Source organism: Melanotaenia boesemani, chromosome 9 (genome assembly GCF_017639745.1).
Source record: "Melanotaenia boesemani isolate fMelBoe1 chromosome 9, fMelBoe1.pri, whole genome shotgun sequence".
NCBI classification, from domain to species: Eukaryota; Metazoa; Chordata; class Actinopteri; order Atheriniformes; family Melanotaeniidae; genus Melanotaenia; species Melanotaenia boesemani.
This window is the reverse complement of record NC_055690.1, coordinates 28,781,643-28,853,731: the sequence shown is the minus strand read 5'-3', so window position 1 is coordinate 28,853,731 and position 72,089 is coordinate 28,781,643. Positions and strand designations below refer to the sequence as shown.

Sequence of the window (72,089 nt, the reverse complement as noted above, 5' to 3'; positions counted from 1 at the left end):
ACCATGAGAAAGTTACAGTTATGTAAGCTCTGAAACTTACTCTTTCATGGTTAGCGGCGTTGTTGACACAGAGTGTCATGAATGGCGGCGGAGGTGAGGACCCAAATGCAGGCAGGAGGCAGAACTGGTGCAGGTAAAAGGTTTATTTCCCAGGAACACAAGACAGGCAACCATAGACGACGGGGATAAACTCCAGAGAACAAAAACCAAACATGACAAAATGAGGATCTGACAATGAATGACTGAAAACCGGGAGTACTTATACACAAAGGGAGTAACAAGACACAGGTGAAGTGGATGACTAATCAGACCAGGTGAACTAACGAGGCAGGAACAGAAAACCACAGGAACACAAGAGGGAAAACCAAGCATGACAAAACTGAAAACTAAAGCATGAACATAAGAACTACAAACCAAGAACATGACCAAACTAATCATGACAAAAACCAAAATCCTAAACAATCAAAACACCCACCAAAACCCAGAAACCGTGACACAGAGAGCATGCCAATGGGAGGGAGTCAGTCAATCTAGTCATGATAAAGCATGCCATCAGCACAGCCATTATCCCATCAGTTTCCAGTGAAAGTTTTATAAAGTTATCAAGTCATAGATGAGTTGGGTCCAAATAATTATCCTTATTGATCTGCACTCAATAAATCCACAGGCCATCTTCTTACTCCTGTTGCTCTGTAATCTCCGATGTGTGATGCTTGTACAAAATGAATGCTGTGATATTAACACAACTGCATTAGGGGATTGGTAGCTTTGCTCTAAATCTACTTAGAAAAAATTATTTTTGATTCTCTGAGCTGTAGACAGTCCACCATTAGTGAAACCAAAGGAATCAGCGGGCTATAGAAACAGTAAGCTGGGAAATGGGTGATAGTCAAGCTAATTTTGAGCCAGGCTCAGAGTGCAAACTAGTTTCTACTGAAGCAACCTTGTGGCTAGTTTCTACACCTGGCTATATATGGATCTCCTCAAGCTTACCACCTTAATATTTTATTGGTTCCCTTGCATTGTATACAAATGAGTTATACAGCTGTAGCTGGTTTATCTATTGCTACCACATGTTAAAAGCAGAAAGCAGCAGGTTAGCCTAGTATTCCATCTAGTCATTGTCTATACCAACCTTTTCTAATGTAGGGTCATTGGAGGGGCTAGAGTCTATCCAACTGCATTTGTACAATCACTGAACACAATTGAATCCTTATATTTTGCACACAGATTCACTAACATGTATGCTTATACAGTTACAGTTTTGTCCTGCATGTTTAATCATCAGTAGCTACAGTTATCTTTTCATATACTTCCTGCTGGTGTCATTACTTTTTTCTCCGTATGTCTTTTTAATGGGTGCACCTGATGATTGCCTATTTTTTTCTTCTTCTTCTTCTGACACAGGCCATAAGATGTTCTCTGTTAAGTTTCTTTACAAGTGTAGCAACTGGTTGTCTGGTTTATCTGTTTAAGTTGTACAGTTGTTGCTGTTTCTTTCTGTCTATTGTATCTTTGTCACCTTTTTCTTCTCTTCACCCTTTCATTCTCACTCCATCTCACACTCTCCCTTCCTTTGTTTCCCCTTGTTAGGTCAAGCTTAAGCACATAACTTAAAGACCAAATGAAAGAACAATTCTCAAGCATCAAGAGGAATCTTAATTCCACAAAGCTTTATTTCTATTATATCTGCTAAGCTGTAAGTACATTTGTTCAAAATGACACAGCAGTCAGCCCATCATTCTGCTTGATATGATACTGGACAGGACAAGTTCATTAAAGCCATGTCAAAAAAAAGGAAAACACAGAAGGGAAGAATATAATTAGGGATTAGAATTTGACTACTTCCCAATATTATCATAGTGGTGCACTGTCATTTGTACACCCAAACATAAAAGTGAGAGGAATAAGATTTATGTTAAAAAGTCATTAGAAATCCACATTGGTCATTTCCTGATGGGACATCTGATTAAGGTGTAGGCTCATCAAGATATGCAGCTCCCAGTCTTCACATTTCTGCATAATGAAATCTCATCTCTCATAGTCCATGCACCCACTCTCTACATCGCCTAATCAGGCAAAAAAAAATCCTCCGATAGCAGACTTATGATGGCTCTCGGGAGATGATGAGTAAGTGTAGTGAATCCTCAGTCCACTAATGTGCCATTTATGCTTGTTGCCTAAATGTGATAGGCTTTGAAATCAGCTTCTTCTGATATAATATGCTGGCAAGGTGCAAAATGAATAAAAGAATGTTTTCCTAAATAGGAGCAAATTTCCATGTTCTGATTTTTCTAGTGTTTATTGTTTTTTTTTTTTTTATCTCTGTGACCATAAAATGACTACAATCTGCACCAACCTGAAATAAGTTAAATATCTTTGTCAAAGCTTTTCTAAGCATTTGTCAGTGCAAGTTTGAGCTTAATTAAGTCTGGTTGCCACTTGTGTGTCTGTGCATGCATTTTTACAAGGACTCACCTGCAAAAAATCTTTAATTAGACTTGGATGGCTCCTTGTACTGTGGGTATTTTCAGCTGTTTCACAGGCAGACCTCTAAAGGGACAAGTTTTCTAAAATTAGAAATGAAGAATGACTTTTTAAGATTTATCCATCCATTTATTCATCAAAAAGAAAAGGCCTCAAACGTCTTTATGCAGGATGTTGAACCACAATGTGGGCATACAGAATAATGAAAAAGAAACAATAACTTCACATGATTTTGCAGTTTGAAAAACACAAGTGCTCGATTTGACAAATGCCTTTTGATGGCTCCTGTTAACATTGCTGTTAATCCACACATCCCCACTGGATAAATGTTCAAGTTCCAGTGGGATGTCAGCCTTGACAGAGTTATGAGGAAAATGTCATGTGACTTGATGGGCTCATATGCAATGTTTGTGACACTTCTTTGCAAAGTTACATAACTGGACATGAAAAAAGTAAAACTAAAAAAGAAGAATGTTTTTAACTTCAGTTCTTGAGGTTTATTTTATTTATTTTTTTCTAATTTAGTTCACAGTGTTGTTCTCTTCAGCAGCAGGATCGTTCTTTATTTCCACGTGTTGGTGGAAGTATTTTGGATTGCAGTATAGGTGAAATTATTAGTAAGACATTGAACTTCATGTAAAATATATTAACTGATTACATACAGAACATGCATGTTGTGACAAAAAACTTTTATGGATTCTTGTGATTCATGAACTGTGTTTTAACTATCAGAAATTTGACAATACACATTCCTACTGGTATGAGTCACCAAATAACTGGTTCCTTCCAGTTGTAAAGGTGATCTTCTCCAACAGTACAGTCTCTTTGCTCAGTGAGTCATCTTTAAATGGCTGAAAACCATGCCCAGATATATTCTGGGTGTGATCCCCTTTGAAAAAGTGTCATGACTCAAGAAATATAAATTCTCAGTCAATTTATAAATTTGTTGTACTGATTACAAGAAGATTATTTTCTGCACTTCTACAGAAAATACTTTGGAGCCTTTTTAAAATTAATTTTTACATAAATAACACTTCCTAAAATTGGATAAAGACAACCAAATTACATGAGTTTAACAAAATATTGCATTTGGTGACAATATTCAAATATTTCATAGCTGTGAGCTGCAAGATATGAATACTTGGTTTCAGTGCAGCTCAACTTTTCTGATAAATGTAGATCAGTACTTCAAATTGACTTGGAGGAAATTAAGTCCTTTCCTTTGAGCAGAACAGCATTAACTGACACATTGGAAGCTTTCTTCAATTGAACTGCTGCCTTCAGCTCATTTCGTGTTGGATCAACATCACCCCAATACCCACTGAATGTTAAAACTAGACTCAGGAACAGATGTTACAACATTTTTATACTCCTTTAAAGATATTAATACCTAAGTCAGAGGCCTAAAACCCCGAGCCTACCACTTCCATGCCTCATTGATATTCATGCAGTGTTATTCTTTCTCCAAACATAACCCTCAAATAAACAATAAAGTTATACTTCTATATAACAAAAGCCTTTGTAGTTGTCCATGTAATCTTGGGATCCTGCAGTTCAATAACCTTTTCCTTTGCAGCCCTGCCATGAAAACCATTGTTCAGTGTTCCTTCATTAACATAAGCCAAAGTGAGAGAAGTCTTTAGTTTCTTAGAAGTTAGGGGCCGTCCCCACGATGTCGAATTGCACTAAAACTGCAAAAGTATTTTAGCAATCCACCCTTTCATCCACACAAAACAACCCATTATGTTTGAAACCAGTTACCAAGGTGGATTGGTTTGAAACCTCTACCGTCCAAGTTCCGTCTGGACAGCGTAACCACACAACTGGCAGATATGACGTCAATGTGACAAACACACGCCAAACACAACAACAATAATGGCATTCGTGACCAGCTGTGTTGTGATGCTGCTCCAGACAGTCCTGGCTTGTGTACAACTTTTGATGAAGAAGCTCGACCTCTTGTTTCTCTTTTGCCTCACACTGAATCCTCAGTCATCTTCTCTTCTTTTCTTCCGATGTGAACTTCCTGCAACATGCAGTAAGCCTTTATCTGCGCATGCGCTATGTCTTGTTCGAGCTTTGGAGTGTTACTCTTTAATCATCATAGAGCTCCCCACAGCCTTATAGTATCTACTTTCTCCTAGTTTTTGCCACCATTTTCACACCTGAACCGGCTTCGTTGCTGTGTGGACACAGCCTTAAACTGGTTTCTTTGGTGATCCTGCAAAGTATCACTTTGTCCCCCAGGAGTAATTTTAGTTGGTTGACCACTCCTGGGAAGATCCATAATGGCTTTGAACTTCCTCCAATAACACACCATGTCTCTGACTGGATTGGTGAGTCCAAACTCCTTAGTGACAGTTATGTAAAGTTTTTTTTGTTTGTTTTGTTTTGTTTTGTTTTGTTGTTTTTTTATGTCCTCAGAAATGTTCTGTCTTTGCCACAGCATAGCCTATAGACTTATCCAGGCAAATTCCAGAACAAGACTGCCCGACAGTTTTGCTGTGGCACTTGTTCTTGGTTTCTCTAACAGCAGTGGAAATTTTCAGTTGTGGAAAAACCTGAATGCAAAGAACACAGACCTTTAAATCTAGAAGATTGCTCCTGTCTGAGACTTCTTGGTTTAAACAGATTTTCTGGGTGAGCAGAAGACAGGGACATTCGACAGAAGTGGGTCAAGAAAATTAACAGAAAGTATTTTATTCCCAAAAACAACAGTACAGTAAGTTTAGATAAAAATTTGTCAATTCAACACTAAACTCTGCATTTGCTTGTTGTTGTCAAGCTTAACATGGTGCAGCAAATCATCTTTATGCTAGCTATTGCTAATGGACTTAGAGACAAGGGGCTTTGGACTTTAGTTCTAACCCCATAGATTATTGTAAATTAGACACTTTGGCAACTTTATTTTCCCACGATTCATATAAATAATTTCATTCCCACTTTTGGAAGACAGCTATGAAATTGGCATAACCACTGGTACATGCTCAAGAGGACGCACTGTTTCACTGCATGCAGGCGGTTGATGTTCTGACTTTACTCATAACTGTCCCGCTATGAGAGACCTGTAGTTTGCATTTTGTTGCTCATCACAAGCTAGGTGATTGATGAAATAATCTTGAATACCTGTGAAAACTAACCAATTAAATATTTCATTTATTAGGATCTGCAGTGATTGAGTAAAACTAAATGATCTAACTAGCACCGTAGTGTTACTGTAGGTTACTTAAACTGAGATGGGGAGGCATGTAAAGTGAACATTTACTCCCCGTGTTTCTCCTTTTTCTATTCTGGTTATTATCATAACCAATGCCTAGCTAACATCAAAAACAAAACACAAGATAAGATGCTTTCTTTAGTAACTGTGGGTCACTGCCTAAAGTGGTCAGTCCAGATATCCATTCTGCTGTCAAGGTCGGCAGACGGCAACAGATACGAGGTTCTCACTGGAAAAATAGTGATGCTGCAAAATGGCACAAAATGGCCGTCGGATTTGTTTATAGCATATTGTGAAAGTCAGACTTTGTTAGATTTCTGTTCTTTAAATAAAAAAGGGCACCAACTCCCTCAAACTCCAACATCTGACTAACTTTTTAAGTTTACTGCAAATGCTGCAGGTTCACATTTTTCTTGCCTTGCACAAATGATTCCTATTGGATCTCCTAACTGGAATATTTGTCAGTTTAAAACAAAACGTATAGTATTTCTGTTTGCTTGTTTAATTGGATAAGAAAAAAATTCTGTGATGTTTGCTGGTCATATATTTGTTAACACAGAAAACTGAAGTGGCTCACAAACTGTGAGTGAGCTGCCTCCTCCTGAACCAAGATTCCACCCGCACACAGACAACTCATCAAGATGACTGACACATGCTGCCTCTGAGCTTTCTTTTTCCTCCAAACCTTGTAAGTTTTGTATATGGATGCATTCACTGCCTCTAGCAATATTGACAACCAAAGTAAAACAAGTAAAACACGAAAGCTGAATACACATTTCCAGAGTAGAAAGTAAGTTTTGTATCGCTGCTTTTAAAAGTCTATAAAACGTGAGGGAAAGCAAGAAAGGGAGACATTTCAGGCTGAATAAAATGTGTACTTCACTCGTGTGGTCCACTGTTCACAGCATGACTCTGGCATGTAATTCACACTATATGTGTTGTTCAATGTAATAAATAAACTATTCATGTCTACTGAATCCTACTGAAGAAGCATTATCAAATACCTTCTTACCACCATTATAAACCTGCTTCTGCAAGGGCTTGCAGAAGTGAACTCTATTAAAGGAAAGGCTAACCTTCTATGACATTACCATTATCTGAGCTGGAGCTACAGCTCATTCATATTTAAAATTCAGTGATTCTTTTGACACCATCACACCCTGTAACAGAGTCAGTTGGCCAAAGAAAATGACAGTCTATTTCTTTTTTCTACCACTGGTCCTTTGATTCCTTTATTAATTAATGGATAAACCAGCTACAGCTGACAGAAACCCTTTGATGTAAGGCTAATAGAATGTATAATATGCCCCTGTGGCTCAGATTTTACAAGCCAGTGTTTTGATATAGTCAGCTTGACTGAGGTTAAGAGGGTTCATTGGGTCATACGTAACGGGAGCCCCGATTTCACCTTCTCCACCTTATCTTTGTTTAAAGCTCCATATTAGCGTTTGATATTAACTCTACAATCAATTTTTCTATTGCCAGTTTCTACTGTCTCTGTCCACTGTCAATCACAGGCAGTCAGATGGCAGCTTATATTGAGCCTAAACAAGAATTTGGGACTGAACATTGTGGGACAATGCAAATTTTCCCCACCAGTTCCCACTGGCTAGCCCTGAATGGCTGCATAAAACTGAAAGAAATGAATGCAGGTTTAGGTGGATAAGCATGTCATTTAAAAGGAATTTCAGCTGAAGTCTTCATATGCATGCAAATCCAATGTAAACAACATAAAATAACTGTAAATGCATTCCACTCCAATATCAAGTGATTAATAATTTACTGCAAAAGTAGGAAACATGCTCTCTTAAGATAATGGAATTCAAAAACCTCCCCCCTTCAAAAACTTCAAATGAACTTGTTTGCTTCCTCATCTGTTATATTTAGTCGAAACCAAGCGTAAAATTGGAATTCATGTTTTCCCTCTGTGGTAATCATTTCTCACTGCCAAGCCTGATTAGGTCTACCTGCAGAAGAATAGTCTAGGAAAATACCTCACTCATCTCCTCTGACTTGTATACAGTATCTATATTTTTCTTTACAGGACTGGGTCTGGGAAGCTTAGAAAGTTGAGAAAATTTTAACTAAAAAAGCTGCTTTAACACATTCTGTCAGACAAACAGGAAATAGAAAGATACACATCTTTCACACCAACTTGGTTTTTACTTCAGGCAATGCTGCCTTAATGAGCCAGACTGCTGCTGGTACAGGGTTACTATATGCAATGTAGTAAATGCAGTATTTCTTAAGAAAAAGAAAAATCTGTTATTGCATCCACATTATGGATGGTAATTATAGTGTAGCTCTCCATAAGTGGATCGGTCATCCTTTAATCATAATATTGATGTAACTGTTTTAGATCTCACCAAACTGTTCTTGGTGAAAAAAAAGTCTTCAATACCAGCTTGCTTATCATGTGATTGTGCTTTAGCTGCATTGGCATCATCAGCTTTAAGATGATGCTCAAACATTTGTCCAGCCTCCCCTGATGTTTATCAAACGATTTTAAGACATTAGATTTGATGTTGAAATAAGTTTCACAGAATATTTGTTTGATCTTTTGGTGCAGGTTAATGCAGCCATATTTCACTGCCTTCCTAAAGATTTACAATGTTTACTGAATAATCCTTGGATCCAAGCACAGCAATCAGGGACAACTTTGCTTACTTTTAGCTGTAGGGTGTAATCTGTCCCCCAATCCCCCACAGGATTTACACGTCTTGGTTATCTAGCTCCAGGCCAGGCCTAGTTTTGCCTTGAGGGTGATAAATTTTTTAAAAATGATTCTAAAATTAATCAGTGGCCAATGAAAGGAGGCCAGAAAAAGGTTCATAAATATAATGTTTTTCTTTGACTGCGTAAAGCTACATTTTTGCTTCAGTGGAGACAAGTAAATAAGATAAAAGCATCAAGAAGTGTCTCACAAGGAATAAGCCATCTCTTCAATATGACCAGCAAATACAAAGTTTTTAGCAAGCCACTGGCCCTGACTGTTATATTAAATCCCATAAATGTTGATAAAAGAGACAATAAACACTCAATTTCTAAACAATCTATTTTCAGAACTGAAGGCGCACAGCTCTGTCCACGCTAACTAATTGGGACAGGAACCAAGGGAGAGTGGATCTCCAGCTGCTTCTCCCTGCCTCAGTACCCCCGGGTTAACTCACTCTTTTACAACCATAAACACCTATTCACATCCACATACAGTCTACACTTACACACAGGGCCGAACTGGGACAAAAAGTCAGGCCAGGAGTTGTACAGTCACCCATGTCACCTTAATTCATATACTGCACACATATGCTCACATGCAAGTGCACACATGCATACATGTGCACACACACAAAGACTAATTAATCACCTATGATCAATATTTTATATAGACCGACATTCATACACAACTATGAGCCACCAGTCCAAGGCTTTTCTCTCTCCTACTCTCATCAAAAGACTCTTAACAGTCTCAACAGGACTCCATGATTGAGTCATTTTGTCAGCAAACAGTTTAGATCCCAGTTTACCATAAATATTATATGTTAACATGAATATTTGCTGCAACAGTAAAAACAAGATGTAGTCAACAGTAACTTCACCTGATGTGATTCAACTAACAGTAGAAAATGGAAAAGTCAACTCAACTTAGACAGAATAAAGACTGTTCAACCTTAAGAGGGGTTCCCAAACTCTAGCATGCAGCAATCACATAATTTACAACCAGATAAACACACAGACAGACTGATTAGGTCAATATGTTTCCTCAACAGCTTTTAACTTGGACTAATCAAATGTTTCTCATTGGCCCAGTTTACAGCTGTTTCTGAGTTGGACAAGGACAGATGTGGACATTAGCCTGTGTGCACAGACTTGTTTAGCTGAGCAGCTTCAGTATTTAAACATCCACTTATATATAAAATTAACTTATATTTTATCTATGATACTAGGAAATCCTATGTGAGACCCACCTGTATATCCAAGGTTGGAATAACCCGAAACTTTGGGCTGATGAGATTAACAGTACAGGGTCATTTCTACAGCTACATGGAGAAGCTCAACTTGTGCTAATTATGTTATGCTCAGATAAAGGTTTGCAGCTTGTATCACACCAGCTGTCTCTCCTCTTTCACTCATTTATTAAACAGTGAACTCACGTGAAGTCACTGCTGCTGATGATTTGAAAATATTTAAAATTTTCCAACACTTGCTCGCCTCCTTATTTATCTTCCCCCTTTCATCTTTTTATTCCGAGTCAATTTCGCCACCACGTTCCTCTGCATCTCAGCTGTTACACCTCCATGTGTTTTGCTCGTGTTCATTTAAAAAATATATTGCCTTTATATATATATATATATATATATATATATATATATATATATATATATATATATAAAACCTTCATTTTTGACCACAGACAGACAATCACCATTATTAGTCACAACTTACGAGCAGCAATGATTTAATCTGTGTACAGGTATCAATGTCAGGCAGAGCAATAAGCCACACCAATGTAATGCACTGTGCCTTGTTTTTTCTCTCTCCACAGACAGGCCAGTCAGGCCACTTTCAGGTCCAAGCCACCGGGAATTGTCCTACTTCTCCTGTGGGCCAGTCAGGGCCTGCTCACACAAGATCTACAGAAACAGAAAAAGACAGAGGGTGTGAGAAGAAAGAAGGAACACAAGATTTAAGATGAAGTCAAACAAAAAAGTACATGAAATAAGGCTTTAAGGCTTAACTGCTTACCAACATAGAAAGTATAATAATTACTGAATTAGTCTGAAATAGAAGCTCTGAGTGATACTCATCTGACACTTCAAGCTACATGTTTTTCACCTTATTCACAGCACAGCTCTCCCTTGGCTTCCCAAATATATTTATCAGCAGTAAGCGGAGCTAAACTTAACAATTCTCCTCACTGTTGCCATAAAAGCAACTTTCTCGGCATAAAATGAGACATAAAAAGAAGCAACACAGTGACAGTGGTGGTCTGTGCAGCCATTAAGTGCACTGCATTTTTTCATCTTCTTTCTTGCACTTGCAAAAAATTCTGGCTTCAGTACAATATCTAAGAGCAGAGGTCTTTTTTTTTCTTTTTTTTTTTGTCTTCTGATAATGTCATCATGACATCCAAAGTCCAGAAATCTTTTTCTGTCACCCTCAAAAAAGTGTAATAATGATAACAGGCTGATACCTGACAACTAAAAGAAGTATACTGCTGCAGCATGCATGGCCCAAACCAAGCACAGCTTGTTCCTTGGTGTAAAAGAGCTGACATATAGTGTCAGCCCTGACAGCGACGATCGCTTTACAAGCAACTATAACACTGACAAGCTGTCACTAACTGGTGGCTGCTGAAGTGTAAAACTGTCAGTTCACACAAAAACCCCAGCTCTAGTAGGATACTCCAGGAGGTGGACTCCAGATAAAATTTTACAACAATCAAGATGCAAATGTTATGCAATCAACCAAAACAATAAATAAATAAATAAAAAGATGCATGTTCTTTCTTGTTTTGTTCATAGCATATCTGATATGGTGTATCACGTTGTAATGAAACTCTATCTGTTTGCACCACTTTGACTATATGTAAAAAGACACTAAATGCTTTAATCTGAGAGGAGATCCAACATTTTTATCAGGTCCAATGTACCAAGTGCTTGATAGACAGAAGTTTTGCAAGGATGGAGCATTTTATTTATGTGTTCATCTAAAAGAAAAGTACACAATGATTTGGCAGAACTGTTGCATACTGACTGTAAATGCTGTATCTGGTGTTTGTCCATTGCCAGGCATACCTCTATGTCAGAGCTGCTTCCTTGCCAACTCAGTTTAATGCTTGTCACGTGTTTCCCAAACTGCTTCCACTTCAAAAAAAAAAAAAAAAAAAAAGTCCCAACACCAAATTTCCACTTGCACCTGATAGAACAGGGATCACGAAATCATGACCTCTTGGGCCAGTGCCCTGCAGGTTTTCAACGTTTCCCTGCTCCAACACACCCGACTCAAATTTCAAAGTTCTGCATAATGACTCATTAACTGGACTCAGGTGTGTTGAAGCAGGGGCTTATTGAAAACCTGCAGGAAACTGGCCCAAGAGCTCTGGATTTAGTGAACCCTGTGATAGAAGATACTCACCCTTCACATGCAGCATGACCCAGAACTAGACTGTAAGCAAAAGCTGTTTTGCAGACAAACACAGCTTGATTTATTGGTGACTTGCTTCAGGCAATGCCAGGACACAGAACATAGCATTAAAAAAGATTCTTTCCAGATCTTATTTGCTCTATAAGGGCTACAAAATTTCTTTTTAAAGCCCTGCAGGTGTAAAGCAATTTTGACTAAAGGTTTTATTCAATATGGTGCCTTAAGATAGGCATGTAAATTGCTCGCTTTGGTCCACATAGCTTGCCATAAAAACACAAAAGAAGCTATCTCACACCAGTGTCTTTTTCATAGCAACAAGGCAGCTTCAACATAAGAATCAAGATTCTGCACAATTCTCTGCTTGCTATAGTTACTCCCTCCCCATCCCCCACCACCCATCAGTTAACAGGATGGCATATATTCAGTTGTGTCAGATCTCATCTCCTTTTGAATAATTTGTTGGGAGGTAAGGCACTCAGGAAAGATTACTGTTCAAAGCAAAGTATTTGTTTCTCACCCTCTTTTGAGAAAACTGATTTTACTTCTTGAGATTTCAACACTTTATCATGGTTCAGTTTATTTGCAACCTTTCCACTGATTCCTGCATGATAACAAAAAACATATATTACCTACATTAGTAATCCTTTCCTTCTACATCTAAAATGAAACTTATTTAGCACATGTTTGTGTTGAAAAAATGTTTACAAAACAGTTTAGGACTATTACCTTTTAAGTAAATTGATTTATTTTACATTATACTTGTTCATTTTATTGTATACGCAATTAAATGTTGTAGAAAGGATACAGTGAGACAGTTTCAGCTTAGAGAATTGTAAATCCATCCCATTCATTATTAATGAATATGAGCAGCTCAGTCTCCAGAAAAACACATTGCAATGTTATGTTAAAAACAAAAAATCGGTGATGCATTACTTCTACTCCTACAGCTGAGTTCAGTTTTTTATGTATTACTGTAATATTGTTTTGTTTTGTTTTGTTTTTTAACTTAATGTCACAAACTGAAGTTAGTTTAATGTTAACTCTGCTGTATGACTGTTAGCTCTGCTTGCAGAAAATAATCCAGGTTAAGACTATATGATCAGTCAGAAGTTTTAAGACACAAGCGAATAAACTATGTAATCCTCTGTGAAATAAGGATACTGCTACTATGTCAGATAGTGGTCATCTCTTGGTTTCAGTTTCCCCTTGCCAGATCATTGTTGTGTTTCCCTTGCTTTGTCCATGTTAGCTCTCATTATTAAACCGTTATCCTGCACCTGTCTACTTCCTACCTCTCAGTCCTGCTTTTGGGCCCACTTCCACCACACCCCGTGACACTGATCAGTTCCTGGCCAGTAAGCAGCAGGGGTGTCTTCATCAGAGACTTAAATGTTCAGGTGCCCGTTTTCCATAAACCAGTAGGTCCAGCTGGTCACCAGATCTCTCTGATCCCATATTAGCTGTATTCTCACAAGTGTTTTTTCTTTTGTTTTGCACATTGATAAGTAGGTAATAACCTATTTATTTCCTGCTGACACTGGGCTTTGTCCACTTTATTCATTTATGTATTCTATTATTGTTTTAAGATAAAATAGTTTATGTTGTTATGAAAACTTGAGTGGCAGTCTTGCGTTAAAAGTTTAAAATAAACATTAAAAAGCTGATATACAGTATATATTGATATAAATGAATTGACAAATGACTGTTGTTTTCTATGTATGACTGTTTTTATCAGTTTTTTCTCCTTGAGAGACTCAACTTAAGAAAATTCATTTTATTATTATTAGAGGTTCTAGTAGTTCTAGTTCTAGTTCAGCATGTGTGTCTAATAGATTGGGGCTTGTTCATGGATTGTCTAAGGAATTAGGTACCCCTCCATAGTTGGGCAAACTAGGGGCACCCAAACAGCATCTTGCATAGGGCCCCCACATAACCAGAAACGGCCCTGCATATAGTAGTCAAGCAGAGAAAAGCAGACCTTTCATCCACAATTACCTGTCAACAAACTGCATCTAAATCTGTTCATTAAACAGGTAACATCAATGTTTCTTCATCAACAATTTTCATCTGGTAACATGTTTAAAATTGTCTTTAAACATTGCCTGTCAGAAATTGCTTCACCTCCTTTTAGATGTCATCTTTGATGAAGTTCATTCACACACAGCTTAAGTACAACTAAAGGAGATATTTAAAAAGATTTGTAAGAAGATATTGGTGATTGAGGCCCATTGCTTTTTTATGTCTATTAAATTGTTTTCGTTGTTTTGATTGAATTACTTTAAGCTTTGATATGCATGTTTGAAACAATGATACAGAAAATAAATGAGAAGAAAGCTTAACTGGTTAAAATTACAGTGTGTAAAAAACAGATCAAGGACAAAATATATATCACTAAAATCAGTGTTTATATTGGTATCTAATCACTTTGCAAAAATAACTGTTTATTCTTTTAGAATGAGCCATTTATATCTACTTGTAGTGGGTACACATATATGACAGCCACCATATTTGTGTCCCCATTTTTACTATGATGTCTCTAAACAGACAAATGACTGTGTGTGTGTGTGTGTGTGTGTGTGTGTGTGTGTGTGTGTGAGTGAGAACCCTCTGAGCTTGATAGGTGCTAGAGCACCGTTTAGGATAAGTCATGCATTTAAAAGGCACATTGAAGAAGACAGTACACTACATAATTTTGAAGAAGTTACCCCTAGTGCAGTCATTGCTGCACCTGAAGCCACTGGATCAACTCACAGATGAAAACATGTTTATATCTGGACGAATTTTGGCCACTGACAGCCACCATCCATTCACAACTGTGCTTGATATTTGAACTAATTTCAATTCCCATTTTTACCATTAGATGTCAGTAACTCTTACACACTATACCATTATTTAGATGATGGGTCAGTTAACTGGTCTGGGTGAAAGATGCATTGTTAGGGGTTTATTAACACTGACAATGGTTTAGATAAGGCATGTTGTTTAAAATGATTGTAGAAGAGTTATGTCTGAAAACTGGTTTCCGTCATGTCTGGAAGTAGACAGCTTAAACCATTCATACAAGGTAAGGGTTACATTTTTAATCACGGTTAATCACATAAAGTGTTGCGAATAATCGCATTGTTACATGCAAAATGTCCTTAAAAGAAGGTCTACTATATGAAGAAAAGTAGTAAATTTTGGTTTACAAACACTAAATCAGGGTTCTGCAGCCTCTGGAGCAGCAAGTCTGGACCTTTCACAATGGCTCTTAATACATGGCTAAGTAAGACCTAGCTAAAGTTTTTAAATAGAGATATAATAACAAATGCCGGTTTTTAGCAATTTTTCAGTTCTTTTTTACAGAATAATTGCATTCAATTTTCACAACATAATGATACTATAAGTACCAGTACATTTTTTGTCTGTATTTCCTGTCATAAATTGGAATCTATGTTTTATTGTTGGTTTGTTTTTTTTACATCATCAGACCCTGGCACTAAACAAATAGAAAGATTTAGCAGCAGTTTCCTCTTCAGACAGAATCTGTTAAAATATTTCTTAATATGTAAAGTCAAATATTTATGTCAAAGAAGGATGAAATCAGGATTTACTATTTAAAAAGGTAAAAAGTCAGCAGGATAAATATATCAGCATCAGGTTAACAGACAGAAAGCAGGATTAGAATCTCACCGCTTCTAGATGGTGAGGAGAGAGAAATATTCACAACATGCACAATAACTTCTATCCATGCATCTTTAGTGCTTCATTATCCAGATGTTTTGCCCATAAATTCACTAACTTCGCATTCTTAGCTTGACTGGTTAGCTTCATCTCTTGCCCCCACATCTTCCACTGCTGGGAGTTAAGGATTAACATCCAGTTTTACTGGTGTAACATCAGTACTGTAAATGTAACTATAAACATGTGTGGTATCCACAGAAAGTCCAGAATCTCAGCTAACAGCTCAATAAAACCATTTTTTTGACCACCAAAGACAGTTAAGACAGCAAACAATTAAAAGACCAGGTACACAAAGTCCAAAAAATATGTAAAAACAAATTATGGCTCCCCGTGTCATGGATAAACGACTCCTCTAATGAAAGCCGACATCTCACAGATTCTAAAACTGTAAGTTTCATCTTGCTTTGACCAAGATGCACCACTGCAGCAGGACGAGACAGAGGAAGAGGTGTTGGACTGCAAGACTCTGTATGTGGCCCTAATATGTATTTAAAAAATAACTGCTTAACAATTTACAGCTGTTACCAATATATTTACCAGGACAGGGCTCTGTAAAACAACAGAACCATTGTTTTGGACCATTGTGCCATGTTTTAAAAAGAGAGACCACGAAGCAGATTTGACTTGTAGAGACTTTAACAGTCTTTAGAGCTGTCTGCTCATTTTATAGTGTAGGCTAAAAAAATGGGGTTTACAGAAATCAGCAAGTAGGCCCAGTAGATGAGCTCCACTGCTTCTAATGACAGCATCATCTATCAATGTCATTTAAGGGCTCAAGGAGAAGAAGACCTGAATCCCTCTAAAGTTAGCTGCAGATGGCAGAAACTGTGTTCGAGGTACAATGATAGTCTTGTTCTCGTGTGAGCTGTTTATATAAAAAGGCAGAAAAAAAACAGACTGTACTTTATATTAAAGATGTAAAAGAAGAAGTCAGAAGAAATCTTGTCAAAGTATACAGCATTTAATGCCTCCATGAATTTGACATTTATGCTTTGAACCTATGAATATATGCATTCACAGGGTCTCAACTGAAATACACAAAACTTCATTTAAAATAAACATAAGGAGATTGAAGGGGGCATCTGATGTTTCCACTCCACATTCCCAAAACACCAATAAATGTGTATTCTAAACAGAGATTTCCACTACTGTGACAGTGCTGACAAGTGGATTCTCTAAGGGGGCTTTTTCATCCCACTCAGAGTATTCACTCATGAAAATACTTTGGACCTGCAAATTCATTTTGAGGCATTATAAAACGCTCCGCTTCTGAGAGAATTTACATCATTTTGTACAGTCAATAATGGGACCTCCACATTGCAAACAGATGGTAAGATGGTGAGGAGAGAGAGAGAGAGAAAAAAATTGACCTTTTGATATTGTGGGTGGGCATTACCACATTAAGAGGTGGTTGACAGGTACAAAAGGCTTTAGCTTGCTCCAAAAAAAAGTCTATTGTTGAAAAAGAGACATCGCATTAGTATGTAAGTGCACATCTAAAAAAAAAAAAGAAAAATTCCATGAAAGTGCAATCTGCTGTGCAATTATAGATAACTGCTCTGAGCCTATTTTACAGAGAAAGGCACAGGGAGGAAAATAAGAAAAAACACATTTGAGAAAAGTTTGGTCTAAACTTGCAGTGTAAGCACTTACTCAAACTTTTATTTATCTGTATATAATAATAACAGAAGGATGCCATGCTCCCTGACAAATACACTCATCACCCATCTCCAACCATTCATCTAGATTTACAGTCAACATGACCTGATGAGTGAAGAGCCCCTATGTGTCGGCAAACAATTTTATTCAGGAAATACTCTGTGTGCCTTAAAAGGAACAAGAAACATAAGGGACCCCCCCTTGAACCCTGCTGGTGTCACCATGTCATCCACCTGAAGTTGTGTTACAGAAGTGGTGTTTTAGTAAGAGTAAATTAAGGAAAGAACAAGGTCCATGAACTTGTGCTCTGACAATGGGCCTACATATAATGAGATTCTTTATGACAGCTATGCTGGTGTTGAATCTGATGAGCTGTAACAAGCAGTAAAATTGTATTAAACTATGTCAGAGATAATCAATCAAATCAATCCTTACTATACAGCCATTACTCTTTTTTTTCTCAGAGCGCTTGGCTTGGTTTGCTACATTGCCTACAGTGGAGCCTAAGAGACCTAAGCTGATGTGAGCTCTTATACCTGTGTGATGGAGTGTCTGAGTCAGTTTGCAGATACATAGTAGAGCTCTAGTTAGTGGTGGGATTTCTCTGTTACCGCTTCACACAACAGCAACTGAAAACAAATTGAACTGAACTGAATGATGCTTAACAATCCCTGAAGGGAAATTATGTTGTTGCAGGGTAAATAAAGAAATTGCTATTAGTCATCATGTAATGGTTATACCTGCTGTAGGTAAAAGCTGAACAAGCCTCAGACTGAACATAGCGTTATTTAGTCACTCTGTATTGTTAAGGGTACACAAGTGTTGCACATTAAGTTAGCAGCTTTTGCTAAATTCAGTTTTTATTTATTTATTTGCACTCCAGAGGCCACAGAGAAATCCAAAACACCGAGCCAGCTTTCTTGACTATAGTTTGTTCAGTTTCTTTGAGTCGCTGGCTTTGATGCTGCAGTCTCAACAGATGGCTGCAAGGCAGATTGCACTCTCCAACGCAGACTTACATAAGAAAGTGTATGTGACATCTTGGTGCAGACTTTTGAAGGACCTAAGCTTCCTCAAGAAGCAGAATTTTCTTTGTCTCTTCTTGTAGACAGCTTCATAATTCATAGGAGTCTGATGTCCAGCATGCTCCATTCACATGCTGCATCTATGGGCAAAAAGCTTGCTCAGAAACAAATACTGTGAGTTCTATCCAAAAAATTCCCTAAAATTTGCACTGATGGCACTCAGGTTTATTTTATTTTTTATTTATAGTTTTCTATAGATTATTATTTAATCTTGTATATTAGATTTTATATAGGTACATATTTTAGGTATTTATTATCTTCATATATTGTGAGTTTTTTTGTTACACTAAAATGTCCTTTTGTGGAAAATTTTGAAGTAAAGTTGTTTTACATGGAATCTAATTGTAGCCAAATGAAATCATGACCAACATTTGAGAATAATTCACACCAGCAGAGTAGATATTAGTGGGGTGTGTAAATTTAAATTATTCTGATCCAAATCTTACCTTATCATTGTTACCAGTGATTATTTTCTTGATTGAAAAATGAATTACCCTAATTGAATTAGAAAAAAATAAATAATAAAAAAAATAAATAAATAAGATCAAGCCAGTCTTTTGAATGGCTCTTTAAAAGGAACGGCTTCTCAAGATCCGGCTCCATTCAAAGCTCCATAAATCCCGTCTTTGGAGTGAAAGAAGTGAATGTCACTTCATGCAACTTCATGAAACTGTGGGCACAAGTTGAGCTAATATGTTTGACAAATGTAAAAAATAAACATACAAAATACACTAAAGAATAAAGATGTGAAGCATGATGAGTATGGACATTGTATTGTTATGATCTTCACTGGCACCATGAAGTTAAACTTAGGAACATGGTGTGAACTAGAAACAGGGATTTATACAGTTAATGTCTGGTTTGCATGAGTTATTTGACCGGTAATAAAATCTGATGTACCCTTTTGCTTTAACAGCAATGAATACGGTATTTCAAGGTTTTCTGCACATCTAATTTTTTTAGATGCAGCAGTTTGCCTCTACATGTAAAAATGATAAAAACACTGTCTGAAAACTTTTGGTATTATTTTTCTTTGTTCTTATTACTCATTTGTGAACAGGTCTGAAAAGCAGACGCCTGCTTCCCAGGATTAAGTAACCTTTGAATCAAAACACTCTGACATTTGCTAAAAATAAGGAGCCACTAAATTTTCCTTGGAAACTGATGGGGAGTAAAAATCTAGCCCCAGATACATACGGTTCATCCCTGATTGGATCAGACCTGCTCTGACACACCCTACATTAAAGACTAGACAAACCGAAACTGTGACCCTCCAGCTAATTTTGTATCAGTATCTTGGCTTACATGCACCACTGAGCAACATTTTGAATTAGGCACCACGATAACAGACATGAGTAAAAACTATTCACTCATTTACCCTTTATTTACACTGGGGAGATAATTGATTAGGAAGGAGGCGACAGCCAAACAATGTCTTCACAGTTGATTAAAATGAAAATATAAGAAATGTATAAAGGTGCCCTCATTATTATGGTTCCTCTTGAGGACAGGACTACCTAACCCTTACGATAAAAAATATAAATGACACAAAAGACATGTGAGCATTATAAGTAATAAAACTCAAGGCAGAGGGAAAGGCAGGAAGTTTGATAAATCAAAAAGTGACATTTTGAAGTTCAAAACTGACAAAAAAATTGCCTGGAGCCAGAAAAAGATTTGTTCAGCATTACAAAAATGCAAAAATTCAGCTTGACTTATAAAATATGATTGACTCAGCTTCCTCATATTAGAAATGAAGAACCTGATTGCTATATTCAGACTCTAAATCATATATTCATTCATAGTGGATCAGGTTTATTATAGACTATATGGCTTTTAAAAAGAGCCATGATTGCATTCATTAGAACTGAACATATACAGAGCCTTGAGGAAATCTTGCAAAATAAGAAAAAAGTATTAAAGTATTGCATTTTATACAGAATCAATAGGATGCTAAAGATTTGTTTCACCACACAATTAGATTAATGAAAGACCTTTGGCATACACTACCCGTTCAAATGTCAAGGATAAAGCTGAGGACCAAATGTCCTTTCATGGCCTCTGCTTTTGTCACACCACGACACTTTGTCTCATAATTTGATTGCATGACTTTTTACAATGCGATCCACAACAAAATCCTGCTTTATTAACCCCCAATAATGTCTTGTCTGCTGTTCAAGATTTATTTATGCACGTTATCTCTCAATTCTCAAATGTTTTCTGCCAATTTGGTCACTGCTGTTATTGCAAGTATTGGCAGACTTTCGGGAGAGCAGAGCTTGAGCGCACTGCCAGCAATTTAATTTTTATTCTTGATCATTTAATTCTTCCAAACACCCTGTCTGTATATCCATGCCACTCTGCTGCTGTATTGTGAGGTTGCATGCTGCAAAGTTCAGGTCATGCATCACATCTGAGGTCCTCTCCAGTGACACAAAAGAAAATAAAATACTGGGTCCTGTGATGCAGAGAGATAGTACACACTGCTGCCTCCTGACATCAAGTCCTCGAGGACAAGCTGACAGATGCACCAACAGACTGACAGACAGAGTGGTGCCAGGATAAAACTCCACCTTCTTTGGCACAAGAGAGGGAGAAGAGGATTGTCGAGTCACACTCCATATGCAGAGCGGGATCATCGACCTACATGGCAACCAGGCAACTGGAGGTGAGCACATGGAGACAGAGAAAACCCGAGTGTAGATAAAATGTTCTTTTTTCTGTACTCCATATGATAGGGTGGCATACAAACCCCTCTCCTTTGGATAGATAAGACCATAATGGGAATATAATACATAATTAATAAAACACCTCCAGCACATGAGCGAGAGTTTATGATTTGGGGCTATTTTGCAGCCACAGGACCTGGGTCTCTTGCAGTCATTGAGTTGACCATAAACTCCCCTGTATATTAAAGTATTCAAGAGTAAAATGTGGCCATCTTTCCTACATCTAAAGCTTGGCATAACTAGGCCATGCAGCTGACCAATGATCCCCCAAAAAAGGTGTCAAGGTCAAGGTGTTGCAATGATCCAGTCAAAATCCAAAACTTGCCATAACTGGTATGTTGTGGCAGGGCCTTAGTAGAGCTGTGCATAAATGAATGCAAACATGTATGAACAGAAGCTATATTGGAAGGATAAGTTGGCCAAAATGCCTTCAGAATAATGTGAGAAAATGATAACGTCATAAAGAAAACAATCATTTCCAGCTACTGCTGTTGAAGGCGGTTCTACAAGCTATGGATTCATGAGATCTACTTTGTTTTTCACACACTGCTTCTGATTCTTGACTTTTGTTAAAAAAAATGGAGGGGGGGGGGGGGTTTACACACTATTGAGTACAATATTTTGTGTTTTTGTTCATCTGCGGTTGCTTCTGCTAAAAATTAAGACATTATAAGAACTACAGGATGATTTATCTTATTGGTTCTTTTTTTTTTTTTCTTAAATATACCGAGTGACAGAGAGTAGTCTCTTCATTTTACATGACTGTATTTATCACCTTAAGTATGAATTTCTACAGTAATTGAACTGACCCATTACTGGTAATATCACAGACCGGACAGCCGTCACACAGCTTGTGCTTCCTACTTGGCCATGCTTCCATATCCGGCTGTATCGTGACACCGACCATGCTTGAACAAAATTGTCTTGTACTTTTTGTACAGGTTTATTTTGCCCATCTGGGTACACCACAAATCTGCGATGCAGGTTCGTGTGTAGAGTTTGTAGTGCTAACAAATAGTGAGCTTTCATTTTGTCAAAGCATTGTGTTTTGTCAAAGATGTGTATCAGGATGTGACATCTGCCACTTTACAGTTTGCTGGAGGCCACTTGAGAAAAGCTGACCTTTTCTGGTCTTCTCTCAAGGCATGAGATTATTCTTTGAATTGCATGTGCATATGGTTGTCCTAATGGTGCCCAGATTTAAATCATACTTTTCTATTTTACCATTTTCATATAGTTTACATGCAATGATAGATACATGTGACACAGATTTTGGAATTTAAGGCTTTCGTTGAAAAAAAAATTGGAGAGGGGGTTGTTACGAAATAGTGGTCTGGTCCAGACCATGGTCAGGACTACTGTAAAGAGTGGTCCCTGCCACCAGGGGGTACTGCATCAGTGGTCCGGACCACTGTGATAAGTGGTCCCTGAAACTAGGAGACATTTAAATCAGTGGTAGCTACATACTATACATTTCGGATATAAATATAAGAAAGGCTCATTTTATTGTTATTTCTTTTTTTTTTTTTACATTTTTAATGGAAGAACAAAATTTATCATGAATAAAAAAGAAATTTGGTAAATTAATATGAAAAATGAAGTATTAGAGCATTAGATTTATAGTCATTGGTAGGTACCATTAAAATTAATTTGTTAAAAGCTTTTTTTTTTATTTTTAAAAAATTTTCACACTAGTTTTCTCCCCATGCTTCCACTTTATGGAATAATAGAGTGATAACCATTAACAGGAAGCCAATATTTATGAAAAAGGCATTGTCTTTGTAATGGACTTTCTTGACATAAATGGAAATATTTTATCAACATTTTTCCACTAAATTTATTTATTTATTTAATTTTTTTACAAATTTTCACACAATTTTATAAAATGGCCTGTAAGATCCAAAATCATGGAAACACATTTTGAAATTATTGTACTCTATTCTACGATTATTTAGCAGACGGTTTTATCCAAAACGACTTACATTTGAGAGTAAGAACAACACAAGCAAGAAATCCTAATTAAGTGGTAGTCAGACTGCTTTGAATCCAGTTGGACTCAGGTGCTGTCATGTAGTGCTAGAGGCAGTGCATATAATTTTTTTCTTTTTAGTTTTAAATAGCTTTTTTGTAAGTAATTTTGTTTAAATACAAGATCACAATTTCATCAAACAATATCAACTTGGACATAAGTGTACACTGCTTCTTCAGTACTTGGTTGAGCCAAAGAGCTGGACAAATCTTTCTAACTCTGAGCAGAAGAGTTAAGCTAAGTGTAGAAATGCTCCTTAAACAACTGAGTCTTTAGCTTGCTCTTAAAAGTGGATAAGGACTCTGTGGATTGGAGTTTGGTAGATCGTTCCACCACCGGGGGACAATACAGGAGAAGAGTCTACTACTGATTTTGTGCCACGTTGTGGTGGGAGAACTAGGTGTGTTTTGCTGTTGAGAGGGAGTGTATCTCTGGATTAAGGAGTGGAGGTAGACCGGAGCCGTTTGGGTTATTGTTCTGTAAGCCAGAAGCAGAGCTTTGAATTTGATGTGTGCTGCAACTGGAAGCCAGTTTTAAATTGATTTACTGTTTTTAATGTTTGATTGTGGCGATTTATATTTTAAACGTATTGCACTTTCATTTTTGTATTTTATTGTAATGCATCTGAGTGTCATGGCACATGCTTTATTTTATAAATACAATGTCCCTGCCCAGGACCACTGTCATGAGTGGTCCCAGCCACTAGTCAATGGTCCGGACCACTGTCATGAGTGGTCCCTGCCACTATTCAATGGTCCGGACCACTGTCATGAGTGGTCCCAGCCACTAGTCATAGGTCCGCACCACTGTAATGAGTGGTCCCTGCCACTATTCAATGGTCCGGACCACTGTCATGAGTGGACCCTGCCACTAGTCATAGGTCCTCACCACTGTAATGAGTGGACCCTGCCACTATTCAATGGTCCGGACCACTGTCATGAGTGGTCCCAGCCACTAGTCAATGGTCCGAACCACTGTAATGAGTGGACCCTGCCACTATTCAATGGTCCGGACCACTGTCATGAGTGGTCCCTGCCCCCTGGGTGGAAACTAAATCAGTGGTCCTTCTGTGGTCTATATACTCATCACCACAGAGCTACTCAATTCTGATTCAGTCGATAATTTTAATGCCCCAACCACCACCCATGAATTACTCAGATTTTTAAAAAAGAATTACCATGTTTAATATTTCATTTTAGATGGTTCAAACCCATTTGCATTCCTTATCCCCTAGGCTGCAATTATGTTTTCTGGAACTAATTGACTGCAATTTAGGCCTATTATTTATTATGATTTTATTTTGTTTTTGTCATACCAGTTTAGTCACCTGTTGTTAAATGGATAAACTGACTGTGTTTTCTTTTTGCCATTTGTGGGTGATTAAATGTGTTTCCTTGACTTTGGGTCTTACAGGCCATTCTGGTATAGTACACAAAATACACAAAAATACACAAAAAAGCACAATAAAATGAAGTAGATAAGTAGAAAAATAGAATAGATACACTTAAGGGCACATGTGAGATGATAATATAATAATAGTAAAAGTGACAGTGTAATAATAACAGCATATAATTGTAGCAGCCATAGTATATGCTAATAATAATAATAATAATAATATATACACATATAATTTTTTCCTATATATTTACCATGTTCAACGTATGCAAAGATACATAACTGCAATGTGATGGAAAAAGTGACAGAAAGAATTAGACCAGGTGTGTAATAATAGCTCTGACACAGGTAGAGGAGTTGCAACGTCTGATTGCAGAAGGTAGAAAAGAAGACTGGGCTTTATCTTTGAGAAAAGTTTAGAATCTGCTCTTTGTCTGATGTGTCGATCATAATTATGGAATATCTTAGATTTAAACAATGTAGTAATCAATTTCATTAAATTAAGTCCTCCTACTGCAATTTTTTGTTAAACTTGGTTTCAGAAGAGAGTATTGCAAACCATTGTGTAAGACAATAAGCAGGGGTACAGGAATGGTTTGCAAACCTTAATGAATTCTATTTTAGGAAAATATATAAATTTAGCAGAAAAATGTTGATAAAATATTTCCATTTATGTCCAGAAAGTCCATTACAAAGACAATGCCCTTTTCATATCAATTCTGTTTAAACATTGGCTTCCTGTTAATGGTTATCACTCTATTATTCCATAAAGTGGGAGCATGGGGAGAAAAGCTATTTTAATGGTACCTACAAATGATTTAAAATCTAATGCTCTAATACTTCATTTTTCATATTATTTTACCAAACGTAAAAAAATGGAAAAAAATAAAATAAAATGAGCCTTTCGTATATTGATATCTTAAATGAATAGTATGTAGCTTCCACTGATCTATATGTCTCCTAGTGGCAGGAACCACTCATCACAGTGGTCCGGACCACTGATGTAGTACCCCCTGGTGGCAAGGACCACTCTTTACAGTGGTCCAGACCAGACCACTATTTTCGCAACAACCCCTATTGAAGCTGCTGTTAGGCATGAGGAAGGGTAAAGTAGATTTATTTGTATATCACGTTTCATGTAGAAGACAACTCAGTGCTTTACATAAAACATTAAAAGTGAGGTGCAAAAAAAAAATTATTAAAAAGTATATTAAAAATGGAAGAATTAAACTAACTAAAATTATAAAAGAAATTAAATAGACACACAGCTGGCTAAAATTAAGTGATATGATCCTTTTTTTGGTCTTTGTGGGACACAATCAGCAGCACTTTGGACTAGCTGTTGTTACCTTAGTGATTTTTTATAGACCTACAAAACCCCCATTACAGTAGTGAAGCCTTTGGAAAACAAATGCATGGCTGTGACAGACTTTATTTTTCTATGGAACCACAGTTTCCTGGTGAGACAGTAATATAGAGCAGAGGGAAGAGAGTCGCCTGTCCATCACAGGACAAACAGAGAGAGAGACAGTCAACCGTTTATACTCACATTCACTTATAGGGACATTAAGCATCAGGGCCTCCGCAAAATGCCAAACTAGGATTACTCCATCACAACAGCTCATAAACAGATATTGTTTTATGGTTATAAAAACAAGATCATTTCCGAAGTTTAGTGTGAGGTAAGAGGAATTAGTTCTTCCTTGTGTGGCGTAAAGGAGTGAGAAGGAAATGTAATTAATCCTAATCCTCTCTTCTCTCCCTTGGTATTTTCCTCCAGCACACCCGCTCAGTTGCACTCCCTCATCCTCCGTTTGCCTCTATTTCCCCATAGGCTCCATCCCTTTTGGCTCCCTCACATTGCCTCTCTGGCTTCATTACTTTTGATTGATCCTCCTCGTCAGAGCGATGACACAGCAATGAACTGCGTTGTTACAATCATCCAAAAGCTACAACAAACATCACTACAAATGCATTGTAAAAAAAGGTGTGAATCTGACATCTATTTGGCAGAAACTGAAGTTTGAAGCTTATTGAAGCTTTTTTTACCACTACATTCTAAGAAACTGGTCATCTCCATACCCAACTATTTTGCATTCAGAGATACATAAAGAGCCGAGCCGAGCTCCTGCATTTAATGGTGAGGAAACTTGAATGCTTGAAGAGTTAAAACGTGTTTACAAAGGAAAATGTCATTTGAGAAAAGGTTTGAGCTTGTTCGTCCAACTTAAAATTAATCAAGTGTCAATACTCTGGTCAAACATAACATTCTGGAAATAAAACGAGGATTCAGGAGAATAGGAACAACCATTTTTTCTCCTTTGTTTTTGTATTTGTGCAGCGTTGTTTGAAGTGAAGCACAGCTTCAGGGAATGAATACATCTATTAATGTTTAAATAATGAATTATGTGAGTCTGAAAATCTCCAGCATGCTACTGCAACTGCTATACATAATTTAAACACACCTTAACACATTGTTTTCATTTGTTTAAAAAAAAAAAAGTGAAAAAGTGAAAATCCTACAATTAAACACTATATAATCCCAACCAGAAAAACCCATTCCCTTCGACACATTTCACACTTACTGTACTTAAAGTAGGTTTAACATTACAAGCTGCATAAAGTGTATCTCATTGTCAGATTTGATAGATGTTACAACATAATAGCCAAGCATAGCTCTCTGGAATTGTACTGCACATTAAATGGAAAATTCTTCATTGTTGAAACTGTATTGCTGCTGCTCATGGATGCCGTGCATCTTCAATGGTCTCATGATTCAATTAGATTAAGATTAGAATCATCTTATCAATGATTTGATTAAATTTGATTCCATAATGCATCACGATTCATCACGATATGTTGCATCTTGATTATATTTACTATTGCTCTTTGTTACTTTTTTCATTCATGAATTCAAGGAGTCAGATAATTAAGAACTCCCTTTTTAATTATAATTGTTTCAGAAATCAATTGGAATTTCCCGAATATGATAAACATCATAAACATATAAACAATTTCAGTGTTATTTTCAACTTGCTGAAAAATCCAGAAACATCATTACTGTACTTTATTCATGAAGCTCTTTTCATTCAGAAAGTAGCACAAAGAGCTTTACATAAAAAAAAAAACAAAAAAAAAAACTTTGGTACATTGAAAACAAGTCTTCACACACCTAAGTTGCCCAGTCACAGTGACACTGTGAGGAGGAAAGAGGTAAAACGGGTCATTGTAACTGCCTGCTGCTCTGTGAGTCTTAACTGCAACAAAAAGGAATCATCTTGTCTGACAATGTAATTTCTTACAGTAATATATCAGATTAATCATTTTTTTTTAGATCTTTTGCTGTTGTGTATGTTGTATTAACAACGGTTTAATGTTATTAGTCATATTCCACATGAGTTTTGAGTGTTATAAGTTGAACGTGCTTTTGGTGTTTGGCTACGGTGGCCCTGAAGTGTCACAGCAACACAAAAGCCACAACACTACACAATTAGCAACAACACAATAGCTGCATCAGAATTTACACTGCACATAAAGGATGAAAACAAGAACACTAATAGTAAATAATGTTTACTCCTGTATGTTGTATTATAAATGTTAATTCTAATGTGTAAATAAAGTGTTCGAGGTTGTGGGTCCTCACCATTTATCGCCCAGGTGACCTGAAAGCGAGCTGGGCGGGCGGAGATTTTACTCCATCTCAGTTCTGACAGCTTGTTCAGTGAGAACGCCCTTTTAAACACATGGGTGAAACAAACAAATCATTGTCAGTGTGCTGATAAATTTAGAACATGTTTCAACCTGATAAATAATGTTGATGTGTAGCATCAAACAACAACTGCTGATTTTCTGATTTTCTTGAGATGCTTTAGGCAGCAAAGTCATGTTCTAATCCAATTGTCCTTTTATGCTCAGAGACCTCCAGTGGACACTGTTACACTTTGCATACTGCAACCTGAGAGAAATGCGTACAAAGTAATGGCTTTATTATTAACTGATTATTGTTTGTTTTTTTTTCTTTTAATCAGTTCGCCCTGAGAGATACATGCCTCTTTTGTATTAGTAAAACCTTGTTTCCTTTCTATTTAAAAGGAAAACTCCTCCACCGCATGTCGCCACATGTCATCACTTCTCCCCGGGTCATGGCCTGGCTGACGGTAAAGGAGATCCAGTAGGTTCCTTCGCTGCTCACTCCCTGTGGCTTAACTTTAGCTGTTGCCTACGCTTAGCAAAAAAAAAAAAAAAAAAAAGCAACAAGACTTCCATTGCAGTTTGTGTTAAGTGTAGTGGCTAATTGTAGAGTGTGGTGGTTTTTGAATGTGTGTTGTGGCTTTTATATTACTGTGACATTTCAGGGCCACCGTATTTGTCTCTTTGGGAGACTTAACTGGATTAAGTAAATGGAGACCAAGAATACAATCAAGAGTTCAGATCCAACTTAATTTCTAAAACTTTGTTGTTTGTCCTTAAGTATTGTTAGCTTGTCAGAAAATTCCTTCCTCTGAACTTGTATTATTTATTTATTTATTTTACAGTGACAACAATAATAAAAAAAAAATGTTGTTGAAAAAAAGTTTATGGTTTAAGATTTTTATCTGGGCAACATTTTCATTCCTGGCTCTTCTTACTGATGCTTAGTGTAGAGCGCTGTGCATCCTTGATATATATATATATATATATATATATATATTTATATATATATATATATATATATATATGTATATATATATGTATATATATATATTTGCTGTTATCTTTCTGTGATTGTAAGTTACACATTGGCTATGTAAACACAATAGAAAAATGTCCTGTTTTAACAGTAAATATCATGAAAAGGTTGGAATGAATGCGAGTATTAGACTTCTGACTCTGGTAAGTGACTCATGCTTGAATCCAACCTTGATTTTTTCTTTTTTTTTCTATTTTGGGTTCTATTTCTTAAATTTACTTGTGGGTGGGTATTAATAATCTTACAGCTGAATGTAGATATTTTTTGTAATTTGTCATTTCAAAATTTTGGGTAAATTCAGTACTTTTTTAATTTTGTAAATAAAATCTATGAAAATGTGAAGCCTCCAGATGTAAACTCCCAAATACATCATTAAAGAGTCAGTTTCCACTTGACATCTTCAGTCCCTGGCCAGTGGGCTTCTGTTCTGCATACACAAAACAAGTCCATAAGTGTCATAACATGTTGACATGCATGGCTTAGAGCAGTGTCTTCCTCTAATGGCTGGGCGAACTGCTGACAGGTGGTGTCACATCTGAGAGGTAAAGTCTTGTACCCTGCTGTCCCTGTAGGCAAAAGGATTTTGAGATTTCTTTAGCTCCAGGATACTTATGTGAGAGGGTTAATATGCAAGTTCAAAGACATCTTCTAACCATGCCATGTTTTATTATGCATAGATGTTGCATTAAAACTACCGCATACCAGGTATTAGTCTTTGTACATTAACACAAGGATAATTTTTGTATTTGGAGAGCCTTCCTTCTAGGGGGACATAGAATAATGAGGTATCCATGTGAAAGGATAAGGAACTCTGACAATGTGTGAAATGGGATGCCCTGTCAGTACAGTGTCCAAACAGTTGCTATAACCACTCAAATGGAAAATTACGTGTTCTTTTGTGGATTTTGTGACTGTGTCATACATGAGTGAATTAAGGCTCATTCTCCACATACCCTTTTCATGGGGTGGGGTGAGAAAAAAAAAATCAAGAACGAGATATTTTGAAGGAAATTTTGTATTTTCATTCCTCTTCACTGACTTAATTATTCAAGCCATGCAGCTGCTTAATCAAGCTGAAGTCCTTTGAGAGCAGGAGGTATGGCAGTTAAACAGCATTATGATTTGACCTGGGAAAATTGGGTAAGAGGAAAAGTATATATGAGGAATGCATCCAAATGGCTGATTTGTCCTTTGGGAAGAAAGGGAATTATACACATCTTTCTTTTTGCATGTTTTCCATTAATTGCATCCATTGTGCTCAAGAAGAAGAAAAAAAAAAAAAAAAACATGTGTCTTTAATACATATCTAAGTAGATTGTTTTTTTTAATAAGTGCATTTTATGATTTTCAGCTTTTCAAAATGGACCTTAACTTATGGACCTTAATTAATAATGAAGAAGCACCATAGGTCTTGGGCAAGAAATTAGTCCTGTAGTGAAAAATTCTAATACTGCCTTCTGGACAGGTCTTCGTTCGCAATCAGGCCCAACAGCCATTGTCTTCGCCTTTTATTGGCATGTGCATAGTATCTGAAAGCATCAGCACTGGATCTACCAATCCTAAGGCCATCACAGTATCTTGTTTTTCTCCTCTTCATGCCTTCATCTTAGTCCTACAGATCTGATTGACTTGCATGAATGCTTGCTGATAGAAAGGCAGCAAAGACTTCTGAGAAAGGCTTTGAACCCCCCCCCTTTTTTTTCTGGCATTATCACAACAGACAAATGCTTTACACGCACACTGCACAGCTTGGAATTGTAGTGCTTGGCATTTAGCACTGTGCCATTTTTATTCTGAGAATGATGGATATGGAATATGAATGCTCAGTGACACAATGACCCAGCTAAATGATACAGCCCTGTCAGCTCATGCTTTCTGCTCCCAAACGCACACATAAGCTCACGTGTGCAATCATCATTTCCATGTGAGTTCTTCCAAAGTACAAAATGTAAAAACAAAATATAAGAGGCTTTATTTCTATTGCCATCAACATCTATTAAAATATTATTTACTTATTTTAATACTATAGTCTTTCATTGGTAATTATGATTTTTCCCCACTCAGCAATCTACTTTTTTTAAAGATCCATTGCTTGAAAGGAGTAGTATTATCAGAGTTACTAAAAATATGAACAAGTCTTGAGTGACTGGAGTCCCTGTAGTGTAGGTGCAAACAGTGCTTAAGGAAGGGAAACCACATTACAAAAAAGATCCAGGATATGTATGATGAATGTTTCCAAGCTTCAAAGGAAGGTATTGGTTAAGAGTTAAAGGCTGCAAAAAGGATCTCTGTTCTGGATTTAAATCATCAGCTGGAAGACAAATGAAAACAGTTGTGGGGCAGCCTTTTTCTACCTTCTGTGACTCTGTTTTGTGAAATAGGGCATAAAATGCAAGACATTACTTACAACAGGTAACCAGGAAAGACTTTTCATTAGATTAAATATTGCTCATAGATGTTGACAACCTATTTAAAGTTCATGCAAGATAGCTCATCATCTCTGTATCACATATTTATACTATGGGGTAACGACTGATAGCCAACTCAGACATGTAGCTCCAAACCAAAACAAAAAGTGAGGGTTTAGCTCCCACCTCTGAAACCATGTTTGCTAGTCAGAAGAATGACAATAAAAATGGCAGCTTCATTTTTTCATTTTTTTACTCAAAAAATGAGGATTGTTGTCTTCAAAATGTCTTGTGATGCCTTCTTTTTATATAAAAAAAAATTATTCAGATTGTCAGATTAATATCTAAAAAGGCTGTACTCAAGTTAAATCAATTAATTTTTATTTTTTGTATAGGACAAGCTGTCATCAGCATATATTTGTCATGATATTAGCATTTTATATTGATTGCAGATTAAGTAATACTGTAACTAATAACTACTTCACCAGATCAGCTGACTTTAACTTATGTAGTTTCTTGTCTACGAGTTTGTCTACCTGTGTGTCTGCGTAAAAGCGTTACACAAATAAGTAATGTGATCCACGCTACACTAATAAGAGCTCCAGTGGCTGTCTTCCCCCAAAGACAACACGGATGGTGCATTTCTGACACCTAGTTCTGAAAACTAGCTGTGGCTGTGAAACTGCAAGATTAAACTTATGGGAAAACAAAAAAAGAAAAGAAAAACAAAAGGAAACTTGAATGATTAATATTAGGAGTTCATTACTCTAAAAAGACTCAGAAGATAAATTTGGTTTGCTCAGAAGGAAGTGGGAATGTCTGGACTTGCTGGTCACAAGATATTGTTAATTTTTCATGGATATCCTGAAAGAAAGTATCTGTTTATTGACATGAAAAGAATAAAGAAGCAAAATGGAGTAATCACTCTTGCCCTGAAGCTTTGTGATTTAACTAATAATTCAACATTGTTAACAGAACCTCACTGACTGTTTTTTTTTTTTTTTTTTGCCTTTAATAGACAGAAACTCAACCTGATTCATCTGAATGTACCAACTGATGCAGACAGAAACTCCCATTGTTTCTTATGACAACACTTCCATGTGGATCACACAAACATGTACCCATAAACAATGACCTGAGTTGACAGCAGAAGTGCAAATGTCAACATTTGTTGATATGCCATAGTGTGATGGTACCCAACCTGGGGTTCCTGGACCCCCAGTGTGGTCCCCCAAAGAACACAGGGTGTCCCCCAATCATTTGACTGTCCAGATTTAAATGAAGGCCATGTCTGCACAGAGGCGAGTTGAGTTGTATAGACCTTTCTTTTTATTTTTTTTATTATTATTATTTCTTTATTATTGGGATGTTTCATTAAAATGGAACCAAAATGTTTTTGGGAGACCAAAAACACTAACTTTGCACTTTTTTTTTTCTTTTTTTTAAATTCATTAATGAGACATGTCTGAGAAATACCACAGTGCAGAAGATTTGTCCTAATTTTGAAAGAAAAAAGATTAAACAATATACTCGACATATACAGACAAAACATAAAAATACTTGAGGGTGGTTTATTTCCTTTATTGAAAAAAAAAAACAAAAAGACATATATTTTATCAGCAAATATATAATGTTTTAGAAACACATAAATAGTGCTTGCCCTTGCTTTATCTGAAAAAAAAAAATAGTGGTAGAGGTAAACCTTGTCATACCTATTTCAAAAATATTGTATTGTGTCTACTGGTACAATAATCATGCCATACAGCATATATAGAAATATTTCAGCATTTTTCACTCTTTTGCTAAGAAAAATAGGGTTGACAAATTAATCCCATAACAATTCACACCTTTTCTCCCCCGGCACTCAAACATCTGCAGCTCTTAAATTGATTTGGTTCCTGACAAACCAAGGAGAGCCATCTGTTTGGAGTTTTTTTTTTTTTTTTTCCAACTTTGTTGCAGGTTCTTATGTCTCCCCACATCCCTAATCTATGGGGAAAATCTGTTGATGAGATTAAGATGACTGTATTGCACCAAGATGAAAGCACAGATTTTATTTATTCATTTTTTTTTACAGATACATTACATACAAGCATTGCGTGCATTACCAACATTTGCTCAGCTGATTCCTCTAGCGTGAGTTCGGCTACACAAAAGCAGCAGTTCAAACAAGAAACAACCGTCTGTAAATCCGAAGGAAGTCCTGTGGCACGGCACACTGGTAGAGGTCAGCTTGGAAGTTGCTGCCAGGCTTTTGTGGACAAAACACACATTTTAGAGCCAAAAAAGGCTATGTGTCTGTGGAAGAGTGGAGAGGAGTAATTGATGTGCAGGTGGGCGTTAGTATCACCTGGATGACTCAAGCACACTGAGACAAGACAATATAAATGCACTCTGCTGCTGCTAGTCAACAGGCATAAGAAGAAGACACACCTAAACTGTCTCACACAGCAGCAAACAACGAATACAGACAACTACCACTTGGATATTTTGTTAACAACTTGTCATTTTGGTGAGTTTAGAAAAGAGAAAAATCTTGACTTTCATTTACTTTAATCTCTATACTATTGTAGTAGTTAAAACAATATAACTACTTAAGTCTTTACTGTCTAATTTGACTTATTTCCAAAGCAGTGGACTTTGAATTTGTTTCCAGTAAGATCACAGCATTCATTGTAAAATTAAATCCTTTTACAGTAAAGGAGGGACTTTGATTCTAATAAGTGAGAGTCACTGTAGCCTATTTTGGTTTTAAGATTTTAATCACTGCAAAATGGCTCAGTTTGTGCAGTCATGCATTTTAGTAGTTTTAGCAAAAGGTCTCTGCATGAATATTGTATAATATTTGTATTAACAGTTCAAGCTTCACTTGGCTCTTAAAGCAAATCATTCATTTGGAGTAACTTATTATGCATGCAATAAAACTGAGTGAATAACCAGAATTATATGCCACATGCCTCATTACTGCATGAAAACATGATGCTTTAAAGATTCGGTGTTAAAGGACACCTCATGGATCTTCTTACAAATTATTAATGCTTGCAAACAAGCAGCACAGCTTAATTAAATTAGTCCTTTTGTCCGAATCCCAAGCTGTGATATTTGAGCTCTGCAAACAAGAACCTAAACTCACTGTTTTGTGGTACTTTACACTTGCTAACAAGCAGGATGGGATCCAAATGGTTGTTTGCATGACTTGGCAAGAACAGGGGCTATATTTGTTTGGAAACCTCCATACTGCCACTACTGCCAGTTACCATTACTGTTGAGTCATCCATCCATCAAACACACTTATGAGAAGTGTAATACTGAATAAAGCTAACCCTAAACCTTGTTAAAACTGCCTTGGTCAAATCATTTTAATGCCACTTTTAGCTTTGAGGCTTTGGAAACCTAGCAAAACAAAAACCGTCTTTGTTTTAAAACACATACATCAGGGCCAAAATGACTAGATGTGACTTAGTGAAATTTTTGTTTCTAATTAACTTCAGGTCTTAGCTATGGCCCTCTGGAGGATTTTAGACTTTTATACGCTACCGTTCAAAAGTTTGGGGTCACTTTGCCATTAGATTCAATAGAGAAGTGACCCCAAACTTTTGAACTGTAGTGTAGATACTTAAAACAGTGGCGTGGCAGAGAAGCTTAAAACATGTAGGTCATAAGCAGTTGTAATTGAACTCGCAGGTTAATAAAGATTTATTTGTTTTTATTTGTGCAGGTGGGAACCTGATTGCGTTGTTTGATCTGTTAAGAAACTCAGCAAAAAGCAAATTTTGTCAATATGTTTTCACACAGTCAGCAGCTTAAGGTTTAGATTTTTATTCTTTACTTACATGCAGTTACATTCAATCAGTGTGTATAAACTTATTTTTTGTCTCATAGGTTGTTGGCTCTTAGAAAACAATGAGTTACCTTTTCGTGCGCTTCATGGAGTATATAGCGGAGAGAAGACTTCACAGGACCAGACTGGTGACCAAAGATGGTCGTTGTAACATTGAATATGGAAACATCAAGTACAGCAAACACTTTGCCTTCCTTGCTGACTTCTGGACCACTTTTGTTGAGATCCGATGGCGTTTTGTCCTCTTTTTTTTCACTGCCTCTTTCACCCTCAGCTGGTTCATTTTTGGTCTGGTGTGGTACTGCATTGCCCGAAATAATGGAGACTTGCCCTGGCAAAACCCCCCTTCAGATCACATTGCATGTGTTGACAATGTTGTTGGACTCACAACAGCCTTCCTCTTCTCACTTGAAACCCAAACCACTATTGGGTATGGACAGCGATCAATCACCTCTTTCTGTCCAAGTGCTGTGGTCCTCCTTATCATCCAGTCTCTCCTTGGAGCAGTCATCAACTGCTTCATGTGTGGAGTCATCCTTTACAAGATTTCCTTACCCAAAAAGAGGGCTAAAACTATCACATTTAGCAACATGGCTGTTATCAGCCCCAAAAATGGCTCTCTTTGCTTGTCAATCAGAGTGGCCAACCTCCGAAAAACTCTGATGATTGGAAGCCAGATCTATGGCAAGCTGTTGAGAACCACAACTACACCAGAGGGGGAGACGATCATCATGGATCAGCTGAATATTGACTTCATGGTGGATGCTGGAAAGGACACCCTCTTCTTTGTGTGTCCTCTCACACTGTATCACATCATCGACAAAACCAGCCCCTTTTTTGAGATGGCGGTGGACACGCTACACAAGCAACAGTTCGAGCTGGTGGTATTTTTTGATGGCACGGCAGAGTCCACAAGCTCTACCTGCCAAGTACGGACATCCTACATTCCTCAGGAGATCATGTGGGGCTACAACTTCCTGCCCATCATCTCCAGGAGCAAAGAGGGCAAGTACCAAGTAGATTTTTCCAACTTCTCCAAAGTGGCTCCAGTGGCAACTGCACATTGTGCCTACTGTTACCACAACATTAAGGGTCATCATCTCCACTCCAAAGATGGACATGACAATCAGGACTTTGAGGTGATCAATATCGAAGATTCTTCAAACCTCACTAAGATGTGAGAAACTGACTGGCAAAAAAGTTCAGAAACTGAGACTGGTAGAGTTCAATAATGAACTCCTCATGGACAGACACATGCAGGGAGCAGGGATGAGTTATTAAAGACAGCAAACGGTGTAGCATTTAAATATGAAGCAAAGAAACCTACTTGTTTGTTCTTCCTTTGTGTTTAGCACAGATAATAATAATAATTAAAAAAAAGAAAAGCGTGTCTGGGGTCAGGGCAGTCATTGTGAGTTTTGTATGTATTTGTATGTAAAAGCAGAGCTTTTAAAAATGTAACAATTCTCAAATCAAGAAGAAATATCCTGTTTTAAGATAAATGAAAATATGCACTGACAGGCTTGAAGGTTTTTCACTTAATAAGGGACTTAAATGTTTCACAACTTGTTTTAAGATGTTTTTCACTTGTCTAAAGCCTAGATATTTTTTCTTTTTTTTGGAAATCTTACTGCATGGAAAGATAATTTCACTTGATTGTAGTCTAAATCTTCTCAATTAAGTGTTTTTTTGTTGTTGTTGTTGTTTTAATTATATTAAGATTTTGCAGTGTGATACTTTAGTGTTAGCAAACGGCTGGGCTCCAAGGCTACACTTTGTAAACAACCAATGAAGTAGATGTGGTTTTCTTCTTAAATGAAGACATTGTGGGGGAACAAAGCTTTCAGGGAATGCTTAATATGGCTGCATGCAGCCCATAGTTTCGAACTCAATCATGATTGTAGTCTTTTTTTTGTTAAATTTGATCTCAGGGGTAAAAATCCACTACAATAAAGGCTATTTTTACATTCAACAAAGGTGTCTGTGTTATACTATTACCCTCCATATAACCAAACCAAAATGTCATATTAGGACTGTGATCAAAAAGGTCAAAGCAACATATATGACAGGTGCCAACCCTTATAATGACGTTTAATCTGTAAACAAAGTAAAGTTGTGACAGCAAACAGGAATCCAAACACAACACAGTAGAGGAAGATGGGAGATGAAAGCTGAGGCGGTGTTGCCTATTATTTTGCACAACTTCTTAACATGAAACATGAACATGAAACCAGAAATCTCTATTCGAAGAAATAACAGTACATACAGTATGTTTGTAGAAACCATAATAAACACGACAAACCTTGGTACAACTCACTCACCCTAAACATAAAACAAACTCTTCCAGATAACAAAGCACAAAGACATCACACAGGTTGTCTTATCTTATCTCATCTTATCTTATCTTATCTTATCTTATCTTATCTTATCTTATCTTATCTTATCTTATTATCATTAGATTAATAAACAAAGGGTCACAATGATCCACTGATTGCCTTTTCAATGTACCAGTGATCCATATCCACCATTCGGACACACTGTTAAAATGCTCTCAGCTATCAATTCAAATTTAAAAGAAAACCAGTTTGACCAAGTTAAGCTGAACAAAACTACAGTGACTGTACATACAATCCTGAAGCAGAAGATGCATTTCCTTGTGATGAGTTTAGTTATTAGCGCAGTGGAAGTGACATTCATTTGGGATCTGTGGACTCTTGAGCAAGGCGCTTGCGCAAGAGTCCTGCCCCCAAACTGCTCCACAGGCGCTGAAACATGGCAGCGCACTGCTCTCTAGCTCGAGATGGCTCAAATACAGAGCTGAATTTCCCAATAGTGATTAATAAAGTAAAAATTATAATAATAATTATAATGAGACAATATTATTTGATGTTTATTTGACAACATAAGGATGTGGTGATAAGGGTAGTAGATGGATGTATGTATGTCAGTGACTGCATGGTGAACTTTTAGTATGAATAACAAATGGTATTGGCTTAGTGAAAGCCATGCCATCATCACTAATATCCAAAACTATAGCATCTTACTGGAGAAATAAGAATAAGTAACTAATTAAAACAAAGCTTTATCCAGAGATGATTGGTTTAAAAATCTGAGTGGTCTCAGCATTTACCAACCCTCTGGAACCAGCTGAGGTAGAAAGGGATTTTTTCCTGGGTTGGCAGAACAAACCTGTTTGTCTCTTAGTTGTTTCAGTATCTTGAACCAAGAACATTGTGATTTCTCCGCTTGCAGCCTCTGGCCTTGCTTGATGGTTTGAAACTTGATGGAAAGGAGAATGTGGTGAACACAGTTTCTAGTTCTTATTGCAGAGGAAAAATGTAACTTGTGATCTTCAGAAAAAAAATGTTTTTGAACTTTTCAGCTTCCTTACTTTCCTGTATTAGCTAGTGGTTGCTATGTATATGTATGTATGTATGTATATACTGTATGTGTATGTAATACAACAGGACAGACAAATAAATCAATTCTGTCTGTGAACCTGAGACAAGTATTAAGCAGCACAAACTATAACCTATAAGTTGGGCATTAAGTTCAATTGAGGCCACATTAAAGAAAAGAAAAGTATAATTGTAAAGATTGGAATGACAGGGGGGTGTATAACAGATCTGTAGAACAGCATCAGTCGCTCAGGTTCATAAAAAGTCACCAAATTATGATCTGGTAAAAACAGCTAAAGATGAAAATACACAAAAAATATACCTCAGTCGCAGCAACTTAAGGTACAAAAAACAAATCAAACAAAAGAACACTAGGCTAAAATACATAACAGAGTTTGGAAGTGTGTAATGAGTTGTCACAAACTTGAAACTGATTAGTTTTCAACCTTGCAACAGAGTATTGTGCAAATATCAAGTCACTTTTAAAACTGTGCTGTTGCTCTTTGGCAGATTTGCTTCCTTTTGTTCTTTGTTTCCTTTTTCTAAAACGTCATTGGAACCAAAGACAGGCAATGGAGGAGTACTGGAGAGGTAAAAACATTTATTTTGTCACATTTTCCTATACAAAAAGTCCTTTTTCAAAAGGTTTTACTTCATACATTGCAGGAATGACAATAAAAATAATACACTGTTTAATTGTAAAGTTATACACACAAATATATATATATAAATTTATATATATTTATATATTCGATATCCAAAATACATTGCATATATGAAGTAGCACAGATCCCTTTTCATTGATAATGATTATGAAACATGAACATTGAGGGTACATTAGAATAATTTCTTTATGCTACAAATTACATGTTCCCTTTTAATTTGTTCTTTTAAAGCTATACATCTTCAACAGGAGCTGGATGTAGATTTAATACTGTATCATTTAGCATAAAATACCTGAAATCCTTTAAAGCACAGGACTGACATGAAGAGTGTGTGACTATTGAAACCATTCATTGTCATCACATGTTGCATATAGAGTAAAGGAATCCCCATCTAATGGATTACGACTCAAGCAGGCATTTGTGGTTTGGGGAATACAAGAAAATCTATTTTACACGTACAGGCACTTGGGATGTTACAACCGAATTAAAGAAATAATAACAACAAGGAGAAAAAATAAAGTCAAACTGCGTTGTCCAAATGTACAGATAAAAAAAAAAAGCTTAACAAACCACTTAGCAGAAATGGACTTCAAAGGTTTGCATTTTTGACCGAGGTCAACTCGTATTAATTCTCTTGACTTCTATACTGTGTCACATATGAAAATAACTCTGCATAATTTATACAGTAAGTTGCTTTAATGCCTAGTTGACTGATGTTAAAAATAATAAAAAATAGGTCTGACAAACGCACAGCGTTTGCGAATCTGAGAATGTCTCTGTTTCATCTCATCATACTTCATTGGTTTTGCTCTTTGATAAACTACTTAGTTCCAAGTCATTTCTTTTCAAGTGTCCATTTTCAGTTTCTCTAAAGGAAAACTTTTGATATTAACAGCGTTGAACACCCGGCGGTGGATATGTTTTGACATACTGTTACATGGTGATAATGAAATCCTGACTTCATGTGCATTTTGCTGGGCTTTGAGATCAGTGAAAAACTAATGTTCAAATAACCATGCTGCTCTCATACTAGGTTCCAGCCCTGGAGAAAATGCAACTTGACTGTCTATTAACTCGACTTACTGCTTTGCTACTTCTCTGTACTGACCTACATGGTCCTGACTGGCCTCCAAAAAGAGAAATAACACCATGGCAGCTATCATCAAAGCCCCCCTAAAAATCAAAAATTGTCAGATTTTTGACGAGATCATTTATTGCATTTAAGATTTAGTGCTGTCTCATCTTGAATAGACAGATGAGACATGGTATAAATCAGCAGTAACAGCATGGCACAAACTCTGAACGAGTCAGAGCTCTGATTTTCAGCACATATTAAAATTAGATGAAAGCTTAAGACTCTTTGGATATAGAAACAACATCCACGAGACAGAGATAATATCAACACATCTACATAATCACATATGCAAAAAGGCACTTTCATGTTTTAGGTTCAAGATTTTTAAGTGTGAAGGAATTTATACAGGCTTTGTTTTCACAAAATAACCACATCTGACAAATTTTGATTTTGCTGAACCTTTTACATGTGTTTCACAAACCAGAAGACATTCACATTAATACTGACATGGTCGAGCAACCAAACATCTGGAAATGGCGTGGCTGAGAGGCAACAGCAAACGTCGAACATCTGACCTGGGCTGAATGGTTGTTCCAAAAAAAAAAAAAAAAAAAATTACTGCAATCTGGACTCAACTTCCGCAGCACAATAGACTCAACTCTACTGCGCACGTGGCCCATCATCTCCGTCATCACCGCACAAAATAAACAGAAATGTTTTTTTTTTTCAAGCAACTGAGTTGACCCAGGTCAGCAAAACATACAGCGCTTCCTTCTACGGCATCTAACTCTTCTCTAGCCTTCCAGTTTGGAGGATAAATTAAATGGCATATTGAATGGCATATTCCAGTCGCCACATTTCAATCAGTGCTGAGAAAAGTCTATCTCACGAGAGCTACAGGCATACTCCCATAAACACACACACAAACATAAAAAAGTTGCAGATGAACAGACAAGCAGAAGGAGACAGTGGAAGAAACCCCAACAAGGCAGTGGATGAGCGGCAAAGGCAGATGCTTCAACAAACAATGCACATCATGAACTGAGAAAGATGTAGATTGAGACCCATAAGTAATAGGCCCATGTCTGGTAGGAGGCAGACAGACTCATATTCCTCTCCTGTCTTAAGGATTTACTTGGGAAAGTTTTAGTGGAGATGCCTACTAGCTTGTAGGTGATGCTTTTAAGGAGGCTGGGAAAAGCAAGGCACAGGAAATTCAATGTGCAACCGTGAAACAACAACAAGCAGTTGCTAGTCTTGTAAAGGTAAGTAGTATTCCATTTTGGACCATAGTATCCAGTTGTTTATAGAATCTTACACACACAAAATAAGAAACTTCAATTTAATCATCCTTCATTCAGGAGCAAAATTTCTTCAAAGTCCAAAATGCCTCTGTTAATTCGGTCTTCATTAGTTTGAGATTATAAGGAGTGCAGGTCAGCAATTGTGGATCTTGTGTGCGGGGAATGGAGTAGGTTATCGAGCCTGGTGCATGGTCAGGGAGGTTAGTTTTAATAATAACTGCCCAGGTGGGATGGCACATGAGTGTTAGGATGGCGAGGAACATTTGGGTTGGGGTAAATGCCTGCAGTAGGTGAGCTCCAGTACTGAGCAGTGGGTCCAAAGAAATTGGAGGAGGTGACTGGCATGGATGGAGGGTGCGGGGACACAAAGTTGACCTTCTGCTGATGTGCGTGGTAGGAAGGCACATAGGCTAGGTCCGAGGGGTACTTATACATAGAGGACTCGGTGGGGTGCGGCTGCAGCGCTTGAGCAATGCCGTGGAAGTCGAACTTGTAGGCATAGCGTTTGCCGTGCACCTTGGTCATGATGTTTTTGTCATAGTAGTAGCGCAGCGCACGGCTCAGCTTGTCGTAGTTCATGTTGGGCTTGCTCTTGCGCTCGCCCCAGCGCCGCGCCACCTCATCTGGATCTGTCATCTTAAACTCGCCGTTGGTTCCTTCCCAAGTGATGCAGCCCGCGTTGGCACTGTCAGACAGGAGCTCCAGAAGGAACTGCCACAGCTGGATCTGACCTGACCCTGATGATGCACACAAATACAAATCTTTGTGAGACACAGATGAGTCCTCTTCCAATTGAAAGCACAGTTAGATTCATGACATTACACTGCTCACTGGGTGAAGTAACCATGTAATCACATCAGATGCATTATATGCATGAGCATGTTGGAAATCTAACCTGGGTTGGCTAGGCGACTGCTGGTGGGGCCCAGAATCTGGTACGGATCTGCAGGGAAAACAGGAAATTTGTAAGTCTGCATACCAATTTGCTATAGTATGATACAATACATTTCTTACGCTAATTAATATGAATGACTGTGTGTTTATGACTCATTTTAGTGCCAAACATTCAAGAGACTCCCATGATATCATGTTTAAAATAAAACTAAATGTTCAAATAATCAAATATTTCTTATAGTGTTTGACTTAAGATGTACTGGACATCCCCTATAAGTGACCAGAAAAAAGACTAAAAAAAAGTAAAAAGTATTATGCAGACATTTTGAATACTGCACTTAATGTATAGAGCAGATATTAGTGAAATATCACTTACTATAAATATTAAAATTATACCAACTTAAAAATTATTTCCATGTTTAGTTCAATTACTAAATACGAATACTTTAAAAATTCTATATCAGCAGCCCCACAGCAGAATGTCAGTGAAGCAAAAGTGAGTACAGTTCGTAAATTTGACACACTGAGTAAAACTGTTATCTCAGGTTTCAGTCTCAGTAATGAACACTAAGTTTCTAATGTGGAGCCAGTATTCTGAAGGCAGTAAAAACTGTATATAAGAACAAGTACTGTCCTTTTTAGATGATAAATTTGCAGTATTGAATGATTTGACATTAAACACAGCACTTTATTTGTATCCTTTAAGTGTGGCATTCATAGTATTAAATACCTTTATGTTTAACAACCAGCAGTTATTCATATAAATATAATAAATTAGCTATAGAGTTGTTATGTATGACAACAAACAACCTCAAAGTGGTTTGTAGAACTTTCTAAACGCATTGTCAAATCTCATGAATGTAATAATGAACAATAGACATAAACCTTCACACTCATTGTATCCAGGTAAGATTCTTTTGTAAACACAGTGTAATTATGCTTGACTGTCTCGACTATAAACATAAAGAAAGAGAGAATAAAGAAAAAAAAAAACTATGCATTTTACTGTGTTTACGCTACATAAACAAGGAATCACTTCCAAGTAAGCGGATACCTGGCTGAGCTCGGGGCTGCTCAGTGGACTTGGTCACATTCTGAGAAACTACTGGTGAGCCTGCAGAGACACAAATAAAGAGTGACTGAGAGGTACAATAAATAAATTAAAAAAAATCAAAGAAAACATCAGTGAAGTGGCCACAGAACTACACATCAGCAGAGCTCCAATACGGTTGTAGCTGGACTGGCTTCTGCCTGTGTAATGTTCTAAAGTCTCTGCCCTTCCTCAGACACAAACCTAATGTAAGATAATAGTATTTCAGTACAGCTTTAACTGCCTAACAAATGATAAAGTTCTCTTTGCCACTGGAAATGTACATCCAACCCCCTTTTTTTGATGCATTACAGTCATAGTATTTTGGATCATTTGTTTGTCCTTACCTTTCCCACTGTGCATGTTGTTGGACCAACCTGTCCGCCGTACAGCGTCATATGAAGGGTCTGATGAAGAGAAAGAATACACAAACTATATGTAAACTTTATGTATTACATGTAAAACACTGTTTATAGTTACTTTTTTTAAAAAGAAAGTAATAAAAATGTACATCTCATATAGTCAAATCATCCCGCCAACAAAGATGATGAGGATTGTAAACGCCACACTGGAGTCCAACATGCAGACACAGGCTGATCAGTTCAAGCCTAAGTGTAACCCCAGGATCCTCCTCCGGATCCTTACGCCACATGTGGGACACCCAGCATGCTCGAGAATGTTACTGTGGCTAAAATCATCCAAATGTCTGATTACAGTAAGTGACTCAATTCATTGTATGCTTGCAAATCACAAGAATGTAAGAGAAATAAATCAATCAGAAAATGATTAGAAAATGTTCTGAACAGGATATCTGGACATGGTCATGTGGTTTTTGTTTGGCTGGCTGTGGTGGTTTGAGAGTATATGGCACAATCCTTGACAAAGAGTGCAGTTGGCTGAGCGGCTTGCAACACCCTGACCACAAATAAAAGCAGTGATGCAAATTAACGAACAAGAGATGACACACACACGCAGACACACGCGAATAAAGACAATACATGCACATAATATCCTCTCTCATCCCATCTCCCCACACAGGCGGCTTTCATAAAACCTTGACAAATGGCCAACCTGGCCCACTTTGCATGAGTCCTACCTGCTGTGTGTCTGTGGTGTGAAGCTGGACAGATTCCACCAACAATCAATCACTCTGACACAAGCGCACAAAAAAGAGGCTGCAGCGCTTCCCTGGCAAGGTCTCAAAAATGCCCGGTACACACACAGAGAGCACCTGGCCAGCACCTTTGATCGTTTGTATTATTAAGGGCTAAAACAATTCAAATAGTTGCCAGAGCACAGGGAAATATGATTTGTATTGTTGCCAGATAAGCTTTACATGCTGTCCAGAGTGTTATCGTGATCTTCAAATCTTTTTGTCAGTAGTGTTTCTCCCGGAGGACAGCAAATAGAGACGGTGTCATGGTGATGACAGGAGTCAATGAGCTGTCAGAACGTCGAAAGGCAATCGAATTTTCAGCGGCTGGAGTTTTTGACCAGCAAGCTCATATATTACATATATATTTACTTTATTAATCCAGATAGGGAAATCCAGCTCTGTTGGCACTTCGAGGACTCCAAGTCCACTTTTTGTTCAATTTTCAGTCAATTGTCTGGTTTTATAACTCAGAAGCTGTACAAATAACGGGCCTTATCTTCCAAAAGGCAACAAAGGCTTGTGGGCTAGGGTTAGGGTTGAGGATATACAAAACAGCTACACATATGGAGGCAATACTAATATCCTTGCTAAGCATTGCATCATATTTTATAGATTAACTTAATGCATAAAATCTGAGTTAAAATCTAATTACATGAATGTATATAATAAAGTTTTGACTGGAAATCCATAAGGTAAGAATCTTCTACATTTCATTTAACAAAGTCAGCCCATTAGGAGCTCCTTTTATCCATAGGATGTTTTGTGAATATGACCAGAGGGTTATTTAGGTATTGAAAAAACTGTGTGAATACAAAGCAGGGTTTGGTTAGTAAACACATTTAGATCCATATTCTCAAATAGATGAAATCGTGACTTAGAAAACAAACTAAATATGTATTATTTATCTTCAGAGCTAATTAGACTGATTTGCTATGTTTGTGTACTTATTTGTAGCATATGAATATATTTGTAAAATTAATCTTATCCAATTTAGTTAGGACAGAATATTTAAAATGCTAGTTTATGTTCATTCATTTGAAAATAAAGTCATTTGGAAATCATGTTTACATTATTATTTACTGCAACTCCTGTTTTTTTAATGTTCCTTAATGAGACAGTAATCATCTTCACTTCAGTACCATATTTAGTCTTTGGTGGCCATCTTCACCAATGTGACCTATTATGGCCACACCAGTGACATCAAATTTATCAACTCCATGTCCAGATATTTCCAAAGACTGTGTAATGCTGCCCTCGTGTGGATCACAGCGCACTGATGTCCTTTGCTCCTCAAAATAAGCTGAAAATTAAGTAACCTTTAACTTTTAAAGAACCTTTTCTTGTCTAATCTTTCTTTTCCTTACAAGAAGAATATCCTCCACTGAGAAAGCTTCTTGCTGCTCAGGGAACTCTCAGTCTTTGCCAATTTCTACTTTTTTTTTTACTTTAAACCCCCTCAAATGCTTTACAGGACTCATTCATACAATATCTGATGATGCCAGGCATGTTGTCTGTGACTTTATAGAGAAATTCAGTAAATGAGGAAAAAGTGGAAATCTGTACAGTTCATGCGTAAAGTAAAATGAAGAATGTGAAGTTCTATGAAAACAAAAGTTAGAATATGATCAAATAATTTAAAAAATCAAAGCGTAAATAGAAAGAAACATAAAAAGAAGGAGAAGAGGGACAAATAACAGGCGGGCTGCCGTGGCTCAGAGGGGCTGTCAGGTTCAATCTGGTGTGGGCCGGCAGGATAGCCAAGGAGCAGCGACTGGGGGAGAGTCCTGGGAGACTTGTGTTTCCTGCCTGCTTTGCCTGCAGACAACCTCTCTTTGTTTTACTGGCCCTTTTTTCCCCTCTGCTCACTGCCAGTACCCCCGCCCCCCCTTTCAAAAAAAAAAAAAAAGACACTTGGGGCTACCTTTGTACGTGCAGAGAGGGGCTACGAGATGTTGGGGAAAGAGGCAGAAGACGGAGCATTGAGAGAGGTGGCAAAGGACTTGCAAACAGCTGAAGATACAGACAGAATAAGTACACAGGAAGGCATGTAAGAAATGGAAGAGAAAAGCAAAAGGAGAAAAGTAATGACAAAAGAAAACACTGAGTCAGACAAAACACAACTTTGGAATTTGGAAAGAAAACAGCAGCAGCAAACCTGGCTACTGTCTGGAATGGGTAGGAGGAGATGCCTGAAAATGACCGTGGTCATTTGAAATGACCTTCAGAACACAAGAATTACCATATAACGGCAAGAATCTCAACAGGATGGGATGATTCAAGAGTTTTGCCCATTGATTCCCTTTATAATCACACTCATTTCCTGAGTATAATTCAAGAAAGTGGAAGTAAAAGTGCAGGAAAAAGGAAGGAGCAGAAGTTGCATGATGGACAAAGCCAAAGCAGTTGGGGTGGGGGGCACACACAGCAAAAACCAGCCGTGCAAACACGTACACAAATATGCGCACAGAGAGCCGCCTCATCCCCACCCTGAAACCCCCCTCCTCCTTCCACCTCCGTTTTTCCAGGCCTCGCTCTGACTGCGACTTGAGCCAGTTTCCACTCTGGTCTGGGGTGTGGTGCACGCTCCTGGGAGACTTCAACTGCAGGACCGGTTAGTCAAAACAAGACCCGAGTGCGAGACGGAGAGGAGGAGAGGTGGAAGAAAGACACAGGGAGATGGAGGGAAAGAAGAGAAGGGTGAGACAGAGAAAGAGAGTTCAAGCCATGGACTGTTTTTTTTAACCCAGAATCTGGGCCAAGACGAGAGACCCAGACAGGGTAAACTTTTGTAATACCTGCATTACAGGTGATTTAAAAAGCCATCCGTGAGACTATGGAGCCTTAAGAGAAGGAAAACGACAGCGAAGTGCGAGAGTCAGAGCAAGGAGACAGTTAGGCCAACAGAACAGAGAATCGTCTGAAAAACATGTTTAACAACTTCAATTGTTTTTCCAAAGTTTATCTAGAGCTCACCTACACTCAAGTCTATAATACAGAACAATATTTGTACATGGTAGTTTGTCAAGCTGCTTTGCCTTTAACTTCTCCACTAAACAAATAAATCTAAGAAGGTGATTCATCGTCTTTCCTCATTTAATGAAAATTCAGCCTTTCTTGGTGTCCTTCATGTGAATTTTGAACCACAGAATCAAGAACAGAACCTACAAATAGGTGCACAACGGAGGCTAAAAAAGTGGCAAATCCTGTTAAACTGCAACATCCACATTCTTTACAGGAGATATACTCCCCAAAAACACACAGCCGCCCACCTTTAACTCACAAATAACACAATATGCACTCAAACTAAATGTAAATATGTAGATGCATACTGTGTAACACATGCTGCACCAAGACGTCGACAAAGCACACATGCACACATTTACTCCTATCCATGGTAAAATAGTTGACAGAGACCTTAGATATACACACACAGAGCCACACACATATCTGCACACACATCCTTTCATAGCTGCTGCATTCCGTGTTTTATATGCTCTCTTTTATTCATAACATTGCATTTTACACCACAGAGTCTGGAGCAGATTAAGGGTTGTCTCCTGCTGTATGCTTGTGCTTACTCTACCCCAAAGAGCCTGAATGGTATTTGACTGTTCTCAAAAGGCAATATGAACTTGAACATCTGGCAGCGCTGATCTGTACAAACTCTGGTGAAGGCTTCTCCTGAAGCAAGACACCTCTTATTGTTGAGTCACAATTTCTCCCCTCTTTCTCTCGCTCTCTCTCTCTCTCTGACATTATATTCTTTGTCTTGTATTTTTCTGCTGAATTTTGCACAAAAGTAACATGTTGCAATGTTTAAGTTGGGTAATTTCAGGGTAATTTAGCCTTAAATTGGATGAGCATCGATCTAAATGTTTAAATGTTTATATGTTGGGGGTAAGAGGCAGTACAGAGGCAGAGTCGGTGTTACAAAAATCGCCTCTTGTGAAAGGGAAATGCTCTTGAAGGGAGTGACTCTCTAATTCCTGCCAGTCCAAATACCTGGTGCTGAGAACCAGGAAGACCGGGGTCGGGGGTGACGGAGCAGAATCTTATCTGGTCTGCCCATTGGTCTATTAGTTTGAAGCTGGGCGAGAACAAGTCCCTGGCCTGGTAACTCTCACTACTGGGGTAGATAGAGAAAGAGGCAGAGGGCATTCTCTGACACTTATCAGTCCTAGTATTTCCTCTGCCGCTGCCTTGATAGGGCCCCTCATCCTGTGAGCAAGGCTATCACTGTTATTGCAGTCCTTTCTCTCGTCTCTGGTGGTGACACCATATAGTCAATGTAAAGGATGCTTTTCCTTTTGCTTTTTCTTTCTTTTTAACAGATATGCAGCCTTTGCTTATTCAAGTTGTGTCAGCACAAAATAATGTTTATAGAGTTAAAAGGTATCAAGAGGAAAGGGACAGTCACCCCAAGCTGCTGTAAGCATTGTTCTTGAAAACTCAGCTTAGATGCAACACGTTCGGTTTGATGGCATTATTTGTACATTGCTACCCATTTCTTAGTATTAATTCTGATTTAATACATAAACTGGACCCAGAAAGTTTTAGTCTTTTTAATAGTTTGATATTAAAACAATCAAAAAATCATTCTTGCAGGTTTTTATTCAGAGATTTGCCTATAAGTTGGGAAAACCAGAAAAAGGTACCTTTCTGGGAAGATTCATATAATTTGATCCCATAATTAGAAAACAAAATAATTTAATACTACTCTAATAATACACATTTTGTTCAATAAAAAAAAAGGTGCAATAAGACGAGTATTTTGTTTCTGCAGATTGTGATAGACCAATAAATGGAATTTTAAATGTAAAAACATGTAAATAAAAAAACAGTTTCTCCAGCGTCTATCTTAAAGTTTAGCTTTCATTTCTTCATCCTGCTATTCGGTCACTTTGTGAAACCGGTGCTCGTGCACTCTCTTCCTCTTTGCTCCGCCCTGAGTTGACGAACCGGCCTTGTTTTCCATGTTTACACATTGTTGCTTCAGCACCTGTCTGTGATGCATGTCCCGCCTACAAACAGCCTCATTGACATCTCTTCTTTCCCATAATCACCATATTTGAGTCTGTTCATGCCCCATCCACGATGGAAAAAATAAACTCATCAGCACTCTGGTTTTGTCTGGCTGTGAGCTTGTCTGTGTTGTCACAGCGTTCAGGTAGCGGTCATGAATAGCACAATCTGCCGCAGCGGTTTTTGGCTCGTATCATTTTAACTACACAAAAGCTGCACCTGCCCAGAGCTTTGTCACTTGCAATCAGTAATTGCATCTGCTTTGATTATGTGAGTGGTCTGTATTCAAAAGTGTGTGCACTGCTTTGTGTGTTTGTTTTTAATTTGCATGTCTGAAGCTTGAAGGTATTGTGATCAGAACTGCCGTGCCATGCAGCAATTTTTATCAAAGAGATATAATTTCTTTTTTTTCGTTTTTCATCTTCATTTACCTTTAAAAAGTCAAAGTTTTGCTTCCTGAAAATATTTCCACCAATACAACATTCAAATTGACCCAAATGTATTCGCAAACAGATTTAAGTGTTCCTACCCTCTTTGGCAGCCAGCCGGGGAGGTGGGTCCGTGTGAGATGGTGTATTGTAGGATAATGATGAGCTACCTGCAATGAGATGAAAGAGTGCCCTGTGAGATCCACATGCCCCTAAATAAATAAGATCAATGAATGAAACAACTGTAGGAAAACCTGAATAAGAAAAGTCTCATCATTATCAGTTTAACTCTAATATTTTAGAATAAATTTGCAGAATTTAGAATGAATTTATTTGCTTAAAGAAAATTGGGATTTAGAGTAAACCAATAGTTTCCCAGCAGGGGGCAGCAGAAAGCACAATTCCTACTGCCATCAAACTACACTATGCAATTTTTTTTTTATTATTTCTTGGCTGGTGTTGCTGTTTTGTGTTTAAAAATAATAGAAAAGTATCACTGAAAAGTCAATCTAACTCCAAATCAAGCAACTACAAAGCACAGTTGGTCCTCTAAACATTAAGGGAAACCATGTAATCTCTTAGCATTTTCCCTCCAAGTGCCACTCTTGGGAGGCAAGAGTCCTCATATGGCTGCCTATTCATTTCACCTTATGGAGCAGAACTCTGCACTGCATTCCTCCACTTACACAGGCACCCTGGGCGGCACCAAAATGCTCTCTTAATTTTAGCTGCCCCCAGGCATAAATCAGCGAGTGGAAAAACAGACCCAAAAATGCACAGAGAAAACACAAGAGCAGTTACTTCATGGAGAGCGTAGCAAAGATTTAGCACTCAGACAGCTGAGTAGGGAGGATACCTTTTCTGAATGGAGCAATTTGAAAGAAACTATTAAATACAAAGAGGAAGGGGGGGAACTGCAGTATGTGATGTATTTTTGAGATTTGATGCAGGGTTTTTTTTTTTTTTTTTATCTAACATGCTATGGCGCTGGTGGTGGGGCCCATTGTGGCGGACTAGGGGGTATTTTTTTAGGGGGTTGCTGGGGAGGTGGAAGAGTGGGGTGCTCCAGGAGTGTGTTCTAACCTCCCAACACCCCACTCCTCCCAGTTCTGCCTACTCCATGGCACCCCCAAGGCTCTGGGTCTAGTTTAAAAAGCTGGAGGCCTTAGAACAGGGGAGCCATTGTATAATGGAAAGAGGTCCCTGCACAGCAATCAAATGCAGCTCCCCATACAAAAATAATTCCACACATGGAGTGTAAGCGCAGGGGCAAATGAGCCACTGAAGCACTGTCATTGGAATGAGGGAGAAAGTGTAAGAGAATGATGAACAGACAGGGAGTGAAGGGAGGAGGAAGGGGCTGTTAACCCTTTTCCTACTGTGCGCCACATATGTGGGCTGACCCAGACAGGCAAACAGGCAGCATTGCAGAGAAAACCTCAAACCATCCCACAGAGAAATTCAGGACGGCTGCACGACAGAGAGTGAGAGTGAATGAGACATAGGGAAAGACCACAGCTGACTGCTCAGTGGAGGCAAGTCTTGGCCGTGCTGCATATTTATTTGGACGGCCTCTTCCTCTCTCAGAAAACAAACATATCCTGGTAATCTGACAGCACAGTGGGGGGACTGGCCAGTGTTCAGCCTTTAAGACCCTCACTCTTCCTTTGACTCCCCTGTCACATCTGCTCAGAGTCTGTTGGATTACATAACATCCACAAACAGTTTTCTTTTCTCTTCTTCCTATGACTGATGGTTGCTTCAAAAAGCTCTGTTCTCCAGTTCGACATGCTCATAATATTGATAGATATTTTTATGGGCTTGTTCATTATTTTGTTGATCCCCCAGCAAGCCTTCGTTTATTCTGTGAAGCTATATGATACCATTGCTTCAAACATGTGGTCTGAGCTTCGTCAACAACAGGAGGTTCACCCAGTTTTAAATGACTTGCCACCTAAACAGGGGTCATCTTTTGAACTATGGGACATAACTGTTATTTTATTCCTTGTCTTACAAAATGAAGAAAACATTTTCAAAGTCCAAAAAATATTATTTGCTATTACCCTCCAAAACTCAATTTGAGTTGTGTATGCAGATGATTTTGTTCCCAAAAAGACATTATTCAAACAATATATCACACATCAAAAGGGAACGACATTACTTTACTTTAAGAAGAGCCTGTTGTAAAATCTGGTAGTTTCACAAACTGCATCTGGCATCTCTGCAACAGTATTACAAACTCAGCTTAACTACTCTACATTGCTGTTTGAGCTGCGGGTGCAAACTGTGGAAAGCATTTAAAAACCTTTTCATCACTGCAGAGATCTAAATTCTGCCCAGATCCCCAGACCTGGTGTCAAGCGAGTATGCAAATGCGGCCACTTCCAAATGATGCCAACAATGAAGTGCCAAAATCTGTGGTTTCTCAAATGTCCACTCAAGAATGGCTCTGAAAGGCTGCCCAACTTCACAGCCGGCATAAAAATGTTTACAGCCTGTTCATTTCCATGCTCATAACAACCGTAAAGGATCTGCACTTTCATCCAACTCAAATTCTGTTAAGGCGTTAGGTTCTTTATTATTAAGAATGTGGTTGCTTTGAGCGACAGATGATGTCACACAATGGTCAGGCATCAGATTAAACTGTCAGTCAGATCTCTTTATGGCGCATCTCTTCTGCCTCCAACAACACAAGATGGCTAAATGGTACACTTAGGGCCCCAGGTTTGTAGTATTTGGCACAAGATTGATCTGTCATCTGATGAAAAACAAAATTAATAGTGGGATACTCAATTAAATTAGTTCCTGAATCCCTTTTTTCATACAGGTATTATTCATTCTGCACATTACTGCCCAATAGTACACTTGGTGTTAAGGTGTGGTTATAAAATGGGGGGAAATTATTAAATGCTGGTCTGTGACTGGGCATAAATGTGAAATTCAAATGGACTCCACACGTGTCTCACACCCCACCACACCACTTCCTTCCAAGTTCAAGTTATCATGCAGACAAATGACAGAACTGATTGTTTGTTTTAAGGCCTAAACTGACAGATGTGGACTGATGTTAATGTAGTACAACAAAACCTTTCGTTATGAAGGCTGTGGTGGATGGATGGACAAAGTGAGTGAACCTGACACAGAGAGTACATTCCATCTCTTTCCAGCAGCAAACACGAACCTCATTAACCTTGACCTCAAAGACTGGGGTGCTCTTGGAAATACAGTATTCTGTATGATGTGTAGTCACATATTGGAAGGCAAAAAGTGTTTATTGCATTATGGTGCACACTTTTCAACAGACTCTCTTGGAATGCACTACAGTTGTAAAAAGGGCCCGCAATAGCTGTCCTGCTTCCTTTCTCACCTTCACACATCTGGGTAATCGTTGGATGAAGTCGGTGTGACTTTCATATTGTCCGTTAGGAAAGTTACTGAAATTTGCAGCACTGCCACATCCAACATTTGAAAGATCCTCAGAGACTGAGTTTCAGAGACTTTAAATCACTCGGAAAGTACTTTGATCAGAGCATTTTTTAACTTTAACAATAGTTCAGAACAGCTTTTATGATTTACAAGTCTCTGCAACTCCAAATATGGGATGAAATATAATTTATCTGAAATATAGCCCCTTAATTGTTCTTTCGATGATTGTGGTGGAATCTCAAAATCATTTAGACTGCTCAAATGGGTTGGAAACTGATAAATGTAAAGGTTTATTAATTTAATTTCCATGTTTAGCAAATTATTTAGTGACTGCTGTTGCATACAAATGAGAGGAAAAGACCAGTTCCATCAGGACAAAGATGGACAAATGATCAATTTAAACCTTATAACCTTTGGTTGCAGTGACCTTTCCTACATCACCTCACTGCAGAGCTTTATGAAGAGAGATGAGGTGGCCATTAGGAGTATGCAAAATGTTGTTAAGATGGTACTGAAAAGTTTAGAGATAAAATGGCAGTGATGCATCAAAGTTCTTCAAACTTTAGAAACCTTTCTTTAGTGATGCTGCAGCTTTTGTTAACGATGCCTCCAGCAACTGCAGACGAAGGGTTGGATCAACACAACATGTAGCAAGTGCAACCTGTTTAGAGCCAGCACAGCCCTCAAAGACCAGATAAAATATCCCTCATTGCATATTATACAAGCAGTGAGAGGTGAGTGTGTTATTAGTTTGTTTCTGCAGCAATAAAATACGTGTTTGTGTCAAAAACCTTGGTTTGTGTTTTTATTGCTCTCTATGAAGTAGTTAAGGGAGTTTTATTTAATTTATTCCATGTTTAGCAAACTGCAGCAAATTGTTGGCTTCAAATTTTACAGGATCATTGGCCTATTAATATTTACATCCAAAGCCCTCTTTACATTGGCTTTGGCTTATGTATTTAGTCTGTTCAAAGGCTCGGGTGAGAGCCAGACAGGTGTTTGCTAATTTCAAAAGTGTGTTTTGATGTCTCATTTTGTGATGTTCTGTACTTGAATAAGAGAGTCTCCACATTTTTGAAGAAATAAACTTTAACTAAAGATGGAGACTTCTCTGTGATCCCCTGAAAAATATCTGATTAGGAGCCATGTCTTCTTAATGTAACAGTAATTCCAGCAGTGCTAAGTGTCTGAACCCCAGTAGTGATAGTGAGCAGCCACAGACTGCTTTAAATGGTGGCTAACAGCAAACAGCTAACAGTAAAGGGCGCAGGGCCAGGCTGTTGAGCCCCTTTGCACCAGTGATAATCTGCCAATAGAAAGAACTAATGCAAGGGGAGCTCAATAAAAATGTTGTGAGGGGAGAGACGAGAGAGAGAGAGAGAGAGAGAGAGAGAATGGCCTAGCTCTCTAGACCTCCTTTTTCCCTACTCAGCCTGCGAGCCCAGATGTTTATGGTCTGTATAAACTATTGAGGGCTTGAGAATGTCCCCCCACTCTGAAGCAAGCAGCAGCAGTGCAGAAGCCCAGACTTATCACTCTCTCTCTCCCTCTCAGTCTTGACTCCCTCACTGTAAATCCATTCAAACACACAAGCAATGGCAACAGCTGGGAAACAGAACTATTGCTACTCTCCAACTGCACTCAATCACAACCATCTCAAACCATTTCCACACACACACACACAAAATACATATATTTTTTCTGTTTCACCCTAAACCTGTTTCTCATGCTCACAACCTCTTCCTCTTGTCCTCAAATAACTACTGTGTAATCTATCTGTAACTGATGTATTCTTTCATTCATTCTCCACTATAGTATTTCTTTAGATATACTGGAGATCAGCTCTCAGTTTTCTGTCTTGTTAAAGTCCCATCTGTCTTCTCCCCTTCTCTTTCTCTGCTTACTTGCATCTCTGTGTCAGTAGACAGTCTCTTGCATCTGAGGTTGTTGCTCTGCTCTGCTTCCAGCACATGTGGTATCAAACCGACCTACATGGGTGCGATAAAGCAAACAGTCCGCGGTCCCTCCCTGACAGACTAATTTGAACAAATTCTCAAATTGCACCCCAAATTGAAAGCACATTGGGGTGTGGGCAGCTACCACTTACAAAAATCTGGATAACTGACCAACAATGAGGTCAAAATAATGCAGGCAACTACCCTTGTTACTGTAAGCAGCTGGGTAGCCAAACAGATGTTCGGCTTGTGCCCGCTGTTGCACCAGTGTGGTCGTCTGAACATTTCTGCGCATGACGTGGCAGGAGTGTTTTGTTATGGTATAGCTGAAGGGTGGGATGTGTGTCCCTGCTCTTTGCCAAATGTACATGTGAGGTTTAATGATGCCGAGGAATGTTAATCAGAGGTTCAGTAAACAGACCCAAACGCACACATGGTGCACACAGATGTGTATTAAATAATGATGATTGGACCATCCAATTTTTGGAAGAGGACTGAGGGTAATATATAAAAGTAGTGAATGGGGTTAGAGGACAACATCACATGACCTACAATCACTAATACTTCCAGGGTTTGGCACAGCCTTTCCTTTTTCTCTCTTGTTTTTTGTATTCTGGAAGCTCGCCTGAGCTCTGGCTCTCATGAGTGAAGCCAGAGGTCTATTTTCTGGACAGGACTACTCCTCGTCTATGATTGTGTTTGTTTGTGCTCTGGGGGGAGAAGAGAAAACGGCTTTAGTTTCCAAATCATCAGCCCTGCAGGGTCTGCATAGAACTTCAACCAGCCTCCTCTCCTTTCTTGTCCTCCTTTTCGGGCCTTCCTCGGATGTTCTAACATGGGTCCTCTTACCCTTAGGCTCCTTGTGTTAATATTATGCAGCGCTCGCATCTCGGCAAGCTGCTGCAAAACAGGTCACTCAGCCTTCATCTTTTTGATTGGTGGAAACGGATCCAAAGCAATTTTAACTTGCAAGTGGGGAGGATTCCCAAGACATCTTTTCTGTCTCCAAAACACACAAAGTCTAAATCAAAAAAAGGGCAGCGATGGGCAGAGTCGTGATGCAGCAAGCCTAAGCTGGGGCTCAGTCCCGCAGCCAGTGGCCATAATGAAAACTGCTCCACAGAGTGTGCCCAGTGGCGGTCAGACAGATCCACCCGCTGCAGCGTTGCACAATGAAGCTGTTATACTCATGGCAAGCATCTCTTTCTACCCAGACGTAGTGCACAGAGAAAACTGTTGACACCCACAAAACACAGTTCCCATTACATCACATCAAGGCCCGTTGCAATTTTTGAGAGAAATGTTAAATTTAGTTGAGCTAGCAGTCACTCCACCCAAAGTGCTGTCATGATACTCTGCAACCGAAGACACTCACACTGCTCAGAGACACAAAATCCAAAGCATTGAAAGAAGGGACAAACTGTTCTCTGAATGCGCAACAATAACATCAGTCAGGATTTACTCACTTCAGATGCACAGGATACCTAGTTTTTGAACTGGCCATCATTCCGTATTCAAGCCACAGCTGCACCAGATGTTACATCTTATATCAAAATGTCATTTGCATACAGCCTCAGAAAACTGGCTTTCGTTTCCCAACAGAAACATATGAAGCAGGATTACAGCGAGGTACTCTTCAAAGGTAAGAGGCTCACATTTAGTTGCCTCCATTGCAAATTGCAGATCAACTTTCTTTTCTGTGCTGAACATACAGGCCTTGCTCGCTTCCTGAGGCAATGCACCTGGGCTTCATCTTACTGTGGACCATGTGGAATAAGGCATTGCAAAGTGTATTGGGGGATGTAGGCGATGATTATCTCGAGAGGGAAAAAAAATCCTGTTGGTTTCCATGTCTGCTAAAGACGGGGTACCGATTATGCAGAAATGAGTTCCAGTAAATTAAATGTTATTGTTATTGCTGATGAAATTAATATAGTATGTTGACAAAAGAAGTGAGATGTTGTTTTCTCAGGTCTGGCAAACAGTCTTTTTCACTCTCACTTCTTATCGAAAAGACAAGAAAAGATGTATATGGAAAGAGGCAGGTGCCTCAAGTCGATTTTGACTTCATGGCAGATGCCAAGAAGGCACACAGCAGTTCATGAACAGCCTGATGTACCAACAAACCCTCCAAATAAATGACCAATTAAGTTGTTTGTTCATACCCTTCAACACGACATCTTTCAAACTACTTCCCCTAAAGTCAGCTAGAGGGAAATATGACTCATATGAGCATTTCCTCATTGAAGCAATTACCATTCTGAAGTGTTTCCTTTAAAAAAAAGCCACAAATCCTCTTCAGGAGGTTAATGCAAGTTTGACATATTAACATGGACTTATTTTCCTTTTCTTTTTAACAGCAAAGTTAAGTTCTGTCAATAACGTGGTAAAATTTTACAGAAACAGCTGAAACGTCCTGGTTGGGTTTAACCTTTAGAATGTTTTTAGGGTTACAAAAATGGTAAAACTAAACAATTATTGGTAATCTACCACTGCCCTGTTAATGGACACTACTGTCACACTTTAAATGCAATTACTCTCAAAACAAATACTAATCTAATTATAGGTTACTCTTATCTGCATGGAAAAGCAACACAATTTTTGGAAGGAAATATGGTTTTTCATCCTGTAAAGTTCAGCAACAAACTTTTTCTTTTGCTGCTTTATAAATAAAAATCTGTTTTCTAAAATGTTCTGCCTTCTTATCTATTTATCATTCAACCAAGTCAAATATATTCAACACAGTTCACTGATCACAAGTGCTCTACTTGATTCGCCCCCTTTTATTCATTTTTACACTTAATTCGCACAAAGTGGACTTACTTTCCCTGAGGTAATTGAGATGAGAGAGAAGAACTTCTGCGTTGTACATGGTGGTGAGCCGGAGGAAGTCGTCTTTGCTCATCTTGCAGAGATCCTTGCCATCTGTGTTTTGAAACATTGCCGTGTCAATCTCTAACAGGCCGTACTCCTTGATGGCCCATTCTAGCCATTGGCGCACATGGTCCTGGGACCACAGTGATGGGTCTGCAGGAAGACAGAAGAAGAGAGAGGAAGTTTATTGGCTGCAAAATGCTTGGTTATGGACTCTCAGGGAAGACAGCTGGGGAAGTCTCATGTCTGACAGAGGAGAAAGAAGGGGGAGAAATGAACAGAGAGCAAGCTAAATTTAGTGTCAGCTTCAGGTTAAGAGAGTCAAAATAGTAACTTCTATTTGGAAAAAAAAACATATGGGTAGAGTTTAACATGAGGGAATGTCTCTTAAAGACTTTGAGACACATCGTTAATCACAGAATAATACACACTTCCAATTTCCTTCATGCGATTGCTGAAGTTTTGCTGTACTACTTTGCCCAATATGGCAGTAAAGGCAGCTGAGACAAGCACACACAGTTTTGCTAAAGGTTTCTCTGCAGAAGTCTGATATACTGCACTGCTCTGCAAACTTGGAAACCAAACCACCGAGCTTACCACTTGTCATTAAGGAGAGGGGTCTATAGAGCTGCTATATGGCTAATAGATGAGTGGCCATTGCATCAGTTTAAGAGTAACATTTGACAAGTCTTTAAATGGAAACTTCACCAAGGCTCCATTCAGTTCTAATTAAATGAATTATATGTGCTCATTATTGGAAAAATACAGCCTTTCTCTTTAGCTTGCTGGCTTATGAGTAACGACGTAATCGACTTATTAAGTCACGTTAAGATGACTTTTCAGGCTTTAACCCTAAAACAGCACTCGTTACTCCCTGAACAGTGTTATTTCACACGCAAAAAAACATGAATTCGTGAAGCAAAGCAATTAATTAAATAGGTCTGGCAGACAAACAGACATCTCTACCTGCATGCATTCAGCCATGCTCTCGAGGGTGACATAAAACACAATGGAACAAGGCTTTAGCCCATGGACCTGCGAAGCAACAAATGGACTCAAAAAAACCTTTGCAGCATTGTTAAAATAAGACCAAAGAAGGGGGTGATTTGGTCTGTAATAAAATATCAGTAAATGTAATGAACAGAAACACGTCTTTATGAATATATGACAGTGATTGCTGTTCTAATGTAACAACCCAGTCTTGAAAAAAAACATACAATATGTTTGTCCAAGTGTAGAAAATATAACATTTTTCATTATCACTGTTGTGATACAATCCTGCAAGCTTGTATTAATTTATATTTAAACCAAATCATGTGTTTGATTTATCCCAACAAACAAGTTGACTTGATAATCTTGCTTGATAGTATAGCTGTAATAGTGTTTAATATTCACAACATGATTATTGTAGTCAAAAGTGTTGCCAATGATTGGCCCATCTGTAAAAAACTTTAAAAAATATACTACTTATATATATACTCAGACTAGTTTTGTTTTCGAAGAATTTTTTTCTCTCTTTTTGGAAAAAATAAAATCGCAGTCCAATAGAAGACAATAGGCACAATAGGAACAATCTGCTTTTAGCAGTTGATATGATTTCAAAACATTATTGTATTGTATTATTAGCACAATATTGCTGTTTTATTATTTTAAGCACACGACTATTTTCATTACTGGTTTATCACGATGCCCAAACTTCACAGTCCAGGTGGTCCCATTCCCCTCTACTGCCTTTTTAATTTTTATGTTAAAGCCATGCAATGTCACATTAGTGACCACTTCACATAAGAAGTTACAATTATTAAGAAAGTTACAATTAGAAAAAGAAAAATGTAGGTATCCAACACTTTTGGACCCTAAATTCAATCCTTTTTTTTTTTTTTTTTTTTGAGCATGAGTGAACGTTTTCTGCTGTGAAGCATTAGAGTTTCCAAACTGATGAATTTCTGGCCCAGAAAGTTCAGGCACCTTATCATTTTTAAGCCTTACTGGTAAAACATCTACATTTCATCCAATATAGCTATTTTACATTCTGGTGTGAGACTGTATTAAATGTGAAAAATGACAGAATCTTCAAACTGATGCTTATAATGCCACTCCTACCTGCAGGTACAATGACTCTCCGCTCATTGGTAGTCATGTTGGGTGGAGGAGCGCTCTTCTCATCCATGTAGTTTCCATAGGTCATCTGAGATGTGTCAGTACCCCCCACCAGTTTATTACATTTACCCACACTGCAGTCTACGGGAGACTCCCTGCTGCACAAACACACACACAAACACACATATTGTTGCTGTAAAAATATCATCAGCAGATAAATTGGCTGTTGTTTAGCTTTCCGTCTAGCCATTGACTTTGGCATTGAATATTTAGGCCCTGTACTTTACTTGCCAAGTATATCGAAGATTAGAAGCAAAGAAACGACCTGTTGAATGGTAGATGACAACACTAGTGACTGCCTAATGTGATTAAGGCAGATAGTAAAAAATAAATAAAAAATAAGCATGTAAGACAAGGGGAGTGGTTACTGCGTCGTACCTGGATCCGTTCATGTGCTCGTATTCTCTCTTGACATTGACCCGCACAGGCTGGTTGATCCACTCTTGCTGTGGGGGTAAGGGGTTGATTTTGTGGGTCTGGCCGTAGTCCTGTGTGCCAGATGCAGTCATGTCTGTTTTGGGGAGAGGGGCAGCAGTAGCGTATGGAGGCTCAAATAAGGACTGGTCTTCACTCACCACTGATAGCGCCTCCTGGAGATGGAGGGAACAAATACTTGGTATGGTTTCTCAATTCACTTTATAAATCTGAGCAAAAAAATAAATAAAATAAAAAAAAATAACGACAACATCATAATTCATATTTTAAATAATCATTTTAAACTTTAAGAAATAAGCCTATGTGCCTTTTACTGAGGGTTAGATTACAAGGCAGTAAGCAGTAAGTCATCGGAAACATCTATCCTGACCCTGAAAAGCAGATCAGTGCTTTTACAGCTCTTTAATTCCTCATCTTTAAAGATATGAGCAGCCAGATTAAACTCATAGATATCACACAATATCAATCTCATAATCTAACTCTCGCAAACACAAGCAAATAAAACTCAAGCCTCTGATTTGACACTACCCAGAAACTCATGATGTTGAATTTTCAGTCTCTTGTGTATTTTTGTTTACAGTAATTATGTGCAGTTATGGGTCATATCACAGTCTGGCATCCTCAGTAGTTTATGTATACAGCCCATGTAGCAACTGTAGCTTCCTGTTGATGTTAAAATGACTTCAAACATGCCCACAGTGGGGTATGACGAAGTTCAAGGATAAGATGCTACAGACACCCTGGTTTACTCACAATACAATTTAATATCAATAAGTTTCTAGCTGCTTTCAACTAAAGTAAAATAAAATAAGTCTCACACGTGACAATTAATAATATTCTGATATTTCCATGATTCCCAAGGTATAATCCTTTCCTCCTATTTTCAGAAGCCCATTATTGTGTTTTTACTGGACCCGAAAATCCCTGGAGTGGGTCCACCTCGTCTGATTGTTGGGCTTCCCTCCATGGCTGAAGACTCAACAGAAGCAGGGGGTCACAGCTACACTGACCCCTCTGCTTTGGCTCAGCTGGAGCAATGTAAGTTTATTAAAGAAAACAAACGCAGAAACTCACAGAGTGGGCCAAAATATTGTGTGGTTTCGACATTCTCCTTGTGTAATGTCTTCAAAGTAAAACATGGATTACGCACTTGATGGGTTAAAACTGAACATGCAGAGACAGTCACCAGCTCAGATCTGTGCTAGCCGTGCAGCTTAAGCTGGCCGACGTTGTCTGTGCTGCTTAACAATGATACGGTGAGTCAGCCTTTGCCTTAACTGCTGCATTTGTCATTGTTAAAGACAAACAAATACAAAAAACAGTTGCAAAAAAATGAGTAAATAAAAATAACAAGAAGCCAAAATATGAGGGGAAATCATAGTGCAAGCCACTGAGGATTAGACTCAGTTCTGATGTACATCTGGATCTGATAGGATCTGATGGCACAGCTTAGACTGAGACGTGTCTAATCCCAGAGGACTGACTTGTTTCATTCCAGCATGCCACATATCTGCTTCAGGGGGAAAATGCTACTTGATATTCACTGATCAATATTTCCAACATGCAGCCGTCGCATTCCCTGAAATGTTGCTTTTATGAAAATGAAATCCTTGTGATCTCACAAAACTTTAGAACTTTTCCTTCATAAGACGTGTCATGAGAATGGAAAGTTTTCACTTTTCCCTGTTTGAATGATAAATGTCATTTTCTAAAGGACTGGGACTTCTAGATATTTACAACAATATCTCATATAAATCCCCACCAAACAAAATACTACATTGGCTGTTCACCTGCTTCACCAGCAATGACAAAAGTTTTGTTTTATTGGACACAATGATAGAAAACAATAGATAAAATTTTGTACTGCTCTTCGGGACAAAAGAAGCAGAATTTGTCCAGAGAGCTAAACCATCAGAACCATCAGCCAGAATTAGTTTTTTCCAGTAATTTCATCTGAGGATCCATCATAGTCTGAACAACTGGCAGCAAGACATGCTATCAGAGCAGAGCACAGCAGCTAGACTGTGGATGATAACGTGTGAAAGAGTGAGGGAATGTCTCATTATGGAGTGATAAGGGCTTTGTGAACTATTCTGACTGTTACACGTTATATTTACACTGACATATCAGCCTCTCCAATTGGAACCATGATTGGCAAGTGGTGTGTGCCGATCAAGATTGTGCAGTATTTCTTTTTTTAAAGCAGGAGCATGCTACTTCACAGTGGATAGAGGCTGACAGAAAAAGTGCCAGTTTGCTGTATTTTCTTTCCAGTATCTTCCAGGAACACACACGCAGACCTACAGGCAGTTACAGTTAACTATTCAGTCTGCCTCATTCTTGCAGAAGATAACTCCAGATATATTTTAATCCTTATAGGATATTGTCTTTTCATAATCAAAGGAGAACTAAAAAACTTTTATTTTAGTCTTCAATTTCCCCTCCAAAAAAAAAAAAAAAAAAAAGAAATCCATCTTCTCTTCTTTTTGCAGTTAGTCTTTCTGTTGTCCTGATTAAAGGGGAAAACAGCAGATAAATCAGTTCTGTTGTGAGGTAGAAAGCACCATTATACGTATTGTGTGAGTGTGACACCTGCTGGGAGCCACCTCTGTTCTGTTTACATCAGCCAAGTCAATCTCCTCAAGTGCGTCACGTCGCGTCTGGCGCAGACTGGGTCCATGCAGCAGCTCCACATCCAGACTACACGTGTATCTGTTTGCCGTTCACACACCAATCTAGCAGGAGGCAGGAGCCACCCGTGGGGTAAGAGGGGGGTGGTAAGGGGTGAGGGAGAGAAGGAGTGGGGGGGGGCATTCCTGTCTTTTGTTTAAGGAGGAAGAGGAAACCTGTCAGGAAAAGATTGTGTAGAGCAGGAAGGTCTCATGGCTAGAGAGTCCTTCCTCTCTTTTAGTGATAATGAATGCAGCTAGCAGCCACTCATTTATACCCACGGATTCAATTATGATTACATTAACTGTCACAACTTCTCGCTTTGTTAAAGAAACCCAAGTTGAGAAAGTCACATCCTCCTGCATCATGGCATAAAGCAGTCTTGTGAGCGGTGAATGACAGGATTAGATGGTCGGGGCTGTTTGGTAGTCTGGCATTTCTGCCTGGCCAACGTTCACACTCTTCCTAAAAAACTCACACCACACCCTGCTGCCACAAACGAGCTGCTTTTAAAATTCTATAAAGGAAAAACAAGTCGGCACCAATAAGAGTAAATACAGACGCTGCAAAGTCCTGAACTTACACTTGTTTAACACAGACTAACTTAGAGGAGGGGAAACTAACGGGGACTTACAGCTCAACATCTGGTGGCTGAAGCCATAATGCATCTGGAATTCGAGTGTCGGGAACCAGTAGCCAACGTTAATCCGGACCAGCGCTCTGCCACTACCAGCATACCATTTCAAAACAGTTGTGTAACTATATAAGGAGCACGCCGAGGTATCATTGTGAAGCTTTGCGGTCTAACGTGTTGCAAACTGCGCCGTTGCCGCATAGTTACCAAATGACAGCTTTCCTTACAGTTTGACAAAACTCCTAAGTTCGCCAGCGGACGGACGCTGATATATAACAGTCAACCAAGCACACAAAGAATTAACATTTCTTTAGCGAGCCTTCATAGTATATTGACCCCCACGACGTGATCCTCGGATTTAGCCGGGCGATGAGCCACGCCGCTGTTGCGCAGCTCGTCACATCGTTTCCAGCGGTACATCCAGTCATGGCTATTGCTCAATCCCCGTTGCCTACACTGAACCCAAACCGTTAAACTAATGGGTTACTTATACCTATAAGACAGTAGAGTCAACAGCGTTTTGTCTGAAACAGTCAATAACTCCTTTGTGCCTTTCCAAACGTGCGTAACGGTGCGCTTGGTCCCCAAAATCCACAGCGTGATTCTGATTTATCCCCAGCGTATCCTCACAAGTAGGCGGTTTATTGAAAAAAAGGAAAGTAGATGCTTTCAAAGAAAGGAGAAAAAAGAAGAAATGTGGTTACCGCTTTCAGATCGAGACAAAAAAGCTTTTCATCGCCGTCAGACTGGAGGTCCCAACTCATAGACCGACACAGAGAAACATTTCAACCCATTGCTTTAAAAAAAAAAGGAGGTGCAACTCCGAAAAAACGGTCTCCCACAAATCTCATACACCCCGTTCTCCACCCTTACCTTAATAGTTCCATCCATTTTGCGCAATTTTCCGCGGACCCCAACAATATTCCAAACATGACACGCTCCTGAATTAATTCCAGTCCCTCGGTTTGTTGCGGAGAGAAAGAGACACTTTTACCGGATTGAGTTTTTTCTTTCCTCTAAATTTGGGAAGTGAAGTCACCACTGTTGAGAAGGTTGAGAAGGAAGCTGTGTGTCACCAAAGCCCTGCCTTCAAAAAAAAAAAAAAAAAAAAAAAAAAAAAAGGCAGGATACTGTCCCGGGGAGATAAGCAGGGAAAACAATTGAGTGCACTCCGCTGTTATGTTTTTCTGCTCGGAAATATTTACAGGATGACTGGCTGCGTTGTGCACGGCTATTACTGTGTGCCTGCTGCGGAATATTGTGTGTTTGTGTGTGTATCCTTTCGCAGTAGCGTCATAGAAGGGTTTACTATTTGTCCAACTTCTGAATTATGCCTGCACACTTTTAACTGAGGTTTTCTGAAATGAGGTGGCGAGACACTAACTTATGTGATTTCATGTTTTAAAGAGAGCTTTTGATTCTCGCCTAGGTTAAACTTCAGGCTTGCATCTGGCCATGCCTTCATCCCTTTATAAACCACAATATTCAGATTTATTCTGTATTTCAGAACGAAAGTGATACATGTCATCCTCGCACGCGGACAGATGTGTCTCTCAAGCCACGCTTTAAATAAAAAAAGGAGAGAAACACCAATGTCAGGAGGTAACCTAGCATCGTCTTTTTCTCCATCCTGTTCTTTTTTTTTTTTTTTTTTTTTTTTTTTTACAACTCTATATGAAGGGTCTGTGACGTTTTACACCCTTAATAAAACATTCAGCTTCTAACCGCACTAATCTGGGGGTCTGCGCTACATGTGTGCGTCTGCTGCTCAGCAGACATTAAAAACGCAGTGTGGATCGATATAAACGTACCAAATTATTATTATTGTTATTATTATTATTATTATTGCATCTTTACTCAGTTGAACCTCTAAAAGAAATATTTTAATCCCCACCCCCACAATGACACTCTCCCTCCTCCTTTCTTGTGTCCTCTATGAAATTGCCCTCATCAATTCAAGAGCAATTTTAGCGCAGATGCAGGACATGGGGTCAGAACTGAACATGTCCAGACCAAAAACACTGCAAGAAATCAAGAAATGCTTTTATTCTGTTTTTAATCAATTTATTTCTTTAACACGCATCTGTTGCCACATTCAGTATCCTTCAAGACAAATGAACCACTTAGCCAACAGAACTAACTAAATCAGTGCCCAGATCAGGAGATGAAAGCGTCAGCTTCATTACTGTCTCAGTTGTTATGAAGATTTAGGAAAATACTGATCATTCCCCCAGTGCCAAGAGAAGCGCAGACTGTCCCCTTGACAAAAATGAACACAATATTTAGCTGGTGAAAAGCACAATGAGTGTTTCTTTTGCAGTATTGGGGTTCTGCCTTGGGGGGGTTGGGGGTTGGCCTCTCAGTGGCCAAACAGAGTCTGCGCCGCCGCCGCAACAAATGACAGCAGGGCCGGCCTGTCTGCTCTCCACTTGGGGGTCTGGCGGAGCAGTGGGCCCCCACCCTTGGGACCACCACATCTGGATCCTGCTAAGGGTCAAGGCTTCTCCTGCCTGAGGCCAGTTCAGCCTCCCGTAATTAAGGGAGACACCTTGTTTAACTCTTCGGTGACTGACTTGGCTTCTTTCTTTTTTGTTTTTCTACACATTCCAGTGTCTGGAGTTTATGTATTATATTATTAAGAAACATAAACAGGTAAGTCTTCAAGGTGTTGTGTACTATTGGAAGGGTAATGTCAGTAACAAAAAAAGCAAAAATAATAATTTTGATGCTATGATGTACTAGGGATTCATGATTACTTTAATTAACTGTTTTACAATCTTCTTAGTAGAACAAGTTTAAATGAGTGTAATATACTAAGCTATATCATAGTACTTAACGTAGGCTACTACTATCTCAATAAACAAAAACACAATGTCCCCCTAGCACTAAAATACCTGCCACGGCAGTCACACAAATTATCGGGAAGAGTGTGGGGGCAGAATCTACCAGCAGCATAATGAATACACTGGTAACAAACATTTTGGAAGGCCAGTAAACAGATGCAAGTTGGTTTACACAGTGAACCACAGAACATCTGGCTTGACGCTGGAACTAGACAGCCAGACATTTCTTCTTACACCACGAGCCAGTAGCTCCTCTGTCTCTCCGCTGGGGCAACCAGCCAGAGGTGGGCGGACACTTTGGTGAGCTTATGTTCAGCTTTTAATTGTTTGGGTCCATCTTTTCTTCTTTGGCTTATGTGAAAGTCTGTTCATATTTAATGAATAGAAAAGTGGGACTTAATGGAATATTGAGGATTTTTTTCTTTTCTTCATTTGTTACAAAAAAGAGGAGTAAAACCTTTGGATGAGTCTGCATTTTTGTAAGGGGTGCTGCTGACTTGGCAAAGCTTTTTTTTTTCTGTCACACACTTTTTAAAACAACTCAAGGACTGTGGCAACCAAGTTCAGAACTGTTAAGGGATATTTTTGCATTTTAATCTTTAAATGTTTAATGTTTTACGTTGTTTTAAACTGTTACCTCTTGGAAACCCTTGTTTAGTCACTTCTTGAAGTGGGAAATAACTTTTTTTTTACTATACTGAGTGTTGTGAGAAACCTGTTACAGAGTTTTTTTTCCAACGGAAAAATAAAAATAAAAAAAAAAATAAAATAATAAAAAAAAGAGGAAAAGAAAATGCCCCAGACCATATGAGCCTCCTAACGTTGCTGTTTATTAAACTGTAGACTTGTATTCAGATCATTCCTCCTCTCAGGCAAAAAGACAGCCCGACTCAAAATACTGAGGGCAAAAAGTGGAGTCTGCAGCACATATAAGCACGAACTGTCTGGCCCCTCGCTCTAGGCCATAATTAATTTGAGATTTATTTTTATTGGAGAGTTCCAGTCTCGCCTGGCCTTAACCAAACAAAACCAAATGCTGGGCCGTGGACTCGCTTGAACGAGGAATATTTCTTTTAAATTTTGTATTGAGGCGTGCCACATGCTGACCAACATCTCCCTGAATATGAGTGAGCCAGTCAGTGCAGGCCAAAAACACACGCAAACCCAAAATCTAAGCAGCAGAGACGCACAGAAAGACAGATAAAGACCTGCTTAAATCAAAACAAAGACAAAAAAATCTAGGTTGCATTGCCACGACAAATAAAGAAAATATATACAATAATTAAAAAAAAAATAAAACGCGTACTTTAAAATCGATTGTCAACTCCAAGTACTCTCCTATTTTCTCCCTAACTGGCCTCCTGTCTATTTCTTAGCAGGCAGAAAAGAGTCATTTAAGCTCATATTTTCTCCTTAAACATTCCCTGCTATTCAACTCCCTTACAACAAATCAGGAATTGTTCGGAGCCCTAAAACGCAACGTCTCTCAGCGGTGGCACAAACGCTGTGGCTGGATGAAAGGAGCCCTTATTTAAAGGGGGAATAAGTCTTCAAAACATTAACAAGTCTCCCTTAGAAAAATACCTTGATTATGAAGATATTACCACAGCTTGAATCTGTACAATGGCTCATTTTGACGAGGCACATTCCGAGTAGTCAGATTATTAAACTCGATGTGACCCAACGTCACGCATCCACCAGTTTATACGCTGACACTTGTTGATACTGTATATTTAGAATTTCATATGTCCATCTGTATAATATCATAAAGAAACATTTGGTGGTTTCTGTGCCTCAGACATGAAGCTGTTGCAGGTATCCCTCGCTTCGCCATATGTGACGCGATGCAGGTTTTTATGTGAAAACCAGATGTGAGCTGTTTGCTTTATTTACAATCTCAGAACCGTAACAGAGAGAGAGAGAGAGAGAGAGAGAGAGAGAGAGAGAGAGAGAGAGAGAGAGAGCAATATTCATGACGTCAGACATGATTATGAGCCATAAAAGCACGTTTTCTTCGTCTTCTTCTTTTTCTTAAACATAAAACCTGCAAATCGATCTTGGCACATCATATAGACCACAACAGAGCCACATTTCAACATCAACTACAGGGTGTAAACATGCAAACATTTTCAAGTCAAAGTCAATAACTCTGCAGTAGGTGCTGGAATTTTTATTCAAATAATTACACATTTTAATCGTAAATTAAAAAAAAAGCTGTGCAGAATTCTATAATGGTGTTTTGAGTGTTGTATTAGTATCAGGCTAAAAGAAGAAGGTCGCCTGCGTGTTAATAAACAAAGAAAAGGTTCCCACTTATTTCCTCCAACATTACCTGATCCAAGAGACGGTGGTGTCTTACCTTGACGTAAGACGACGTGTCAGGGACAGTTTGAAACATGTCTACTTGACAGACAGTTCCAAGGGTGCTCAGTATCCAATGGGCCCTGAAAAAAAAGTAGAGGAAATATTTGAGTAAACATTATTATTATTATTATTATTATTGTTATTATTATTATTGTTGTTGTTGTTGTTGTTGTTGTTTTAAGTCAAACATCATTCGCGGTTGACATGACTGCAAAAGTTCACACACAAAGTATGCTGTGAACTCGCACAGGGCGCACATGGGTTACCACTTCCAGCAAAATAAAGAGAAAGTTAAATTTACTTAATGTCCCCCCACCACCAACATCCACGACACACCCCACCTCCCCAAAGCCGCACGTCAAACCCAAGCTTATTCATTCATAAAGCATCTCTCTCTCTCTCTCTCTCTCTCTTCTGCAGTGGTCTGTGGTATTAGATATGGGTAAGTTTTAATGACCGCTGTCCCAACGTTTAACAGCATCGATGGATGGAAATTACATCAATGACCTGCCGCTAACATGGATGAATTACTCCAAGATGCCCGATAGGACCTGGGGAAGAAGAAGCAGAAGAAGAGGGCCCCATCCCCAACCCCCCACACGTTTTCCCCCTAAAGCCTACCACATATTGAAACACTTTTCGCTTTAATAAGTGCAGCTTACAAAGTCTAGGGTGAAAGGGCACTTGGAGGACGGTGTTTTTAGTTCTTCCACCCCTCTGCAATTAAGACAGAGTCATCACAAATGGCTGTTTCTATAGACTACACGATGAAGCAAATAAGCATGTAAGGACGTCTGTATTGACATTTTTGGAGAACTATAAAGGTTTTGACAATCCCTGTGGGACACACATGCTTTGAGCTGTGTGTCCCACAGGGCTGTGTGTGTTAAATGTGATACTTTTTTTCATTTCTTCATTTCTATTTTTCTTTTCTTTTCTTCCTAAACAAAGTGCACATCATTAGTTTTCACAGAGTTCAACATGGAAATGAAAGACAAAAAATAATTAAAATAGAAATAATAAAAGCGGCACATGGCATTTAAAGTAGCATGTTTCATCAGCTCTTTTTATTTTGGCAAATACACGAATCCCCTATACCATGAAAAGAAGGTTATATGGACGCGACACACGGGTTAAACTTGTAGGGGACCACTTTTTTTTCTTTTTTTTTTCGGTTCCTTCATGCAAAAACAGTGCTTGCCTCATAAAGTCGCCCCCAAATGCATCCAATTTTTACCTGGTAGAAAAAGAGCCTGGGATACCGCATCTGCAGCCAATTATGCATAGGAGGACTAGTGAATAACGGCGTGAACCTTCCTCAGAGACAGCCCCGTAGGCTGGGACCCCTCTAGTGTTACATTTTAAGCATCTTACCTTGCTGTTATCCATCATAAAGGAGAGCCAACGTATTTTCAGCTAATACGCAACCCGTTTTCCCCCTCCTCAAGTCTCTTAAAATAGTAACTGCAAACAACAAAAGCTTATATTCTATCATTCGATTGCAAAACAAGAAATAATTCAGTCCTAAAATAAGTTCAACCTCACCAAGTTTGATGCAATAAGGCAGCGAAATTAACGTTAAGATTTGTAGCGAGAATGCGTTTTCATTTGATCGGACTCAGTCCAAAATGTCTACTCTTTCTCTTTCTCTCTGTTTCTAATCAGTCGAAATACAATACTTATCACAACATCAACATAAGTAATGACACGTTTAGAAATGATTTATTTCCCTCATGCATGCACAAATACGCTGCGCAGTTTGCAGCACTTTGACAAACTTGCGTCAATTTGCCATCTTCCCACTCACCTGTCGTTATAGTTGCGGTCGTTTGCTCTGTTTTTTGGATTTATTTGGCAAATCACTCCTCCTCCAATTTCAAATAATTAGTCCCGTCCGGGCAAAGGCGTTTTTCCAATGACGATGACAGTGAGTTATTTCGAAAGGGGAGAAAAGGAGAGCCGGGTGTATGAATGGAAATGTCGGTGAGATGGGAAAGTCGCGACCAATGAGCAGTGAGAGAAAAACCTCCCCTTTGCCTGAAGTGTGAGGCCACTGAACCTTGAAATAAGGGGGAAAACGGAGGGAGAGAAAGAGCGTCATAAATTTGATTTATAAAATCTTCTGGTGGAGAAATGTATTGTTGAAAAATGAAGCTGATATTTGTAAAGGATATATAATTTATATAGGCTATCTGAGCTGCAGTGGCAAAAAAGAGCGTCAAAGCCTCAAAAGAGTCATTATAACTTGTG

At 38.4% G+C, this 72,089-nt stretch overlaps 2 protein-coding genes across 6 annotated transcripts; one reads left to right on the top strand and one right to left on the bottom strand.

Annotated features, from left to right (window-relative positions):
• The first annotated feature begins 33,990 nt into the window (after window positions 1-33,990).
• LOC121645557 (ATP-sensitive inward rectifier potassium channel 1-like) lies at window positions 33,991-36,834 on the top strand. Its single transcript, XM_041994046.1, has 2 exons — window positions 33,991-34,117; window positions 35,488-36,834. Exon 2 carries the CDS (start codon window positions 35,509-35,511, stop codon window positions 36,625-36,627), a length of 1,119 nt encoding a protein of 372 aa, XP_041849980.1. The 5' UTR covers window positions 33,991-34,117; window positions 35,488-35,508; the 3' UTR covers window positions 36,628-36,834.
• Window positions 36,835-39,425: 2,591 nt separating this feature from the next.
• On the bottom strand, window positions 39,426-71,795 carry fli1 (Fli-1 proto-oncogene, ETS transcription factor). Of its 5 annotated transcripts, none has more exons than XM_041995266.1 (10): window positions 71,647-71,795; window positions 69,835-69,919; window positions 61,272-61,483; window positions 60,837-60,991; window positions 58,683-58,886; window positions 50,580-50,648; window positions 44,220-44,279; window positions 43,837-43,896; window positions 42,784-42,831; window positions 39,426-42,625 (listed from the first exon to the last, which is right to left on the bottom strand). In XM_041995266.1, exons 2-10 carry the CDS (start codon window positions 69,871-69,873, stop codon window positions 42,096-42,098), a joined length of 1,377 nt encoding a protein of 458 aa, XP_041851200.1. In that variant the 5' UTR covers window positions 69,874-69,919; window positions 71,647-71,795; the 3' UTR covers window positions 39,426-42,095. The 5 variants fall into 5 exon arrangements, with proteins under 5 accessions (XP_041851200.1, XP_041851202.1, XP_041851205.1 ...); XM_041995268.1 differs by having other exon boundaries at window positions 60,837-60,988; XM_041995271.1 differs by lacking the exon at window positions 50,580-50,648.
• Between the last annotated feature and the right edge of the window lie 294 nt (window positions 71,796-72,089).

Bases quoted from the DNA above. Each gene is read 5' to 3' on its own strand.
- LOC121645557 (XM_041994046.1), top strand. From the start codon at position 35,509: ATGAGTTACCTTTTCGTGCGCTTCATGGAGTATATAGCGGAGAGAAGA.
- fli1 (XM_041995266.1), bottom strand. From the start codon at position 69,873: ATGTTTCAAACTGTCCCTGACACGTCGTCTTACGTCAAG. The intron at 50,649-58,682 runs GTAAGTCCACTT...ATCTCATTGCAG, and splicing joins TCTCAATTACCTCAGGGAAA to GTAGCTCATCATTATCCTAC. The intron at 42,832-43,836 runs GTATCCGCTTAC...TTTTCCCTGCAG, and splicing joins GCAGCCCCGAGCTCAGCCAG to ATCCGTACCAGATTCTGGGC.